This window comes from Theobroma cacao, chromosome 7 (genome assembly GCF_053813885.1).
Source record: "Theobroma cacao isolate CCN51 chromosome 7, ASM5381388v1, whole genome shotgun sequence".
Lineage (NCBI taxonomy): Eukaryota > Viridiplantae > Streptophyta > Magnoliopsida > Malvales > Malvaceae > Theobroma > Theobroma cacao.
This window is the reverse complement of record NC_142645.1, coordinates 36,229,138-36,289,974: the sequence shown is the minus strand read 5'-3', so window position 1 is coordinate 36,289,974 and position 60,837 is coordinate 36,229,138. Positions and strand designations below refer to the sequence as shown.

The 60,837-nt window shown below is 33.7% G+C and overlaps 1 protein-coding gene across 3 annotated transcripts; it reads right to left on the bottom strand.

Annotated features, from left to right (window-relative positions):
• Positions 1-17,775: 17,775 nt before the first annotated feature.
• On the bottom strand, positions 17,776-53,480 carry NUA (nuclear pore anchor). 3 transcript variants are annotated; one of them, XM_018124705.2, is made up of 48 exons: positions 52,970-53,480; positions 52,692-52,838; positions 52,477-52,575; positions 52,236-52,364; positions 52,061-52,153; positions 51,896-51,961; positions 47,214-47,303; positions 47,052-47,129; positions 46,708-46,817; positions 45,934-46,054; positions 45,744-45,836; positions 41,339-41,387; positions 40,350-40,453; positions 40,189-40,257; positions 39,247-39,384; positions 39,009-39,113; positions 38,470-38,583; positions 38,285-38,363; positions 37,224-37,267; positions 35,830-35,906; positions 34,379-34,481; positions 34,084-34,218; positions 33,908-34,006; positions 33,487-33,528; positions 33,329-33,382; positions 31,512-31,691; positions 31,304-31,351; positions 30,120-30,170; positions 28,818-28,898; positions 28,663-28,737; positions 28,387-28,571; positions 28,208-28,310; positions 27,441-27,557; positions 25,321-25,413; positions 24,392-24,550; positions 24,249-24,302; positions 23,562-23,675; positions 23,266-23,343; positions 22,990-23,139; positions 22,837-22,908; positions 21,916-22,071; positions 21,766-21,819; positions 21,517-21,604; positions 21,371-21,444; positions 21,157-21,285; positions 20,404-20,508; positions 19,472-19,640; positions 17,776-19,385 (listed from the first exon to the last, which is right to left on the bottom strand). In XM_018124705.2, exons 1-48 carry the CDS (start codon positions 53,273-53,275, stop codon positions 17,995-17,997), a joined length of 6,270 nt encoding a protein of 2,089 aa, XP_017980194.2. In that variant the 5' UTR covers positions 53,276-53,480; the 3' UTR covers positions 17,776-17,994. The 3 variants fall into 3 exon arrangements, with proteins under 3 accessions (XP_017980194.2, XP_017980192.2, XP_017980193.2); XM_018124703.2 differs by having other exon boundaries at positions 17,776-19,391; positions 52,970-53,479; XM_018124704.2 differs by having other exon boundaries at positions 17,776-19,391; positions 35,830-35,903; positions 52,970-53,479.
• Between the last annotated feature and the right edge of the window lie 7,357 nt (positions 53,481-60,837).

Here is a 60,837-nt window from a genome sequence, read left to right as displayed (position 1 = left end):
AGTCCAATACTTGCAAAAAAGATTGAATCCCATAAGATTCAAATCCAGCTATCACTAGCTTCGTGGAGTGTGGATAATCTCTATGTTCGACTCTTATGAGTCTTATCTTGACTTTAAGTGAAGATGACATTGCTAAGATCCTTGTTTACAATTCATGTGACAAAGAGATCACAAAACGCTTGGTACCTTGTGATTGTTTAAGTCTCATCCCACACACGACCATAATGTTGGGGCGATTATCTTGTGTGAGAAGAAAAATCTATAAAGTCAGGTGACACTACTTACCTTATATATGTGCCTTAATTAATTAATAACATTTGATCAAATAAGTCAACACAAACTTAATTTATTAATTGTTTAAAAAACAATAGTACATGAATATCAAATGCGTAATAACCCTAAACCCTTAATATGCTTTTGGAAAACATTTCTAAATATAAGTTTAGTGAATGGGTCTCCTAACATATCAGTTGTGGAAATGTTCTTCAACACAACAAGACCTTGTACAATAATGTCACGAATGTAGTGATAGCAAGTATCAATGTGTTTACTTTTAACATGAAACTTGGGATCTTTTGTATAAGCTATGGCAGTTGTGTTGTCACAATAAAATACAACAACTTCACTAAGATGCCTAGTAATGTTCAAGCTTTATAAGCATCTCCTTAACCAAACCACCTCCTGTACTGCAGCACAGCATGCTACATATTCTGCTTCCATAATATATAGAACAGTACAAAGCTGCTTCTTGTTACTCCAAGAGATTGCTCCACCTCCAAGTATAAAAACATATCCTAAAGTAGACTTTTGATCATCTTTATCACCGGCGTAATCGGCAAATCATTATATCTGACCAATTTTAGATTTCCACCTTGATAACACAAAGCCAAATTAATGGTTCCTCTTAGATACCTTAGTACCCTTTTGACTGCAGCTCAATGGGCAAACCTAGGATTACTTTGTTATCTACTAACCATGCCAAACGCAAGGCATATGTCTGGTCGAGTACACATCATAGCGTACATAAGACTTCTAATAGCACTTGCGTATGGTACGTTCGCCATTCGTTTCTTTTCTTATTCAATTTTAGGACATTGTTCCATGTTGAGATATAAGCCTTTCTCCATTTGAGTGTCTATAGGCTTGGAGTTCTACATACATAATTGTTCTAAGACCCTTTGAATGTAATTTTCTTGAGACAAACTCAAGAACTTCTTAGAATGATTTCTCAAGGTCCTAACCTCAAGAATGTATTCAGCTTGTCCCGTGTCCTTTATCTCGAAAGTGGAAGACAACCATTTCTGAGTGGTGACAATTAACTCCACCTCATTCCCAACTAATAGGATATCATCCACATATAATGAAATAATAAGGAACTTATTCTTTAATTTCTTTACATACACACAATGGTCTTATTCAATCATTACAACACCTATGGAAATGATGGCTTGATGAGAACGAAGATACCATTGTCGGGATGATTGTTTCAGGCCATAGATAGAACGTTTCAAGCAACACACAGTAGTGATACCCAATACCCTCGTATTGTGAAATCTTGACCTCCATAGACTCGTAACTAGAAGTAGACGTGATAACATAAACCCAGGGTAATTTCGTCATTTCTCATGGTGAGCTCCTAGAAGTAGTTTTCTAATGTTATTACGATCTAAGTAGGCCTAAGGAATACATGAATGATGATAAAATAAATGAAAAAGATAGAAACACTGATAATTTCTATAGTAAGGGCAAAATGGTCATTTTACCTCTCAGGGTCAAAATTTTAAGTTTCGTGAACCTAAGTATTTTTAGACTACTATGGACTTTGTTTCGGTGTCAAAAGAGTAAAAAGGTAGTACAAAGGATGGGAGGAAGACAAAGCCACCATGTTAAGGGCATTTTGGTAATTTCAGTGGAAATTTGGATTAACTTGAAGCATAAATATCTTAGCTCCAGCAGCTTCTTTTTCTTCTTCTTCCTCCCATTTCACGTTCCTTTTATCCTCCATGGAAGCTTGCTTTGCAACTTCCATAACTCTCTTTCTCTAGCTCTAATTGTTATGCTTTTGTGCACTTTTTCATAGTACCTTTGTGCTCTTTCACTCTCTCACTTTAAAACCCTTGAAAAGTCTTACTTCCATACTTCCTCTCACTAGTTAGGTGTTTTAGAGAGAAAAAGAGGGAGCTTCCATAATAGCTTGAAGAATTTTGAAAGAGAATTCAACTACAAAAACCATCAAGGTGAGTATGAGTTAGGGTTAATCTCTTTAGTTGTTGAAAATGTTTAGTAATTAGATTTGTTAGTGTTTTATTGTTGAGGTTGTTTATTCAATTTTAGTGTGATTGGAGAAATGCAAATAATAGCCATTTAATAGTAGTTGGGAGCTAGTTAGTGATGGCTAGTAGAACTTGATTTAGGAAATAGCTTTTGCAATGCCAAGTTGGGTTGATGGCGATGTTGTTGCATGTGATAGGTTCTAACGAAACCCCACACTTCCATTCGAAACATTAGTCAAAGTTAGAGTCCACCAAAACATCAACAAAGACTAGTGAGTGAACTTGCATTTCAAAATTTGCTTTGGGAAATGTAAATGTATTTGGATGAAACATTTGAATGATTTTATCCAACCTTTTTTTCAAAAATGTGTGCCGGGGAACAAGCCCTTGATAAAATGTTTTGATGTTATAAAAATGTGAAATGTGTAAGAAGATGAATCCATGTGCTCCTATATTATGTTGGTATATATATCTATGAATATATGTTTTGCATTGATGAATAATGTTGTGTGATGATGATGACCTGGCTATGTGTGAGCAAGGAGTGGGCATAAGCCCGATGATGACCCAGCTATGTGTGAGTAGGGAGTGCACATGAGCTTATGATGATGACCCGGCTATGTGCGAGTAGAGAGTGCATATAAGCCGATAATGACCCAGCTATGTGCGAGTAGGGAGTGCACATGAGCTAATGATGATGACCTGGCTATGTGCGAGTAGGGAGTGCACATGACGATGAATGAAGTGGGGTGGTGTACTTGTTGATATATGTTTATATATGTATATGTGATTGTTTTAATTGTTGATAACTTGATTATTGTCAATGTGTTCACTTTGATGTGCAATATGGTAGGGATGGATTTTGTGGCATGTGAAAACCCCTTAATTGTCATCTGCCCTGAATCTCGCTGCAGCAAGAAACTCTCGGGTGGTGGGGGCATAAACCAGCCCTGTTTCTCTTTGCAGCGAGGAAATTTTGCTGCAGTGAAAATGGATTCTCGCTGAAGCGAGAAACTCTCGGATTCTGGTGTAGTTCTTTCACTTAGATGAAGATTTTGACTACCTTCCCGTCCGAATTGGGAAAAGTGGTAAACATCAAAGTTGTAGCCCTACCTCTTAGATTTCTAATGGTTGAAAAATCAGGTCAATTGAACTTCTGTAGTGGAAGATATCTAAAAAAATTGAAATACATGCAAATTTAAACTGTTTCTTGCTACAGTGAGAAACTTGCTGCCATGCTTGCTACCTTGCTTGATTTTGACATATTTTTCACCCATTTAACTTCATGAATTGATCAAGGGTTTTTTTGAAACACTATGAGGGTATTAATCAAAGTTTGAAATGAGGGGTTTTTAATAAGAAATTAAATCAATTGCATTATTTTTTAAACAAGTGCATCATGATTTCCAAATTCTTCCTATCGATTGCTTGTTCCCTTCTTATGTTCACTCACTGAGTTTTATACTCACGTTTTTAAAATTCATGTTTTTAGATCAAGAGGCAATTGGGACATAGATTGAGGTGTCCACTTACGTCCATCTTTTGGTAGGTATCAATGGCATTCAGTAGCTGCACCTTCACTATGGTCACTCCGTTGGAAGTCTAGAGTCCTTTTTGTTGAACATACGTACCCTGATGTAAATTGTTAAGATATATATATATCTTAAGCAATAGATGTTTATTTTGATTAATGTTGCCACTACAAGATGGCACAAATGACATTATTTTGAATCATATAAATGTGAACATATGGTTTCGATAGAATAGTATTGAAATACTTGTTGATAAGAATTATGAAATACGGTTGTAAGAACGAATGATGAAATCGCTGAATGGAGTCACATAGATAGGCTTGCTTGGGCTTAGTGGGCTATGTCCATTTAGTCCATGTGCCGGTCATGGCCCGGGATTTGGGTCGTGACAACCCATGTGGCTCACATCACAGCACACAATCACACACAATTCGCATATTTACATGTACACATATATTGTTCTCTGGCCTAGGTTCATTTGTCTAGGCATACATATTTCATTATGATACCATGGTAGCGCATCTATCATGCATCATGCATTACATGCATTTTATTTAAACTGTCACAACCTGGAACTCTCATCGAGCTCGTGACAACCGCCGCGACGTCCTGATAGACATTCATTTCCCGAAATATCAATCGAAACCTCGCAAGACTTAACATCAGTTTTTCTCGCTTCCCCTGTGAGTATTAGTCACTAAAATTATGTTTAGAGAGATTATAAACTATTTTCAAATTAAAACAATAGAAAAACAACTTTTTTCTCACAAGGGTATTTTGGTCATTTTTCCTCATTAATCTTGAAATCCGCTAAAAATGTAGTATACAGGTGCAAAACACATATTTCATAATCAAAAATAAGTTTAGATGTCTAAAACATTCGTTTAAAATGAAATTATGACTAATAGAATAAAATTAAAATATTAAATAAAATATTCAATTTTCTCATAAAACAATATTTTTAGAACACTGCATAAATAATTTTTACAGCGTAAAAGCAAAATAAATTCATATATATTGTAATACAGTAAGCCAAAGTATTTAAGTTAATTTACAGTAACAAATGGGCCCTCGAATAACCAAAAGTAAGAAAGATTGTGAACTTACAGTTTGGAGGATGCAAATCCAATGGTGGTCCTCAATGAAATCAGCTATCTATAGACTCTCCTGAGCCTGAAATAGGTGGAAAGGAGGGTGGTGAGATTATATAATCCCAGTGAGTAAACAAATACCATCTAAAATATTTAAAGCCTAGTAAACTGAGACAGATAAAATAGTTTAACATACTGTAATTCATCACCTTTCAACTTGTTTCAACCAAATAAAATCAATTCATATAAATCGAGTAATCAACATGGCTTATGAATTTCTTAAAACTTTGGCTCGTGCCAAAATCATTTTCATACCCAGTTATCAAGGATACCTTGATCGAGGGCTATCCAAACTGAGTCCGCCAAGGCTATTAAAAAGTTATGTACACATAAATCATGTTTTTATTTTGAAAACATAGTCGTTTATTGGCGTTGGCTGAGTTCACCCTCACGTGGTGGTTTTGCGTGAAGTGAAACTCTAAAGTTATACCTCGAGAGTTACCCTACTCGCCTCTCCAACCGAGGTAAAATATAACGGGATTTTGTGCCCCTCTAATAGGCTGATCTATAGAAAACTCGTCCACTGCAGCAAGTTAAACTCACCATACAATAAAATTTGCAATAGCATGACATGGTAATTATTTTATTTTATTTTATAGCCTTTCAAGGCAAATCAACAATTTATACATTTCCAACACATTTATCAAATCAACCATTCATGCTAATATTGCCATAAGCCAATCAATTACAATCATGAATTTACAACACATAAAAACAATCTCCAATTACTCTATTTTCAAACCATCTTTCAATTTTAAAACAATTTCATGAAATCATTTCATTAAATCACATTTTGTTTATAAAATCAAAAAATTAATCATTTAATTCACTTTTCATAAAATTCACAAAATCGAATAAAACATACTTTAGATAATTAAGATAATGATAAGGTTACTCACCTCACAATAGCGGGATTACTACATCACTATTGATTCGTATGCATGTATAATTATTCCTAATTGCTAATCATATACTTCGTTCGTCACGCTTCCACAACAACTTTCCTAGCAACAATTTAAACCCAATACACTTAGTGCATCAATTCCACTTCTCTCTCTCATTCTATCATAAATCCACATTATTTCTCCTCATTTCTTCCAATATTTTACCATTCAACTTAACACTCTCAACCAAATTATGTATCTAAATTCCTCCAACATCAATAATTCTTCACAACGAATCATTTAAAATTTCTTAACTTCATTAGAGCACTGTTCGTAAATTTCACATTTTCTTCTTTACTTTAGTCCTATGACACCTCCTAATAAAATATTTAAATATTGTATTAAAGTAATTTAAATTTAATTCAAATCACTAATAACCAAAAATTTAATTAAACAAATGGCTAACTTAAAATAATACAATTTCATAATAGGCCAAATAAAAGCAAAGAAAATTTTCTTTACCTATTTGGACTAGATTAGTCCAAGTCCAATTTTTTCCATCTTTATTCTCTCTTGGGCTTTTCCTCCTTTATGGCTATTGGGCCCTTTTTATGATCTCTCCCCAACTTCTTTCTATTGGGCCATGCCCATTTTTCTTTCTTATTGGGCCATGCCCACTTTTTCTTTTTTTTCTTTTTCTTTTCTTTCATTTTCTTTTCTTTTCTTTCATTTTATTTTCTTTCTTTCTTTCTTTCTTTCACCGTCCAGCAACACCTTGCTTGTCTTTCTTGTTCTTTTCTCACATGCACAAGCTGTCCACAATTTCTTCTTCTCTCTCCCTCTCACCGCCAGCCACAATTTCTTCTTCTCTCTCCCTTTCACCGCCGGCCACAATTTCTTGCTTCTTTCAACCAATAATTTTTAGTAGCCAAAGCTGCTCATATTGACTTCAAAATCAGCAACTAAGCTGCTCTATTTCTCCTCAAAAATCAATAGCCAAAGCCACAAAGATTAACAACCAAACTGCACTTTTCAGCCTTCAAAATCAGCAGGAAAAGTTACACTTTTCAACCTTCAAAATCAGCAGCAAAAGCTGCTCCTCTCACCCCTTAAATTGACAGAAAAATAGCTCTCTTTTCCTCCTTAAATGGCAGCAAAATCGTCCCCCCTCAACTTAGCTCTTCCACCTTCCTTTTTTTCCTCACCTCTCGGCCTTCTCTTGTTTCTTTTTGCTCTTTTTGCTCACGCCTTCTTCTTGTTTCTTTTTCTTTTCTTCACTAACCGACTTCTCTCTTCTTCTTTGTCTTCTTCACTTTACTTATTCAATTATATATATATATATATATATATATATATATATATATATATTATTCTCCATTTTGTTCCAACTTGGCCGGCCCTCACACCTTTCTTTCTTTCCCCTTTGTTCCACATGGCCGGCCCCCTTCCATCAATTTAATTAAAGAGTCTTTTGACTCTTTTTGTTGACCACATGGGCGGTTGCCCATGTTGGTCTCCTTTTTCTTTTTCTTTTTTACATATATATATACATATTTGTATTATTATTTTTACCATTTGTTTATTTTATCTCTTTCATTTAATTTCTCTACATAATCCTTCAACTTTTATATTTTAAATTTGATCCCTTTGATGCGTCTAAAAATTTCAATTTTCATCTATCTTCCTTGCTCTGTACGTGTACCACCAAAATATCAAAATTGCACTTCAACGCGGTATTACCATAATATTTAAATATTTACTTATCCGCGTTGGCTCGACTTAGCAAAGCACGCGTATTTTACTTTTGTCGCTCATTCTCTAAAAATTTACTTGTATTTCTTCTCCCGCACTTGGATCAACCATATGATCCTTCTTCATGACTGATTTCGACATCCGGTTAAATATTAATATTTTAATATTATTTTATTCTAAAAATTTTCTCGTCTCCTTGGTATCTAAAATACCTTATTATGGCTCAATTGACTTCCGAATCACCAGTTTATTTCACAAATTCTCTTTCGATAAAATATTATTATTTTATTATTATTTTCTCGCGTGCGGATCATTTTATCCTAAACTACTCCTTTCATCTTCCATCATGTTTAAACATTATAATTGGCCTCAATTCGCATATGATAAGCTTTAGTTGTCACCATATCAAAGTATGGGGTATTAAATAAACCCACTCACAATGACGATTGGAGGTATTCCTAGCCAAGCTTCGATTCTTAACCTCCAATCATCATCTAGCTTACCAAGGGAGTTGACTTAACTCTGTTTACCCCTTCAAACATGTCAGAACATCAAAATGTTAATTATTCCTGGCTTTCAAAAAATGCCAGTTTTTGCACAATTAACCAAGTCTGAGCAATCCAACTAGTTAAGCTCAAATATTTCATTAATGAGCTAAACCCATACCTTAAAAGCTCGATTGCCCGAGTCGTAGCTCCAAATTATCCATTCCAAGCCAAGGAGGGAAAAATACCAAATATGGAGAAAATCATATTTTGAAGTTTTTAATCGATTAAATCGAAAAATAATTGGTAAAAACGTTAAATCTTACCTCTAGAATGATTTTTCAAGCTCTAATTGGCCTCAAACGACTCAGAAATTCAATTTAGGGGTTGGGGTTTTGGGTTTCTAGAGAGATAAAGGAAGAAAAAGAGTTTAGAGAAAGGAATGGGGTGAAATGACTTGAACCCCTTTTTATTTTTGCCTTTTGTCTGTGATGTATCGATACACTTGGCAATGTATCAGTATATCTGTTTTAATTTCAAATGAATATATTGATGCATTGAGGCAATATATCAATACATTTCAAGCAGAAGTCCTCAGTGCTTTCAACTTCAAATGTATCGATACATTAAGGCAATGTATCAATACATGTTCATCCTTTGCCAAATTTATTGATACATCCTTAAATGTAAATGTATTGATACATAGAGGGATGTATTGGTATATTTTTCCCTGTAAGCAGTTTTAAGCTTCCAAAACTTCCAAAATTCCAAGTTTAACACCCCAAATCATTCCTTGTTAATAGCACATCTCATATCAATCATCTAGCTTAATTCTAAACACATAAATTTGCAAACACAACATCAAACTTAGATCAAAACCTCCAACTATGGGATTTATCACATATTTTCTCAAAATTTACCTAAGTGTCCATTTATCTACATATATATCCTCAAACAGTTGGCATACGTAGCATATCATCCATTAACTTAATTTACATTGAAAATTAAGGGTGTTACATTTATCTTGCAGGGATAGATCCTATAAGGCTTGGGGATTAATCCCAGAATCCATTCTAAGTGTCCAAACTTCCAAGGATCGATACTTCCTCCATGAAGATTGACCCTTCGTGCTTTAACTTGCAAAAATACATTCCTTTGGTTTTTTTTTCCACCCATTCTTTCAACCATCAATCTTACACCAATGCAACACAATACTGGGGAGAAATTTATAACAAAGTAGTTGGAAAAACTCATCCAATAATACAATTATATGAAGGCTCATTCAAACATTTACAACTTAATCAATTTCACTTAAATGAAAGGTTGGGGTTTCACATTGTCATTCCACAATCACAAGTTGGTACTTCTAATGCATGAGAGTTTATGAGGAGAGATTAGGGTAATTTGTCATGATGTATATTTGTATTATTATTTTTTCAAACATGTACATTATAATTATTGGATTCAATAAACATTTGTAAGAATATTTGTTTTAATAAAAATTTGTTTATTTAGTGTCTATTAATTATTTTTTAAAATAATTAAATTATTTCGTATCGCATTCGGAATTATAATTGCTCTATCAAGAAACTGACCGCACGTATTCCCGAAGAGATACTAACGGAGTTACCAATGAAATATGCATATTTTTAAACATAATCCATGAGCATTCTCAATGGATTTTGTTGACATTTACGATGGAATATTTATGCACTGCTGACGAATTTGAATGAAAATTTTAACAGAATTATATTTAATCTTTGATGGATCCCATCAAGAATTTTGTTCTACTACGTCAAAATTTTGTCAAAAATCATTTTGACAGAATTGCTGATGGAATAAACATTTATTGACAATTTTCGTTTTTGATGGATTTACATCTTTACCAATAAATTTGCTGACAAAATTTTTCATCAGAAATTTTTCAATAGATTTTAGTGAGTTTCGAAAATAATAATTTACTGACGAATGTTCCAATGGAATTTTTCATCCAAAATCCATTGCTAGATTTCATTACGAATATTTTTTGACAAAAATTTTTTTCAGAAAATGATTTTCTTTTAGTGATGCATTTAAATGTTCAAAAGTTTTAAATTTAATTTTAAAAGCAAATCTGTCGAATTCGTTTGATTTTAAGTTTGTACATATAGCATTTTTCTAGCATAACTTTAATACGTTAACGTTGTTCTAAATTATTTATATTGCTTTAATCGCTCCATTGATTATTTAGACTATCATCATTTTTAACCATTATATTTGATGTGTCCATTTGGATTTGACCAATTCTTCAACAAAAAAACTATCCAATGCAAAAGTGGGGAATATGTTATAATAACCTCTAGCCAATATGTAGCATCCTTGTGTAAAAGTTTGACCTATTTGGATATATCAACAGGAGTTTAAACTTCATTATATCATTTAAAAGAAATTAAACTTTCAGAATTATGAATTGCATTCACATAAACTTAGAAAGTCTCTCTCTCTCTCTCTCTCTCTCTCTCTCTCTCTCTCTCTCTCTCTCTCTCTCTCTCTCTCTCTCTATATATATATATATATATATGTATATATATGAAAGAAAAGCTATTATTTTGTATACAATTTTAACATAAAATGAATGAAATCATTATATGTTTTATGTCTTTTGAGTGTTTAAATCATTATTTCGATTTACGTTCACAAATGATATAATATGAGTTGTTTCGAATCTTTTAAGAAAGTTGAATAAATGGATTAAAAAATACCCAAAATTTGATTTCATTTCTTGTACCTATGCTCATTTGAGTGTTTTTTTCTTAACTTCGGTTAGATTACTTGCAAAGCTTTGTGGGTCATTATATTGTTCACTTTTTTTTTTTTGGATTAAGATTCAATGAGTTAATCTACTCGACTAAAGTGTACATGAAAAGGTTGTGCATGGGCATGTAAAATGTTAATTCACTTTTTGGAACTGTTCTTGTGCATTTTGGGCATAACATCAATTGGAATAACTTGTTTTTGTTGTCAACCAATAAAAAAAAGGGCTATTTTAACTATACACCTATGACCTAATTACTTGGATTGTAAGATATGCTATATTATGCTATGTTTATAAGTCTAAATAATAGAAGTTGTAATTTTGTTGTCTCCTAGATCTACTTTTATCTTTCCATAGCCATGTTTAAGTTTAAGGTTTGCTTAACTCTTTAAAGGTATAAGACCTATGATCAGTTTGTAAGATTTAAATCCTCCATCTATTGTCATACATAAAGACATGAATTACATTATAATACGAAAAACTATTCTATTAAACTTACTAGATTATGGCCCGTGCATTGCACACGGACCTCTTTCTACTTGTTTATTTCTTTCTCTTTCTACCTCTCATTTTCTTTCTTCAATATTTTTTTTCTTTTCTTCTGTGGCCTCCACGTGGCTTAGGGATGGCAATGTGTAATACCCTGCACCCTCGTTGGACACAAATAAGACCTTTTTGATCAAACAAATGATCATTTGATGTGAATTGGCATGCTAAAGAGCGACAAAGGATGAAAGGAACGTTCAAGAATAAAATGATTCGCGCGTGCAAAAATAATAATTAAATAATAATATTTTCGTTGGAGAAGAATTAGTAAGCTAAAGGATGATTTGGAAGTAAACCGAGATGTAATGATGCGTTTCGGGACCAAAGAAGGCAAGTGAAAAATTTATTGAATAAAATAATATCTTCCCCACTTAAAAATAAATTCGTCCTCAAATTCTAACCAACATACGGTGAACAATCAAAATTCTAAAATTCTTCTACATCACTTTTGTTGGACATTCTCCATATAAGATCTCGATCTTATGAATTAAATCAATTTCCAATCTTTATAGAAAACTCGGCAATGTCATATTACTTTTATTTATAAGTACCACACTTCTCGAATTAAATCGATATTATTCTTCCTCTTATAAAGAGAAATTAAATATATCATTAATCCTAGTCACACCTCCATCAAATCATTCTTAAATCATCAATTATGCATCTTTACATAGCCATCCACAATTTCCTCTACCTTGATCCTTTATCAAACCTTTTGGCATTCGAACATTTATCCAACCATTGACTACGGGTCTAATTTGTCAACCTATCTTTATTTCGGTTTACACACTTCCATACCATTTCCATGCGAGCATTTCATAATACATAAATATCAAGACATGTTTTATTTATTTCAAATATATTTAACATCAGAGATGATTCAAATCTAATAACTATTAGTAACTATATTCTCAAAAATAAAACTCCAATACTTTCATGATCGAGTGCTCGCTAGATAATTTCAACTTATACCACAAGACATTTCGATAATTAACGATATTCTTGTATATATCTTTATAATCTTAATCAATCTTTTTAATCAATAGCTAATTTGTTCATCATCAACTGCATACAACATATCTAACTTGAAATTCCTCAAATTTACTCGTGCTTTCTAACCATAAGGGGTTCTTAATGCGACAACATTTGATAGTCAGTACTGTGACGTTGTAACTGTTTGAATTCACTTTATCCTAGCAACTCTTCCACCTTTAAAATTCTTCTTTACTTCTTCTCCCCCACTTAAATTAGTCATATTCCATTTTTCATGACTAATTCCGACAACATATAAAATATTAATATTTTAATATTATTTTATTTCAAAAATTTTCGCTTGCCTTCTTTGGTCCCGAAACGCATCATTACATCTCGGTTTACTTTTGAACCATCCTTTAGCTTACTAATTCTTCTCCAACAAAAATATTATTATTTAATTATTGTTTTTGCACGCACAAAGTATTTTATTCTTGAACGTTCCTTTCATCCTTTGTCGCTCTTTAGAATGCCAATTCACATCGAACGATCATTCGTTTGATCAATAAGGTCTTATTTGTGTCCAACGAGGGTGCGGGGTATTACAAAATGGGTACCTGATTATAGGGTATCCGCGGATACTTGACCCGATTATATAGGGTTAGGGTATCCTATAATCGGGTTTGAGACGGATTCAGGTAGTGATTTCACTACCTATATCGAGTTTGGGTAGGGTTCAGGTACAACCCTTTGGGTACCTGTTACTCGAACCCAAATACTATTTATAAATATTTTATTATATTTTAATAATTAAATTAAAAATTTACAATTTTTACTAATTTTACAAGCAATTCTTTTTGTTAAAAGCTAACAAATATATGAAAAGTATGGTTCCTCTAATTATTATTATGATGACAGTAATATATGTAAATTAAAAATTTATTAGATTGTTAATTATGTTTACATAATATGAATATCATATCATGTTATAAAGGAATATAATTACTATTATATATATATATATATATATATATACTTTTAATATAAATATATTTATTTTATATTTTGTGTTAATATTACAAAAATTATGACTTATAAAATTATTAATTATAATAAATATACCATTGTTTATATAAACTTATAATATATATATATATATACTTAAAGAAAGCTTTTGAGATTAGAATAGTTTTGGAACCTAAGTGTTTTTTTTTTAATTTCATAAAATTAAGAACAAATCCATATAATTAATTAAATTAATTCATGAAACTATTATTATTAATTAACTTGTAATGTCTTTTAATATATATAGTTTTTTTTTTGAAAGGTTTTAATATATATAGTTTATATATTGTGTTAATTTATAACAAATATAATTACTATTATATATGCACACTAAAATATTCTTAGTATATATATACTTTAAATATAAACATATTTACTTTCTATTTTGTGTTAAGATTACAAAATTATAACTTATAAAATTATTAATTATAAGATATATAACTTTATTTATATAAACGTTAGAGAAGTTGTAAGATTAGAATAGTTCTAAAACCTAGTCATTTTTTTTAATTTTATGTAATTAAGGACAAACCTATATAGTTAATTAAATTAATTCATGAAACTATAATTATTAATTAACTTATAATGTCTTTTAATATATATACTTTACATAGATATAAATAAATATATATTAGATTCATTTATAAAGAATTTTATTACTACTATATATATATATATATATATATATATATATGAATATTTTGATGTGTGTGCACACGTGTGTGTCTATGTGTGTGTATATATATATATATATATGTGTGTGTGTGTGTGTGTGTGTGTGTGTGTGCAATTTAAATATAAGTATATTTACTTTCTATTTTGTATTAACATTACAAAAATTATAACTCATAAAATTACTAATTACGATATGCATATCTTTACTTATATAAACTTATAACATATAAATCTGAAAAAAAGTTATGAGATTAAAATAATTTAATTAGGTAATTGAGTATTCACGTAAAACTCGACCCTATAAACACATGTTATGAAATATATGTACTGAGTAGCATGTTATTACGCTAGGAAAGCTCCTAATAATAGACGAAATCCGATATTGTACCTAACGGTACACTTGAGTTGATTTAACCTTGAATTACTTCATATAGGAATCATAGGATGAAATGTAATATTTTACAGTTCAAGAATGACTAAAAATGATTGTTCGGAGTTCGATGGCTCATTTAGGTAAAAATTGAAAATTTTGATGTTTAGAGGTAAAATCGTCATTTTACCACCTAAGATAATAATTTGATCATGGAGTGAAATTTTTACCAAGATTAACTATTTGGAGTATAATTTAATGATAGGAAGTGAAAATTTTCAATTTCAGTAATTTTCAAAACATAGGGGCAAAACGGTAATTTTGTCGTCTCGGGGTAAAACCGTAATTTTCACCACCCAAAACCTGTCAAAATCATAGGATTTATTTATTTATTACATGAATAACTATGGTATTTTAAGTGGTGAAAAAATTGAAGTTTAAAGGACGAAATTTTAAAAACGGGCCAATGGAAAAGTGACATATGACACTTTTTAATGATTTAATATTATTTTAAAGGAAAATCAGCCCATTTAAACCCCACATCAGGTGATGGTCGGCCATAAGGAGAAAATAAGAGAGAAAATAGAGAGGAAAGGAAGAAAAGAGAAAAACCAAAGGAAAACTAGAAAATTCAAAGGGGAATTCGCGTTTTTCATCCGTTTACGCGTCTAACAGTAAGATTTTTCGACTTGAGCTTGATTTCTACCTTTCCTATGCCTTTGTTTCCATTTAGCATGCTTGAGGAGAGAGATCAAAAAGTGATACCAAGGGCTGACCGAATTTCAAGGGGAAGGATTTTGAAATTTTTATGTTTTGATTCTTAGTTAAATTGGTAATTTTAGTTAGTTAAATGTGTATAGAAATCAAATAGGGTAAGAAAGCATGAAATTCTCACAATACCCACCCTTGGCCAAATATTCAGTGATGTACAATGATGATGAACTGATTTTTATTCTAAGAGAAATGATGAAAAATAGTTAAATGTGATAGAAAAACAAACTGAAAAATTAACCAAGTTAATGTCCCATTTTTGACCGAATTTTTCAAGGAGGAAAGTGAGTTGATTTTGGTGATTTTAGAGGGTTATTGGCTGATATTTAATGGTTAGAAATGTTGGAGAGAAAATGGGACAATTTAGAGCTAAAATGGAGCGCGTTAGCAATTTATCGGGTAAAGTGCTAAAAATAACTTAATACCGCGTTTAAGCCGTTTTAGGCTATTGCATTTCATATCATGCATTAGTATAGGATTTAAGTCAATTATATAGTGATTTAGCATCAATGTGGTGAATTATGTAATTTTTGCAATGTGTCTAGGAGTAGAGCCTTTCGGTAAAGGCAAGGAAGTCGTACTCGACGAACAGTGATCGGGGCACTTAGAAAGCATTTAATTTGTACAAACTATGAGTAAACCTATTATTATTGTAAATTATCTAGAGTTTATTTCTAAATGCTCTTTATGTATTTTATGAAACGAAAATGAGATTAAAATGAGACTTTTGATGTTTTAAAAATAAATGTGACAAATAAATATATTGTGTTGATTATCTGAAATAAGAAACTTTTGATCATGAAATTGAGTAATTGGAGGCTGCCAATTGTTTTGAAAAATATATTTTCCTATGAATGGCTTATGATATATGAATATATGTGGCTATATTTTATAATTGCATTGAAAAATTATGTAAGCTGTCTTTTACTATGCAGGCTGGATAAATAAATAAAAACCACGTTATACTGTCAAAATTTTATTAAAATTGGTGAGTTAAGTCATTGCAGTGACGGGTTTTCATGGACTGCCTATTAGAGGGGTACGGTAAATCCAGTTACATAGTTACTTCGGTTGTAGAGGCGAGGAAGGTAACTCCCGAGGTAGTGTTAGAGCTCACTTCATGTCGAACCCCCACATGAATGTGTAACTCGGCTAACGCCAAGGAACGACTTGTTTTCAAAACTAACATGTGTTTAACATGTAAATATCTTAACAACCTTGATGGACTTGGTTAGATGCCTCGGCCAAGGTATCCCCGAGGACTAGTTTTTGGCTTAAGCCCTGTTTCTAATCAAAGTCATAAGCCTTAACAACTATTTTGGTAAATTACAAATATTTTATGGTTTAAGAAATAAATTGAAAACCTTATGAAATGGTTTGTGATTTGTTGTTTAAACTGGCCTCCATTTTACTCGCCTTTAGATATTTATGATAATGTCTGTTTACTTATTGGGATTGCAAAATCTCACCCACCTCTTTTCCAAATATTTCAAACCTGTGGTAGCTTGTAGATACCCGATTTTGTCGAAGATTCCAGTTGACCCCTCTATCTCACAGACAATAGGTTACTATCACCAACACTTGGTGTATTTATGGGCCCCTTGTCATTGTAATTATTATTGTACATTATAACTTTGTAAATTATTGTATTTATAAATTTATTTTACTTTCACGTTACAAAAGATTACTTACACATGTTTCTATAAATATTGTTTTATATAAAAATGCTATATTTTAATCAATATTTTGAATAGTAATATTTGTTTATAAATCCTTTTAAAACAAAAATAAAATAATTTGTCTTTTGATTTACTTGTGTCGGAAACGACTGGTAATTGTTTAAAACGGAATGTTTAACAACGATTGCTCACAAGAAAAGCAAGAAATTGATACATAAGTCTTGTGGGGTTCCGATTGGCATTTTGGGTAATGAGTATCAATCGAAACGTCGCGACGATTATCATGAGCCCGAAGAAGGTTTTGGGTCGTGACAACTCATGAAAAAATTTTAATAATTTTTTTATCTAATTGAATATTTGAATGAGCTAAGGTAATTATAGAATAATGTAAATATATTAGAGTTAAGATTAAAATAGTAATTTTTAAAATTATTTGAGAAGTTAATAAAATTAAGGTATTTGATTTTTAATAAAATTAAAGTTCGGGTACTTTAAAATTAACAAATATCTCACCCATTGACATCCCTAACGTGGCTAGAGAAAAAAACTCCTTTGAAGCTTCCTTTTACTTATCTAACAGATATAACCTTCCTTGAAAAAGTGACCCTACAATGAATCACATATCCAAGCGGCGAGCTTTGGGCCAAGCTTGAACACTAAACGTTACACAAACACCTTGCGCAACTCGGCCGATTTAAATTGTTTTTTTATTATAAATATTGTACATTTATTTTTAATTTCAATTTAAAAATATAATAAAGTGAGCCAAGTGACATTAAAAAGGAAAAACCAATGCCCGACCTCCTACTTTCTTCTACACCAGATATGGCTAAAAACTATCATATTCATTCCTCTTGCTGCACCCAATATCATGTCAGTCTAAACAAGCTATTCCGTCAAAAACTTTAATCTTCAACAATAATTAACTATTAGAGAATTAATTTTGAATGTCTATGTCTATGCCGATAGTTTTGAAAGATTTTTTTTTCTCAAGGAAAAAAAGGTAAACATTTTATCCTCTCCCTGCCAACACAAAAAATCTTCCTCACTGTTTTTCGGAATTTTGTCCACGCCCACGCCCACTGCGTCCCCGGGCAACACGACCGCGCATTGCTGGTCTTCCCCGACCTCTACTTGACGAGGGAAGCACTCCTGCCTGCCTTAGCATGGCTCTCTCTCTCGCTCGCTCTTGTAGATTTACCAAAGTTGAGGTTGCACCTACAGGAGATGTTTGTTTTACATCTTCTGCTTCTGGTGCAGAACTTGAACCAATGTGCTTTGAGACCTCAGTGTCAGGCGGAACACTTGTTGAAGCAGGCTTTGAGACCTCGGTCTCCGGTGTAACACTTGTAGAAGCAGGCTTTGTGACCTCGGCGTCTGGTTGAACACTTATTGAGGTAGGCTCAGCAGTCCCAGTGGCAGCTTCAGGCATCTGATCCGTCTCCACTGCAGTCTGGTGATTACCGTCATTTAACTTATCAAATCCTTCAGCAACAATCTCTTCAGCTACATCACCTTCATTATTCTTCTCATCATTTACGTCAGGAGAGTTATCACCTTCTACTGCTGCAGTAAATAGTGCTTCATCATCAACCCTAGAAGGTGAAGCCAAAGGAACTAGCTCTTGCTGACAGTCCCCAATTTCAGAGCATCCCATCCCATTGTGCACATCAGCACCTCCTTCAATTTCTGCTACTACCTCAGGGACCAGTTCTCCTTCTTCCCTCTCACTCTCAGTTTCAAGCAAGAGCTGTTGGCTATCTTGCTCAGCCAGATTCTTTGATTCATCGTCAACCGCCATCTCAGTTCCACTTGGCCTATCCAACATCTCATCTAACATATTGTTTTTATTTTCCAGCAATTCAACCTCATTTTTGCCATCTAATTGGGGTTGTTTTGGTTCATCAGATTTCTCCTCCATTGTTTCAGCCTCTTCCTTCTCCACATCAACAACCTCCTCATTCGAACCTTGAGCTACATCACCAACGGTATCATACGCTTCTTCAGTTACTTCTGTGCAACCAAGATTTTCTGAAAGAGCAGCAGCTTGACCTTCAGCAGCCTCTGGTGGGGAATCTGAACCTCTAGGTTTCTTGAGAACTGGTACAGCCACGTCAGTACTCGTCTCCCCTGGAACTGGTAAATCCTCGCACAACTCAGAAGCAGCTGAAGCTAGACGTTTGCGAACTGGTTGATTTTGTTGAGCAAGAGTTCCTTGGGCATCACCATCAAGAGATGTAGCTTCTGACATCTCCACATAACCTTGTGGCTCTTCGGCTTTGACAAAACGTGGGCGGACAAGCTTCCTCCCAGTTTTACGAGTTTCAATATTGGTTTTAGGTAAAATAGATCTCCTCTCTTCTAATGCTTTAGCTGGTTGATGGTGGCTTGTTGCAGGAGCAGTTGAGGATGCAATAATGGGATCATGATGAGGTACTGTACCTGACAGTAAAATTAACTTGTCATACAACAGCTGAAAAAAATAGGAAGACAGTTTTCAGAAAAATAAACTAAAAGACAACCTGAAGAGGTGGATACAGAAGGGTCAACCAAAGGAACGTCTCCAGAGCCAGTTCCAAGCTCATTCAGAATTGAAAGTGCTACTCTTTCAAAATCCTCTGCAGCAGATAAATATGGAGAAGCATGATCATCAGAGATGGTGCCAGAAAGAAGCTGAACCACAGAGGTACCCTGTAAAAATAAATCCAGTAAGAACTTTAAAAAAAATTAAATAAACAAATCCAGTAAGAAACCTGAATTACAAGGTCAACACTGAAAAAGTATTCAATACAGAAGCCATAATAGTGAGTAGGCATCAAGGTGGTATCTCTCCCTTTTTCTTATTTAGATATGTTTTTCAAGATATGAAACCAATACTACTAATATGCTTAACTGCTAAAGTCAGAAAGTAAGGGAAGATGGCAGTTTTGCCTTTCTTTCAAGGCAAGATTGAACCCTAAACAATTAATAAGTGTTTCCACTCAAGGAACACAACCTTTTTAAAAGCAATTAACAAATTGACACTTAAACAGGTATTGAAGTCACTGCTGCAGCAAATAAACTAAACAAAAAATTAAAAGAATAAAAAATTAATAAATTAAAAGAAGAAAATGTAATGACAATAATCTCACTTGCTATCTCTTTGTTGGACTCGTGAATCTCACTTGAGGTGTTTGTGTATGCGTGTGAGATTTATCTTTACTCTAGATAAAAAGAGGACTAATTCACTTTTCTTCCATTGTATTTTTCCCGACAATAATTTCTGTTAGGAATAAAGAAATTAGTGTGATTTTGAAAGCAATTTGTTTTATCTTTTGCTTTTTAGTTGCAGTGTGTAAAGAAAAGACATGGATAAAAGTTGATGTATAAATGACTAATAGAAGAAACCAGACCCTCTTACTCACCAAAACAAAATGAGAAACCTAAATAATATAAACACCACAACTTCTTTTACCTCTGGAAGATTGCCTTCAGCATGTTTGAGCTTGTCTAGTTCTTCTGAGAGGCGCTTCAAAGCCTGCTGATACTTCTCAAGCTCACTTAAAACGGTTGCTTTTCCCTGCAATACATTAACAATAAGAGCAGAGCAAACATAAACTAACATTAGTAGAGACAGAACTTATAAGCAAAATTCTGTTGTCTATCTTAAAATGGACAAATTCAGAGCAAAATACAACAGTTCGGTTCTTCTTAAGGGTGCAATCAAGCCCAGCAGTGCCAAGACAAACAAAGCTCAAGCTCGAGTTTGAGCTCAACCAGAGTACTATTTTCCTAGCTTGTGCTTGAGTCAAGAAAGAACATGAGTAACTCAAGCTCATTCAATTAGACTCGTAACTAAAACCTAATAAAAAAAAAGGTTTGATTAAGCTCGAGTTGATTATTTGTAATTGAGCTCAAATTGACACGCTATTCTTACAAATATTTTTTAATTAATTAGAAATTATATATAATATAAAATATGTACATTATCAAAATATTTAAACATACATTAACAAAATAAAAAACCTCGACTAGGCTCGTGAGCTACTTGAGCAGGCATTAAGAGTACTCAAAACTTGGCAAGCTTGACTACCCGAGCTCAACTCTGACTGACCAAATTGAGTTCGAGTATTTTCTGAGCCAAGCTCAAGTAGCGAACAAGTATATTAGCGTGTAAATCCCTTCTGCTTCATTAGGGCAAAATATTAGCAAAGAACAAATAGACAACCTTTTCAGTTTTCCTAACAGCTTCCATGATAGTCCGTTCACATTTTATACGCTTTGCTTTCTCATTCTGATGTTCATCCTTTTCTTTCTTCAACTCTTCTCTTGTCCTCTCAACCGTTTTTTCCAGACTCTGCGTAAAATATTGTGGAAGGAAAAATTGTTTACAAACAAGGAAAACAAGAACAAGTCAAACAAAGAAGAATCAACTTAAGCACCTGTATTCTAGTGTCTTTCTCCTCTTTTTCCTTCATGACTTGATCACCAGTCGTATCACTGATGGACCTTCTACCTACATTCAAGAATTCAAAAGTCAGCAACAAGATAACTAGATAATATAATATAATTCTAAGAAAAATCCTACCTTGTTTCAATTCCTCCAACAGTTTCGAAAGGGCTTGATTTTCTTTGCTTATTTGCTCTTTTTCTTTTGTTAAACTCTCAGCTCTCCTCTGGAAGATAAAACAAAAAACACAAAAAACCTATTAGCTAATAACACGAGCCATAACAACAACAAAAAAGGAGAAAATTTACAACTACTTCAATTCTCAAAACTTTGTTGATTAAATCAGCAAGAAAATAGAGTAAGTAATGATTTCCACTTCATCACAACCTTATACTGAAGGACAAGCTTCCTCTGCTTCTCCATGTCCGACTTTAGATTAGCCTACACATGAAATAACACAATCAAATACTTTTTTACATCAAAACTGAACCCTACAAGTTGATGCCTAAAATTACAGAGAAGTGGACACTAAAGTACCTCTAATAGCAAAATATCATTTAACTTTTTATCCTTCTCATTGAGTTCCAACTTGCTGGTCGCAAGATCACATTCCAATTTTGATATTGTGTCCTGCTTCTTAGAAAGAAGGTTCATGATTTCATCTAACTGAGCATCCTTCTCTTTCAATATTTCCTGGTGGAAAATAAAGTGCACATAAGAATACAACAAAAAAGCAGCCGCTTGAGTTAATAGAAAATTATAAGTGCTATGTATAACAGATCAATAGATCTGATGATCAGTCTATTAAAGAAACTTTAAAATCAGCATCCCAGTTCTTACTTCATTTACTATCCTCATTTTAGCATAAAAGTAATTTCTTTAAGTACGTTATAGTTCTATATACAAATTCGTTGTTGCATATTCAGTGTCTTGAAAAAAAATTTAAGAGCAAAGCAGCAAAGTGTAAGATATAATGTAACCATCAAGTAATAATCATTGCAGACCTCATTCTGACCCACAACGACCTCAAAAGAAATGCAAATAGATAGGTACATACCAAACTCACAAAAAAAAATCCATTTTCTGTAAAAAATATTACATCAAAGAATTTTACGTTGTAAATGGTTTGCAAGCAGTACCAAATAATGCTATTTAAAATTGTCCATAAAACTTTTAGAAAATCGACAATTAAGAGCACAAATAGCATGTAGTTAAACCATCATCACGTAAAAGACTCAAAAAGGGATAAAAAGAAAAGGATAACTTTAGCAGTTAATAGAAGAAAGAAAAAGATGGAATCTTTCAAAATCAAATGAAAAACTGAAATTATTAATGTTTTTTCTAAGGAACTTAAATGATTAATTATGAAATAAAAGAATGTGATTCTAAAAGTTCTCATACAAATTCAGTTCAAATACTTGAAACAGGGTGATATGCATTCATAAAAGCCCATCTCACCTCTTTATGTTGAGCATCATTTTTCAGGCGATCATAGTCTTCCACATCAATGTTTTTAAATCTCTCAAGTAACTTCACAGAAGAGTAAATTTTAGAATGTTGCAAGAAAGACAGATACAAAAGGCAGTCTACACTTTAAAACTGTGTTCATACCTCAGAGACCCTCTTTTCCAAACAATCTCTCTCTGTCCGATAGATTTCAATTTCTTTTTTAGAAGCTTCAAGCTCAATTTGTCTCTTCATCAGCTGGCTCTCTAGAGTTTCAGATTCAATCCTATTTTTTTGAGCTGCCTCGCGTAAATTCTATAAGCACAACAAGGTAAACTTGTAAATTGACGAATATAACAGATAAAAATGCTATCACAAAGCGATTACATTCAATTTTTTTTAAAATGATCCTAGAATGCCGGCTTTCCTCCTAAGACATACCTGGCATTCCTCAAAATTGTGCTTGTTCTCTTCTCTAAGCTGCATGTTGCTTTCACGGAGTAAATTCATTTCCCTAACCTGCAAAGATTCCAGTAATGCAACTTTGAGGGCTGGGAACATAAATATCTTGTAAGGCAATATTAAAGAGATAGGGGTGCACTACACATCAGGATAATCCAATAAATGCTAGGTCTCTGAAAGGTAGTGAAAGTTGGGGAAAAGAAATATTATAAAGGAGCAAAAGCATGGGGAAAAAATTCTGAACACTACTATTTTGGCAAGAAGTAAAGAAGAACCTGATGTTGTAAAGACTTGATCTCTTCCTCTGTCATCAATGCGGCTCTTATATTGGCACGCTCAGCATTAAGTGTGGCTTGGGCAGTTTCTGCTGCCTTAAGAGCATTCTCAATCTACACAGTGAATGCAAGAAATTTATCAAATGAAACCATTCAATGAAAAAAGAGAATTGCTATGCCATTATAAAGCCTATGTTTTATACATCAAATTGTTATCACAAAAATGAAACAATACAAAGAGCACACCACATTTGATGACTTCTCATTTGAGGCATTAACCTGTTAAAACACTAGAGATCTAAAAAATTACTCTTTACATCATCTTTCATTTCCCAAACCTCTTTTGAACCAGCAACCAAACAGCAACCTAAAATACAAACTTCCAGTAAACCTAGGAGCATACCTAATGTTGTACATAGAATCGATTCACATAATACTAGTCAAAGGCAATCCAAGATGATAAGTTTTCATGCAAGAAAAATTATAAACAAATTTATTCCTTCATCAATTGGGGAAAAAACTTACAAGATGTTCAGCAAATAAGCCCCCAGAAAATTAATTTGCTAATTTTTTTATTTCAGAATAAAGGCAAAAACATATACAGGTAGATAGAAACCCAAAGTTGAAGCTGACATGGTATACATCAAAATATGCAATTCGGTCAATTTATGGGAAGGAATTACTCACTTGTGATTGCAACCGTAACTTCTCCTGCTTCAACAAAGAAATCTCCGTTTCTGCCTATTGAGGATCAGAAAACATCAGAAAATAAATGCAGCAAGAAAAAGACAGGAAAAGAGACAGACTAAAAAAGACCAATAAGAACTTACTATTTCTTTCGTCCGTCGGAGGTAATTAACCACATTCTGCAAACCAGAATCACCAAGTGGATCTTGAACAGCGCTTCGAGACAAAATTACAGAAGAACCACGATCTTTCTCAGCCAACTGAATGTGCAAAGCCTCAATCCTACTGTGCAATAATTTGTTCTGAAGAACAGATAAGAAAGGATCATATCTAAAATCTTACAAAACTACTAGCATTTGTCTATTCAATTGCATAAAATTAATAATACAAAATAAATTTTAGAATAGGTAAACCAAAAAGAGAAAAAGATTCCTCACAAAAATCATTTCATGTTTGCAAATGCAAATAATAACAAAGCAGAAGCAAATAGTAGCAGGAAGACATGCATCAACCTTTTGAATTCCCTTCCTAGGTGTACCTCATAGGTGTCTTATTTCACAGCCAAATTGTAAAAATTAAAATGTACAAGTCATTGTTGATATTTTTACTAGAATGACCTATGCCTAAGAGCAAAATAAATCCTATGGCCCCAACACTGCCATTCACATTTCTATCAACAATCAAACAAAAAACTCTAGGATGGACATGAGAACCTAAGCAACTGGTCAGTGTCTGAATTAACAGCTGACTAACTGAACCTGTAATTGTCGTGACTGTATCTACCATATTCGAGTTAGCATGGAACCTATCAAGTTTCCTAAAAGAGAGTCACTTCTTGTCTATATTGATTAAACAATTAGCTAGTTTCTCAATGTTAATATTTCTTGGACCCACAATATTGTTGCATGTCATATGAGGAATAATGAGGACAAGAGCTATGTTTTATGAGTTAAAATATACAACCTGATACCTCTATCGACTTGTGGAGAAATTGAAATGACTGTCCAAGTGAGAAAGAATGTGGACAGGGAACAGAGCGAGTAAACAGGGCAACTTCAAAAGCAACACTGACCTGTTCATTAAGTTCATCATATTTCTTCTCAGCTTTATTTCTTGATTCCTCAAGGATTGATTTCTCCACCTCCCACTTAGCCTTAAGTTCAGCCTGTAGAGAACATATTCAGGCAACCAAGTCATACTAATACATTTACAAACATTTTTTATGGATTTTCAACCAAGAAGCAGAAAACTGTCACAAAACAGCTTCATGAAACTTAAAAACTGTATTCTACTGAACAATGTCATATGACATGAAAATGTCTACTGAAGGAAACTAATTTAAATCCCCCAACCTAAAAGCCTTAACTTCATGAAACTATAAAAATTGAAATACATGTTTATAAACATTTTATATGCATGACATATATACATATAAGAATGGACAAATTTAAAATCTGAATTTTACCAATCACAAGAAAGCACAATTTTACTTTATATGCAGTTATTATATTGACATCAGTATTACCTTTTAAGCATTAACTCACACTTTGGTTTCATAAAAATCTCAAAAAATGGTGGACCCTTAATTTTTTTTAAAAGAATTTAAAGCTTTTTACAATTGCTTCAATGAAAAAGACTATTCTTGGATGTCACATAATGTTTTAAACAATTGATTGACCGGCTTTTGATATGGTAATAAATAGTCCAGAGTGATTCAATATCTCTATCTACTAAGGACTAGTTTTGCGTAGAAGCTGGCAAGACTACTCTGTAAACGGGGAAAAAAAAAAACCACACACCGTAATCGGTGTGTTTGGTTTTGGTCACTGCCACATAGTTGGGTCTGATTGGCCACAATGTGACGAAAGCTCGAGCCAAGATGCCTCTATACTCCAGGGGCTCCAGTAGCCCAATTACAGCATCACTGAATTTTCTTCCTTCCTAGCATTGCACCACTTCACCACTCCCTACTATCCTATCATTTCATCTCCCACCACTGCACTGTCGCAGTTTTTATCAAAAACCCATTGAACTACCACTGCTTTTAATCTCACTGACATGCCACCTCATCACCCCAATCTCACCACTATAGTTGCCTAAATGCAAACTAGGCGTAACTAACTAATTTCCAGTGAAAGGTGTATAGTAGGCTTCTGCAAGAAGGGTTTGTTAGTAAATAATAACCACAGAACAGTTTAAACTTATAAATTTTGTGTGGTTCTTGAGATATTATATTTGAATTTTCTTGAATTTCCTATAATTCCCTAAATACCCAAAAACAAAAACATTTTTTCCAAATTTAACGGAGGCATAATTAATATCTTCCCTTAAATTTTCAATAATACATTTATGAGTAATCTACGACACTCTAGAGTTGTCAACAAATTAATGTAAACAGAATTTCAAAGTTTCTCAAATAAACAAAAAGAGTTAGGTGTATATGCACAAAAGGCCTCGCCCCCTAATAGGCCTTACTTACAGACTGGAGTTACTTATACCAAGCCAAGATCAGTGAGGCTCATTTCCATTCTTTAATATTTTGTTCCTTTTATTTCAATACTTGTTTGTCCATTGTTCCTAACTTCTAGAGACTTCTTCTCTCACCACTTTCTAGAACAATCAGTCATAACTGTTTCCTTCTGTTCATTTCTCTCTCCAACTAGAATTCTCTTTCTCTACTTTTCTAAATCAATTTGAACCCCTATAGTTCTAAAAAATATTCTTAATACCTGTGATTCTCTGTAATTTCACATCTTACAGACAATTCACAAACTTGAAAAATGTTAAGAGTTTATTTGACTTTGGGATCAATTGGCAGTCTCATGGGTTTGCAAGTGTTGGTGTTGTTAGTTCAGCCTTTCGGGATAATTTTTTTTTGTTTAATGAAAGAGTGGTGCTTGGTGAAAATGGGTTGTGAAGGTAGAGGCAGGACTGGAGATTTTGTGTTTGATTTTTTTTTTTTTTTTTTTGTTTCTGCTTCATGTGATTTTCTTTCCTTGCTTTTTGAGCTGAGCTTGAACAAAAGATTCAAAACCCCATTGAAGCCCAAATGAGCTCAAACTCCTTGTCGGTTAGACAACATGAGCCTGAACACAGCCAGGCTCAACTCAGGTGGGCTCATTTCCACCCCTAAGCAACACAAAACAATGCAAAACAATTTGACATGAAAAAAAGACAAGAAAGAATAATTACATTTTCACTTTTATGTGCATCTGCCGATTTACGCAACTCAGATGCCTCCCCCTGCAGTAAAGCCAATGCTTGTGATGTTCTGGTCAGCTCCTGAATGGTTTCTGATTGTAGAATAACCTGTTCAAAATGGATAGCATCAAAACAATCAGATGCTTCATTTTTAAATGATGAAAGCAGATGCATATGATCTCTATTCAATGAAAAACAAATTAACCTTTAAAAAAGAAAGCAGAAACAGAATCCCAAGCGAAAGAGAGAAAGAGGGGATGAATCGGGTATGTTATGATACTATCTTCAGTCCCGTAGATGTCCTCTTTAAAATTCAACATACAGCTCAAAAGAAAATGTAAAGAAAAAGGGAGCAGAAAACAAAGGATATTTTACTTAAGTGTGGCTGCATGGCTTTTGGGCACCCTCTCATCTTAGAAACGTAAATGCCTAGACACCAAAGGTGGGTGCCTGAGTATGGCTGGCATTACTTAGAGGGTGGCAGGGGCTTTTGCTCTCTGGTGCCTTTAGTGCCCAAAGAAGCACCTCGACTACCATGCATATAACTTAACCTCTATGGAGCACTAAAACTGATATGATGATCAAGGAATGTAAAAGAGGAAGTAGAGCATCCATAATAACCATTTCAACAATTTTGAAAGGATACTTCCAATTTCAGTAGGAACAATGCACTACAACTATTAGAACAATGACAACGACTTGATTGAGTTAAACATTTACACATCATTTGTCTTGTCTACTGTGCACATTGAGCAAACCTGTCTTTCATAATTAGCTTGAGCTGCACGCCACTTTTCATGCTCCTTCTCCAGGTTCTCTTTCATAGAAGAAATTTGAATCTCCAATGCCACAATTTGAGAACTATATGGAAAAGGCAGAAAATAAGAAACCATAGAGAATCAAAATAACTTCATAACATACAGCAGGTGAATTCGACCTTTTAACTGCAGTTTCCTCCTTTAAACTTGTAATTTCTGCTGATGCAGATGAAAGAGCCTCTAGCTTTCCTGCAGTCGCAAAAGCTACTTCCTCTGATTTCAAAGAAGATTCATTCTCAAGTTCAGAAACCCTTTCTCTAAGTGAAACAAGCTCAGCTTCTAAAGATCTCTTTAACTTTTCGGCCTACCAAATTAAGAAAGAATATATATATATATAGATCAGCTAAAAATTTACAAAAAGTTCATCTGCCAAAAGCTAACATATTGCACAGTACCTCATTCTTGAAACTTTCATGTGTGAGTTCCATTTGCTTCAATGCAGCTTCATTAATTTGTGCTATGTTCTTATACTGTAAAAAGCAACATATTATACTATCACATTGTTTCTACCATTATTAAAATCTAAAATGCTCACAATGTAGACAACAACCTGCAGCATGTGATCCCTGTTAGCCTTTGCTTCCTCCTTTAGTGTCTCTATCTCTTCACTTGTCATTGGCAGTTCTACAACCTAGAGGACATTTAGCCAAACAATGGAAACCACCATTAGAACCAAAATCAACACAAAATACAATTCATCTGCAGTGAAACTCAAGAGAGCAACAACATACAAAATTACAAATCAAAAAGACTCCAACCAAACACAATCAAAATTCAAACACAGCAACACATAACCGGCACATTTTAACATGTAATTCGAAAACATAATGAAAGGTACCTCTTCTTAGCAAGCAAAAAATATATTTTAAGATCTAAGAAACATTATTGACATTGTAGTCTAGTATTTAGACCTAACTCAGTAATGGTTCTGGATTTAATTAGATCAAGTTCGAATTCAGTTGAATAAATTCAGGTCAAGTCAAGGTTTTAGTCAATATTGATAGGGTTGTTTTTGGTATTAATTTGCCCAAGTTTCAGGTTGCATCAGATGAGGATCAGCCTTCAGCTTTTTCCACCTCTAGCTTTATGTAACAGACTTGGCCATCTTACAAGCATACACTAAATATAGCAAAATAATATATATGCAATTCCAGGTAAAGAAATTCATCTCTACACATGGAAGCTTTAAACTAAATGAGTCAAAACTTTAATCCAATATGATCATTTATGCAGTACATATTTCAAAAGTTAAATTGGCACGATAATAAAAGATTTTGATGCACAAGAATATTCCTTAAGAAGAGGGAGCTCTCTCATACCGGTCTGATTAAGACAATCATGACAAGACCTCCATTACCAGAATCTTGAAAGTCTCATCTTACAACAAAAAGGATCAGCCTTCATATTGGTTTCTACAACTAGGAGCTAAGGACCTAAGTCCAAAGTTGTTGTATGTACGTAGAAAGTCAGACTATTCTTTTCCCTCTATTTATTTTTTTGTGGAAAACAAAAGCCTTCATAAAGGTATTAACCATTCTGTCCTTGGAATGGTACGCATTTTAGTTTGAGTCGCCTTCAAATAGCTGTACTTTCTTTTCAATTGTTCTCTCAACTTTCCTCTGGACAAAACTTGGTTGCGTAAGACTGAAATATTACTATTTAAAAAAATACTGCAACAATAATTTTGGCTGCATTACAAATAATAATTTCAAAAGCTGCATAATATAGTCAAATGCCAGAGTGGCCATAACGAATGTAACAAGCAGACAGCATTCGCAATGAAGCATAATACACACACCTCCATGAGAGTATTACTAAAGACAAATCAAATTGATAATTGAAGAACACTGACCTCATTTCTTGAAACAGAGGATGGCACAGTACCACCATCTATCTCCAAAATCTGCATCAGATTACCAGCAAACATTCACCAGGAAAGCCAAATCAGATGCAAGGGAGACATACGAAACAATGCAAAAAGTCCTTTATGAAAATGTAGAAAAATGAAAGGAAGGGAGAGAGGGGGCAGAATAAGAGCAAAAGAACAGTTGAGGAGAGAAACTAGAAGTAAACTCTTTTTACCAAAATCCAGATAATGTAAATTAGGAAATCAAACTTAACCATAAGCGATGGGAGATCAAAGCATACTGCAGATGAGATAGAAGATTTTGGCATTTTTAAATGTTTTCTAAGTCATAAAATAATTCCAAATCAAAGTTCCATCAAACCATAGTTGCTGGATGTAGAACCAAAGTAGATAAGCCGGTGGTTAGAACTTGAGACTTTCTGATATGAAGTTCAAACCTTAGGAATGAGTACCGGGTATAGGGGCTCAGAAAGGGATACTTTTAGTTATGTAACTCAAGGCCCAGGGGCCTCCATTAGTACCATAAAAATAATTAGTTTTTAGAGGTGGAACCTTATTAGAATTAGTGTTCTAGCATTGAAGCCTAGAAAAAATTAACATTCAAAAGCTATACAAAGGCTTTCCCAAAATTAATCACCTGATACATTCACAAACCAAAGCATTTTTCCCAATCCTTCAAAACCCTGAGAAACTTAACCCCAGAGATGTTGAATTTATCATCATTTACCTACATTACTTTTCTCTTCTCCTTCAATTAATCAGCAGATATATTAAGCATAGAAGATGGTAAAATTTAATAGCAGAGAAAAAGTCAAAAAGTACTCCAAGGACGAAGTTTGATCTCAAATATAAAAATGAAATCAATCTTTAGGAGGCCATGCAGATATGAAAGAGACTTTAACTCAACATCAACCAAGGATAAAATTTCAGGAACTAGTCAATGCAAGTTCAGGAGGCAGAAAACAAACCATAAATGACCACTGTAAACAACAAAGTCGCAGACAGGAAAAAAAAAAGAAGAAAACAGACTACTGTTGGAGAAATTTCTAAAAATACCTTACAAAGAACAGAGAAGAAAGAATACGCTTCAATAGCAGTAAACTTAACAGCTCATGTGGTAAAACAGTGCTTCACTAACATAAGAAAATAGAGAAAATAGAAAATATTACCTTAACATCAGAAGATTTAAGCTTTTTCTCCAAATCAGAGAGTCTGGCCTGATACAAATATATATTAAGAAAAACAATCAGACCAAAAACTCCTTTAAAAGGAAAAACATTTCTCAAGTGAATGCAAAAGGAATGTACATATAACTCCTAGAGCAGATAAAAACAAGCAGTGCAATAATCAAGATACAGTTTAAAGAGCAGAAATTACCTCAGAAATCGCAGCCCTTGCCTCAGCAGCTGCACAAGCATGCAACGCATTAGCCAGTTCTTTTCCTATTTCTTCAACTTGTTTCATAGCATCTTTCAGAGTCTGCTCACGGCCAGACGTTAGCGTACGAACATTATCCCTCTCTTCTTGCAGTTGTTTCTTAGCTTCAGCCCATTCTTTCTACAAAATTCAGTTGGGCCAATAATAATATGTGGTTAATTCATGAAGCTAAGGACAAAAGTTGGTCATGAAAAGAACTGCGTCAGCATTTCTCAAGAAAGCAGACCAATGTCCAAAAACAGCAAAATAAATTCTTTCAACAAAGATTTTACCAATCATTCAAAGGAAGAGATGTATCTGTGAAGTGAAACTAGACTTCACAGATATCCCGTGTTAAACATATTTCTAAACTGATGATAAGAAACATCAGGCTTTCATCAAACCTATGTCACACATCCACACCCATGCCATAACAGTGTTTTTTTTCCCCCTTTTCCATGTATACAGAAATCAGCTCAAACTTAATTAAAGCAACACACATAGAAATCAATAAAAGACTTATAAAATGAACCCAGGAGCTATACACACACACACACACACACACACACACACACACACATACACACATGTATACATGTATACCCGTATACATGTAAATGTAAGTATGTATACATAATGCATACACGCACCCACAAACATATAAACAAAAACTCCTACGTATTATGTATGATTAGCTTAATATATAATTTTGTAACGGACTCTAAAGACTGCTTCATTTAATTCACTAATATGTTCAGTATAATTCTAAAAACATGCATTATCGCATGCGATAGAATTTAGGTCCAAGGGAGATCTTTTAAAATATAACACTTCCACCTAGGCTCCTTTTTATTATTGCCACTTGTTGCCATTTGAAACTTCCTGCACCAATAAACAAAATAAAAATCAATTGTCATTATACTAGCTTAAGGAGAAAATATATACCAGCAAAAGTTTATTTTTATGTAATACAGGTTGAACATATGTGTTCCACTTTTAGATAATCAAAGTTCATGGGAAAAAAAAAAGTTTTAATTTTTTGGGTTGTAAAAACAGAAACTATGCCCCCTGTTCTAGCAAAGCAAAACAGAATAGGCATGCTATGTTTTGAAGAAATAAAACAGAGACACACAGCCCCTGTTCTAGAAAAGAAAAAAAAAACAGGCATATACCTCCTGTTTGAAGGGTTCAGCAAAAACATGTTTATGTGCTTTTGTGAAGATATAGATTGAAGAAAAGAAAGGAAAAAAAAAATAGGCAGAAAATGTTGACAGAAAGAAAAGTAAAAACTTTTGATCAAATAAAATGATTGAATAAACAGAAGGGAAGAGGCAAAGGAATCGAGAAACAGAAGATATAAAACATACCCTCTTCAAATGAAGCAAAATCTGATTCTTGATTTCTTTATGGCCCCTTGTTTGCAGTTGAATACTCAAAACTGAATGTTGACATTTACCCGATTTTCTACTATTAAAGGTACAGCTAAAAAAGAACGGAAAAAGAAATCAAAAGAGACACTTCAATCAGGCAGGCCTTCTTTGCGTCTTCAACCTTACAAAAAAAGTGTGCCTCGGCACAGCAGTTATGCACCTGATCAAAGGTGCCTCACCCAAAAGTATGAGGCAATTTAGGGCACAGCTCCTTAACAACACTGATTGCATCAAGATCAATAGAAGGAAATATTTCAAGGATAACTAATTAACCCAACCAAAATTTTCCATAACCTTAAACTGAAAAAAGATCTCTTTAATAATGCAAAATAAACCCGACAAACACACCTCTATTTGTATTACATACTCCTCTTGTCTCCTTCTATCCAAAGCTCTTGCTTCCTATAAAATCAGAAAACAGGGTGATACAATGAAAATACTTGTCAAATCAACACAATGAGGGAACAAAAAACATATTCCTAACAAAATAATTAATGATGAGTTACCTCACGAACTTCCTCTGCACTCTGAATAGTATCCAAACTAGCCTGCATATAATAACATTGAATTTTTAAAGTACTGATAAAATGCAAAATAAAAGATAGTGTTTGGTTGTTGCTCTTCTTACTTGCTTTTTGCTTTTGGAAACGAAAAAACAAATGGTTTGTTTCTATAGGATAAGCAAACAATATTTTTCAAGATTTAAAAATTAAAAATGTTATTTATTGGGCTAAAAAAATTATGATTTGACTTTTATATAGAACAATTATGTTAAAATTACTATTTCATTTTAGTTATTTATTAATTGTTGATCAATTATGAATTTGTTTTTCATCATTTGCTTTCGCTTTATGGCCATTTTTAAAGAAATGAAATCAAGTGAAAAAGCAACAACCGGACAGAGCCCAAGTCAATCACGCTATCAACCTGCAGACGATGAACTCTCGCTGACAAGCTACAAACTTCATCACATGCTCTCTTTTCAGCATTTGCTAACATCTCTTTTTCATGTTTCAATACAGACACCTGTTCAGAACAAATACATATAAACAGCATCATTGGCAACAGTCAGAATGATAAAGCTTCCCAAACATGACATTTACCTCCATAATTAACTTCCGAGAATGCTCCTCAGCTGTGTTTAAAGATTCGGAACTTTCACGTAGCTTCCTTTGGTAGTCAACAATCAACTGCGAGAATTCGACATTTCTTGCCAGAACGCCATTGATTTCATCCCTCTGGGATGTTTCACATGCAACAAAGAAGAAAGAAAAAAAGTCAACACTAACACAGAAATTTCAACAGACATAAACTAAACAAAAATGAAGACAGAAACAGGAAGAATGAAAATATGTTCCATCGAAATGGGGATATAAAGGATAAGCTGACACTAATCACCTGATGCTCAGCTTCTTTCATGACACTTTCAAGTTTTTCTCTAGCAAAATTCGCTTCAAGAGCCAACTTGTCACGCTCTGATCGTAAAGATATAATCTCACCCCTGTCAATCAAAGATAACACAAGCTAATAATGTGCTTCAACAAGGAAAATTTATAAAAAGAAAAAAAAAGGAAATAGCGATTTTAGCATTATAATTGAACCAAATGCCACTAATAACAACCACAAAATGACAATGACCCAAATAATCCACCACTTCATTTTATTACAAGAATTTGCAGGCACAGATCATTTCTAATTCCACATGATGCAAGTATAGAAGTTGCTATAGAGGAGTAACTATTAAGGTTAATAACAGCATGAAAAAGAAAGAGTATTATCTGGTCCATATGATCCCATCAAGCGAAGCAAAGCTTCTTCACTAGGAACTTCAAGAGAAGAACTTTTCAAGCATAAGTATAACAAAAGAATATAATTTGCTGATACATTTAAACTAGATGAGTAGCTTTAAACTAATACATTTAAACTAATCATCCTCTGTAAAGAGAACTTATGATAATTAATGACTAAGGATTATAATATTTTTTAAAATTTTATGTAGCTTTTCTGTATTTTAAATAGCTTTTAAAGGAGGCTTCAACAGCAGATTTATGGCCATATATTCTGTTGATTTGGTGCAGTTCTATGAAAGCAGTTGAAACATTTCACTGCCTTCTTTCTAAAGAAGTAGCAAAGAAAAGGGTCTCAAACAATAAGTGAATCAGGCATCTAAAGGAAATATAAAATTAGAAAAGAAAATAAAAAGTTTACTCCCTCATTATAAAATTAAAGCTACACGAGTACCCAACAAACTACATAATACCAGTAAAATTAAAGCATAGACTAAATGTGTATACAACACACACACTGAGCCCCAGCTCATCAAGTAAATAAATAACAAATAAAAGAAGAGACCAATTGATGTAGGACGGCTAAGAGGTAAGGATTTGTAGTGGTTTCAATCTGAATATTTGAGAAAAGTAGGAAAATGTAGATAAAGGAAAGGGCAAATGAAAAGAAATCCCTAAGCTTCACACCTAGGGTTCCTAGGTGCTCCTTAGAAGTCACACCTAAGGTTGATTACATCACACAATCTCAAAGCAATAATGCTGGAATGCTTCACCTCTAGGGTTCCTTAGGAGTCACACCTAGGTTGATTGCATCACACAATCATAAAGCAATAATGCTGGAAATTCTCTGCTATATTAAACTATTTCTCAATAGAGGAGTAAATTGATTTATATAAACTCCTGGCATCCTTATCCTAAAAGAAATGAGCACTCCTACCAACATTAACATGACCGCAAGACCTAATATAGAGCTAATTTACAGAGAACATTCTTCAAAACATTCTATTTTACAGTCTATAACAAAGACCACAAATCAGTCTGGAAAATATACCAAGAATATACCTGGCCTTAGATTGATCCTCTTCAAGGCATCTCACCCGTTGAGCCACTTTTTCTTGCGCTTTCTTACTAGCTTCCTGCTTTATAAATTATATGATAAAGCATATCAGCATATATAACAGGAAAAAAATGAACAGGCAGACTCCTCCTCCACCTCCTCATCTCTCCCCTGCCCCCCCCCCCCAACAAGCTGAATAAAATTTAAGGCTCCATTTCTTTCACCGAAATTGACTTTTGGAAATCAAAATTTTTTGTAATAAGGAATTTTCGTGAAATACTAAAATTTTCTGTTATTTGGATTGGACTTGAAAAATATTTTCCATTGTTTAAATAAACTACGGATAATATCTTTTTTCTATTTTCAATTTTAGTGTTATTATTAAGTAATCTCAACACCAATTATCTCAAAACATGTACAAACATCAGAGGCTATCCTTAAAGTGGATTATCTGTGTATAATCCTATCTCCAATACCTCAACATTTTTTACATTACCAACCAAACCAATCATTATAACATATTAACAAGGCATTTAGCGGAACAACAATTTCATTCAGAACCCAAGTCAAGCAAAATCCATAATAATTTATCCCAATTTTTTCTTCATATAGTAATAATTAGTATATTTGCATTATGTTGTTAAAATTTGGGGGGATGGGGAGGTTACAAATCATGGATGGTTTATATGCCTCTTTGCCCCCCCATTTTTCTCATATGCTTCTGTGTTTTCTTTTTCCCATATTCAAGTTTGTTTCTGTTGCTATTGTGGCCACCTGTAGGTGATCTTGACAATAATAATGGAAGGAAGAAGAGTCGGCAGCAAAGGTTGCGATGCAATCTCCACAGAAAGAAGCAAGAAGAAGGTGATGAGCACAAGCAGGAGGAGATGTGGGTAGGGGATGATGCAATTTACTGGGGAAGAGGAAAAGTGGGTTAGGAGATGCAATCTGCGGAGGAGGGGAGATCAAAGAAGGAAGAAAGGAGTTAGTTTGGGCTGGCAGTGATTTGATGGTGAAACAGTGGACAAGAGGGGGCAATGCAATCTGCTATGGAGGAGAGTTAGGAAGGAAAACATGAATTGAAGGAGAGAGAGATCGGCAGAGGAGGGATGGAGTTGGGGTTCACCAGTGGTCAATGACAGAGAAATAGTGGTGGTTTGGGAGAGGTGAGTTTTGGCTGTTGAGAAAGAGGAGTTGAGCTGGGGAAATTGTCTTCCAAATGTAAAGAAAGAAAGACAATTTCCCCCTAAACATGGCCCTATTTTCTGTTGGTGACCACCTTTAGTTGACATGGTCACTTTCTGGCAAACAAACACTGGAAAATGCTGAAACTGTCTTCAAGAAGTCAATTTCCACTGAAACAAACGGGGCCCAGAAAAAATAGAGCCAAAATTGATACCTGGGACCCTTCCAGAAGAAGCAAGAAGTCCTTCTTTCCAGCATCTGCAATAAAGAATTTTTTATAAATACAATTCATATAAATAGAAAAGTCTGTAAAAACATAGTCCAAAGCAAAAAAGAATACAAAAGTACAACATTAACTGAAAAAGATAGTGTTATGGAAGTAGGCTATCTTTAGGCTATCTTTAAAACAATGAAATTTCAAAAATAAGAAATCCAAGTAAAAAAGAAATTTTAATATTTATAAAATGCTAAAAATTCAGAGGAGACCATAAATAAGCAAGTCAGGCCAACAATTAAAACATAATTCAACTCCATCAATTTGACTTCAATTATGTTATAATATAAGCAACCAAGTTTGCCCACTGTAAAAGCATCCACAATTTATTATTTCCCTCTCTGCCACAACCATAACAAGCATTTTAAGATAGTTATTTTTGTAGTTTATATGCACTACAAACATAAAAGAAACCACTGATGAGCTGCATCATAGGAAATGTTATTCTACCTTTTAAACAGACCAAGTTTAGCTTGCATATTTAACTATTCCAAATATTTAACAAGGAAGTAGAATGATTTGAACATTCAGTCCTGTTATATAACCCTCAAAAGGGAGAAAGATGAATGTTTTACAACACCAATTCAAACTTTAAGTCAATAACCCAGTCACACACCCCTCCTACAAGACAATGCATTCATGAGTCCAACAGAGAAATAATGAAAATTAACTACAAAAGAGAAGCAAGTACGATCAATTAGGATCAGGTAGAAGTTCTCATCAAGGGAACTGGTACAAATAACAAGTACAACAACTATGTTCCTCAAAAAAGCAGGTGGATAACTATTGTCCATAACATTTATAGTCATTTTGCGCAATTAAGATTAACGAAACCTCAAATAACAGATAAAATTCTCATCATCCACAGACTACAAATTTTTCATTGTCATCAAACACATCATTTCTATGTTCACTAGCCAACTAAATCCACTTAAAATACCAATACTCCTGGCTAAACGATTGCCCCACCAAATAAATAAAAAGATGGGCAGAGACAGAACCTGGGGCTGCTTCTATTGCAGGGGAATAAGACAGATGAAGCTTATGTTCCTCTTCATATAACTTTTTGTACATTGCAACCTGTACATCAGAAAGATAATGGAGAAATATACATTAACAAAATAAAAACATGAAGCACACTCAAGCAGAAAAGGACCAGAGAATGATAGGCCATAAAGAGACTCACAGAGGCATGCAGTGATTCAATCATGTGTCCCTGCTCTTCTGCTCTTTGTAACACTACCGCAACTTTAGAAGCAGCTTCATCAGTTTGTTTCTTGAGCTCCATTTCCAGCTTTTCCTGCAGTCCCATAATTGCAACCACACCTACTTGTCAAATAGTTTCTTTTCACATAAGTCTGTCTTTGAACTAATGATGGAGAATACTTTAGGCTTTTTATTTTATTAGGGCTATTTAATCAAGGCTATTTGTTTTGGGATTTAGGGTGCAGCTTAGGCATACAATGAAATTTGAAATTTTGAATAGGTTTTGGATGATGAATACTTGAGACTTTGAGACATCAAGTCCTGTAATTTTCTCACTCCATTGATTCATTCTGGTTTTCTCCTCCCAAGTCTTCTATTTTTCTACCTATTTCCTTGTTTCTCCCTAGTTGCTGTCTTATTTTCCCTCTAAATTTCCATTATCTATCTCTTTTACTGCACTTGTTCCATATCAACTAAACAAACCCATGTCTTTATATAAAGATAGGAGATTCTAGTTACCTTGAACTCCATCTCCTTACTCTCGATCTGGTCAGAAAGATCACGCACAAGGCTCCTAAGTTGGACATTCCGCTCAACTAATCCATTTATATCCTTAAACGTCAACTGTTTAAAATCATTTCAAACAAAAGATATGAGATAAACACCATTAAATTTGAGAGGGGGAAGAAAAAGGAGAAGGATCATCTAAGAAGATGAAGAAAAACTCTGGCTAAAAATTCAAGTCAATGCAATTTACTTCTGAAATAACTCTGTCAGCATCAGGCTCCACACTTCTATCAGCAGCAGCAACAATTGTACAATCACCAGAAAAATCATGCTCAATAGGTCCACAACGTAATTGTATGTCACGGCATTCCTTAAGGAGAACTGTCACCTAAAGCATTATGATACAGAAAAAAGGGATTAGTATAGGTCAAAAGTTGATTAAGAAGAAAACACATTTGTGAGTATAGAATGTCCGTAAGTGGACATATCCACCCTCACTTTGACATACCTAGACCTTTCTTGCCACCACATGTCACATACACAAACAATGCTGCATCTTTCATCATATACATAAACTCATAAAGAACTTCATACTTTGATCACAAAGAAGTGCAAATTTTAGTCACACAAAGAAGGGTGTATCACCCGCCGCAAAACACATCACAGACACCCCAAAGACTGATTAAACACATCAAGATTGTATTTAATTACAAAAATTCACGACACGTCAAACATACTCATCACAAACTTATATAACAATTTTTACTTTTTAACTGCTATAAGAAAATAATTAGAAAAAAGAAAAAGATGGGGAATAAAAGATCAAGAAAGAAAAGAAAAGTCAACAAAAAAAATCCGAGGAAATGTAAAAGGAGGGGGGCAGAAGATGAGAAAAAAGGAAAAAAGGAGGAAACTTAAAAAAAAGTAAAAATAATAGGGGAAAAAGAAGAGCAGTGACTTCAAAAAAAGAAGAAGAAATTCTATTTGTTAATATAGATATTTTCCTCTTAACATCTCCAAAGAAAATAAATTGCTAGTTAAGCATCAAAATAAGGGCACTTTTCCCATTAAAGAGAAGTTTTTTGAAAAAGATATGCTCTTTGCTTATAATATAGAGAATTTTCTTCTTAATTACTGCAGAGAAGATTAATTGCTAGTTAAGCATAAAAAATATGGGCATTTTTTCCATTACCTGCTTTTGAAGGTCAGCAATCTCCTTCTGAGCCAGACTATTCTCTCGTTCATGCCTCCTCAAATCAGCCTGAACAAATCCACGTAAGACATCCACAATAAAGATGAAAGCAGCAACAATTGAAGGCATGTGTTTCTTTTAGGGGGAAAAACTTGATAAACCTTTGATTCCTGTATCATTTTCTCTAGCTGTGAGCGTTCTGATGTAGAATTCTGCAATTTCTGGTTAATCATAGAGTATGCCTCACGCATTTTCTCATATTCCGCTGCACAAACAACAATTGCATCAAGAACAAGCTCCAGATTGAGCTCATCCAACATAACTCTAGCTTGGATCAGGCAATATAAAGCCAACTCCTTATATCACAGTTAGCTGGATTTTGCCACTACTTTCAGTCATTTGAAGGCATACCAGATGTCACCTTCTATGAGCACCAAACATTATTAAAAATAAGAGTTTTTTGAAGGACCAAAAACCTAATAGGTGATGAGCTGACAGCAGGAACCAAAGCATATAATAAAGTAGCCGGAAGTATATGGTAGCAAGAATTTTACTAACAAAAATGATAAATTTGCCAAGCCATTTTTCAAATGTAAGATCTAACATGTTTTTGTAGTCAACAACAAAAGGCATAAATAGAGTGATCTACTGTAGAATATATATATATATATATATATATATATATATATATATATATAATCTTTCTAAGGTACCACAGACCATACCAGCAGACACATCACACTAAATCAAATCAGCTGGCAAAACTTGAACCAAAAACAAGTTTACCGTTTAGCACAGGTCAAAGTAAACAAAACGGTTGTTTGAACACTGGATAGCATACAAGCATAATTTTCTTGATCAAAAACTAGTCACAGCTCATCTATAGACTGTACTCTATTGTTAGGTAACAGGTCAGAAGAAAGCAACCTCGGCTGGGCAGAAAAAAGGAGAGTTTCATAACAAAAAGAAGAATTTCCAAATTTTTAATGTTTTAAAGCTACTGTCTTCATCTTCATAATTAATATAGATAAATCCAGCATATTTTCAAATAAAAAGGGAAAAAATACTGAAACAAATTCCAGAATTTGATAAAATATTTCAACACTAAATCTTGAAAGTCCTAATCATCAACCAATAATCAGCATCATACCTCTTTCATCCATAATGAATACTGCTTTCTCTTCTAGTTCACATAGTACCTACAAGAGCATCAACAAACATGTTCTTAGCTTTCCATTCAAAAGAAAACTGAACCAAAAGCAAAATAAAACATCCTTAAATAAAGCCTATCCATCTCCTGCAATTTTCCAAACAAATAAATGAACATCTCCAGTTACAACAAAGAGAAGGAGAGATAGAAAAAGTCAAGAACAAGGAAGAAAATACAAGTCCTTAATTAACACAACTAATATGAATATGTTGAACAGAGAAAACACAAAAGGAGGGAGAATAATAGTTTAGCCAACAGGAAATTCAGATGTGCATTTTAGAATCCACATGTCACATTCTGCCCATGCCAATGACACCCAAAAACTTACTTCAATAACAACTATTAGCAAGAAATCAGGAGTGGAGACAAATATAGGTTTGCTGGGGTAGATCCCACATCTGGAAGACAAGTAAAAATATTAATCAAATGCTCTAATCATTTTTAAGACATCAGTGTCCACTACTTTGATCTTTCCTGACTTTTGGCTCTAACTCTACTAGCACCTTTAACTTGCAGTGAACTCTCCTGGTGAAGCACCCCTCGGCATTCACCAATAACTATAGCCATAGATATTTTTGGGAAAGACAACTTTTCATAACAGCAACATGAAATCCAAAATGTGAACCTATGTCCTATTGTGATTGTGAAAAGGGGAATGAGAGATGAAAACCATTTCATTGGTATACCCGCTAAATACACATTTATCTAACTTCCACCTCCCCCAACCATAAATAAGGGCCAAAGATATTGTTTCAGCAATAGCAGAGACAATAAATATAATGTGTTTGTGGAACCCTGCAAGTATTATTTTTTTGTTTCTTTGGTACACTATAACACTTGCCAACTCTACCATAATAAAACATCGTCTGAAAAAATAAAAATCATCTTCAACATCTACAATAATGTTCCTAACACCCCACTCAAGAATCATTATCTCAAATCAAGGTTTACTAGAAATAATGTCGTGAAAACACCAAAGAAAAGAATGGAATTAAAATGAAAATTGTAATGGAAGTCAAGAAAATAAGAAGAAAAGGAAGAGAGGAGACTAGATAAACATCCAGTTAGATTAAAGGTTATCCTTAATGATGAAGAACCATTCAAAAACTTTCTTAAATTGGTTATTCTGACATGGTCTCTCCATTAGGTTACTTTATTTTAGTCCATGCTCAGTTATTATGTTTTAATTTTACGTCCAAATTGCATGTAAATTATATTTAATCAACTTGAATCATACAGTTTGTGCTCATATAAATCATAAAAAAATAATAATTAAATATTTAAGTTGAAAGAGCAAACTAAAACACAGTAAGCCACAATAGAGAAATGCTAATCAAATTTTGCATTTGCTAATTATTAGGAAAGAATAATTGTAGTTAGAAAACTACAAAAGTTCTATTACTAACAATGCTGCTGCAAACAAAGGAATTATAAAGACGGGTTTCTAATTGGACAGAATCAGATTATGATTATTATAGTGGAATAAGACTACTTTCCTAGTTATTATTTATGATATTAATCATAATAACATTGATATAACTGAAGTTAAAGTAAAACAAAAGAGTATGATAGTCTCTACAAAAGCTTAAGAGCCCTAAAGCCAGTTTATTATGTATAGTAAGAGAGATTTTGACCAGCTCAATTAGATGAGAAACATTTGTCACCAAAGACTAAGGATTAAATGCTATTCCAATTCTATTATAAAAATTAGTCTTATAGACTCATCAAGTGGCTATGATATATCTTAACATCATTAGTAAAGTAGCTCTACAACCCTGAACCCAACTGTTCTTGTTCCAACTTCAATTCTATATCAAATTCAACCCCACCAATTTACTGTCTTTTACTCCCATACTTTTACTAATAAGCCATGGCAACACAGATGGTAGAGGGCATGGGAAGAGAAATCAAATTCCATTGCAGCCTATGCAAGCTTTACGTCAACTCTATCAGAGATCGTATGAACAACCTAGAAGTTGCAAATGACCTTTTAGATTTTACTAGAAGGGACTTACAGTTGGAAATTAAATAAGGAGAAGATAAAAACTCTTTTCAAGATGCTGGACCAGCAAATATTTCTATTCACCAGGTTTTTTTAGCCAAAGCCATTTACCACTGGAATGGAAGAGCAATTGTGTGGGAGGAGAAAACAAGCCTAGCAAACAGAATTGGCTAAGTTGAGGTCCATGATTGAAGATTTATCACAAGATGCCCTACATAGCAACCCCATCAAAGGTCAATGGAGAATCTGGCACAACCTTTTAGCTTTACTAGAAGTTGGGCTTAAAGATGAAACTAAACAAGGAGAAGATGAAAATCGTTTTTATGATGCAGGACTGACAAATCTGCATTCCGTCATGAGTTGTAAGAGCAATTATTGCATGCCACTGACTTAATCTGAGTGTAGTCAGAAGAAATGACTTCTACCATCTAGATTGGGAAGCTAGTTTGGAAATTTACTTCGAATTAAAATTGCGGATGAAGATACAAAGTTGTTGTTTGTGAAGCTTATATAGAACATAGTTGCAATATGATGGTAGAAGAGAAGATCAGCATGCACAATAAGGCAATATTAAAATCAGCACCTGGGAACATGTGAAAATAAAGAAGAGGAAGTAACGTTAGTTGGCGAATTAAACAATAGAACAGTATCAGAAATTTCATTCGCTAAAACAAAATAACATGTCATTGAGGGTACACATCTAACTTCGACAGTCTTCCTACTACAGTTGGTTTGACAGAGACCAAAAATAGTTAACTTCCTGCTAACTTGCAGGTTTCAATCACTAGGTTAGAGATGAGATGGGAATGATTTGTCTATAAACCTTGAAGATCCTCAACAGTAAGAATAACCAAACAACTCAGAAAGGTACTCAAGGAGCCACCACATCTAGCAAGGGCGAAGGGAGTGACAAGGGGAAGAATGCAACAACTTATGAAGTACAAGTTCTGGTTCTAGTATTTTAAAGCAAGCAGAAAGTCACAAATTTAGTTGTTTAGCTATGGTGGAAGAGAATGCTTGTCCACAAAGATCTTTGGAACTCGAAAAATTGGAAGAAGGCATAGATGAGTAACTGCAAATTTATGATGATTATGATAAAATAAAATAAGAGGAAGTTGATAATTATCCAGCTCAAAGAGTGTCATTGTTTGGTTTAAGAGTACTGAAAGTACAATAGAAGAACGGGAAAATTGGAGGTGACACATCTCTTTAAGAACTCATGTTCATTGTTCAGCAAAGTGCATGACCTAGTAACTAATAGTGACAATGTAGAATGTCATTTCGAAACACACAATAAAGAAGTTAAAAAAGTTGCTCACAAAGCATCCTCATCCAACAAAGATGGACTTAGAATCTATGTGGCTGCTATTTGAGAACAAGTTCATCAATTTCCAACGACACAACAAGATGCAAATGAACGTTTATTCAACAAGTAAAGCTTGGAGGAGGCAATCAGTACACAAAATTTTTCAGTCAAGTGGTTGGCTAAACCAGCTAGTCAAAGTACTTGATTGTAGATTAGTTATAAACATTTCAGAAATATATGTTGGTATGTTGAAATTGCGAAAATTTTAATTCATAAAACAGGTCATTTGTCAGAACCAATGATACTGATATGGGAACATTCTAAAAGTGGGAGGAAAACACCCAATCCTTCCCAAAGTGGGAGGAAAAACCCTCACATCCAAACTTATTAGTTTATTATAATTTTACTGTCAATTCCTTTCTTTCCTTTCATTTTCCAGCCCTCACACCAAAAATTCCTTCCACTCATCTTTAAATCCACTTATCTTTAAATCTACAGGGCCTCTATATTTTTGTGAGTTCCATCTTTGCCTTGATTTTATTTTTGGTACTCCATTGCATCTGTTTGATAAGAAAATTCAAAAGAAAATTTCTTATTCCATATATGAGTTTATTTTAAAAAAAATCTAAACTATCTTGGGAATTTAAATTCCTGTCTTTTCCAGTTCTCAAAATTCTAAACAGTCTTTCATTATTTCTACGAAAAATTGTAATTCCATGTCTACAATTGCCATTATGCAGATGCCGTACATTTTTCAGTCAAGAAGGGTGCTTATAGTCATCAGTTATCAACAATTTTGGATCTGGATTATGTTGCTCTAACCACATGTAACAGCTCAAAGCTTTGGATTTTTAAAGTCATCATGTCTAATAGACCAACATCAATTGTCAATGCAAAAAAAATGGCATTCACATCCATGTTCAGAGATCACAAGCTAATAGCCCAGTGTGAGCCAAAGCATCAGCATGCATAAAACATACAGCAATAAAACATAAGTGTCTTCAGAAGGTTTCAAACAAAGTTAAGGTATACAATACCCGTTGCAATGTTGATTCAGATTCCTTCCTTCCCAATCGCTCATGTCGAAGAGCATCAACAGCCTCTTGGTACTTTGCATACATTTTGGCCAGCTAAAGACCCAAAGAAACACAAATTGAAATCAAAATTAATGAGGAAAGAAAAAAAAAAAGGCGAAAAAATTTTTGAAAAAAATACAAGAAGACTCACACTCCAGCCATCACGGAGAAGAGAAGCAGCTAGTGCTGTTCCCGAAACCCCGACTGGAATCTTAGGAACAAGCGCACGATTATCCTCAACCATGTCATTAGCATCAAATGAATCTATCCATCTGCATTTTAATAGTATTTTTGAACGACATAAACTAACAACTATAACATCATATAAATTCAGAACAAAGATCAATAACTTGAGATAAGCCAAAAAAACAACCATAAAATTCAGGTCACTTCAACAAACAGGCTGCATGGTTCAAATTAAATTACCATTTAGACTAACAAACATCACAGCAGTCCACATTAGTTCATTCCTAACCCCTAATAGAGACTTACTTTTTATCTCATTTATTTAATCTACTTCTTTTCACGATTATCACAATCTCAAAACATAATTTCCCAAATATTCACCTATTAAAAAAAAAAATTATTGCCGTGCTCTAGAATAATAGTCAATGAACTTGGTTTACATACTCGAGCAATAGCGACAAGGGGACAGACATATTCAATGAGTTTATCAAGTATACATGCTTCGCCACACCAATGCTCCAAGTAAATTAGCATATAAAAGAACTTTCTTGTGCGTGAGTACTTTCAGAGAAGGTAACTTTGACGCAATAAAAAACCCCTAAGGTTAAGGTTTCATCAATCATCATGATCCAGCTCATTAAACAGCATTAATATGCCATCTTGCAAGGAAAATAATTAAAGCATAACTCAAACAATGGTTTCTGTATTCACACATTTTTTAATTAAATAATACACATACGTTGCTGTTGTGAAATTTCCAAGTGGAAGTAGATTCAACTCATTCGCTTTCCTAGCAGCTTCAATTTCAGATTCGCACTTCTCAAGTTTCTCTTTTAAATCTGCAGTCTCCTGTATGTGTCAAAACAAAAGAGTATTTACAACAAAAAGAGTCAAAAAATTAGATAACCTTCTTTCTGAAGAAATCCAGTATTTCTTCTCTGCCAAAAGGAAAAAGGAGATGGCGACAAATTGATTGTTGTGCAAAAAGCCATTAACAGGTTGGGAAACTAATCATAGGAAGAAAAACAAAAGTGTCTGAGATTCTTTAAAATAGATCAGAAAAACTGTTTCCTGGCAGCATACCTTCTCAAATTGTTTCCTGGCAGATACTTCTTTCTCAAGCCTATCTTTGTAATTATTTTCAACTTGAATGAGGCGCATCTGTTTTGCAATAACAATAAAAACTAACGAAAGGAACACCAAAAAATTTAAAGAAATTATTGTATGAAATAACTGAAATCTTACCTCCAAAGCTTTTATAACTCCCTCAAGCTCCCCGGCCTTTTTGGACCATTCCTCAGAACTTTCTTTATATAGCTCAACAAGCTTATTTGCCTACACAGCATTGTAACATTAGAAAAAGTAAATGTGTGCCAGTAAAGGCTACAAAACATAAAATATTACTTATACATCATCCTAATATTTATAGAACCAAATACAAAGAAAGCAATCATCATATACTTTAGGATAATCAGAGCAATCAGAGGGTAAAAATAATTGGGATTATACAAAATATCTTAAGGCACATTTGTAACAGTGTCATGCTCTCACATGACATTATTACCAGAAAAGTCAAACAACTGCCTCACTTTCTTACTCAATCTTCTATTTTTCTTTTTGGCTATTTACTGTTTACATTTTTTTAATTTGTATGTATTCCTCCAACTCCAACAAATCATTGCCAAGTGTCTTATGCAATCTGTTTTGAAAAATTTTCTATTTTCAAATTTTCTAAGTTTTGCCTTCTTTTCTCTATTGTTTTAATTATTCTGACTCATTTGATTGCTTTTTCCTTTTTGTCCCATGGCATTTAAGTACTACTCTTAATACCAAAATTTCAATTGATCAATAACTAATATATCATGTCCTATTTTTTATTTCATATTTTTGTTTTTTTATTTTATTAATTACCATTACTTTTCAAAAATATTATTGTAGAATATAGAATGAACTTAGTTACTTGATTTACTATGTAATAGAATGTATTGTTATTACTTGTTAAGTCCATCCAAAAACTAATAACAGATTTTAATAAAATCTTGAAAAGGTCATACAGAAAAGAAGTATAAATGTATAGTAATTGTGAAAATCATGCTTATTCTTTTGTGAATATAATGGTTACTGTATAATATAAGGGTCTAGAGTCAAAGGTAAACAATTTTCTTTTTTATTTCAGATAAAATTAAAATAGTGGTATTTTGTTAGTTAACTTCTTAATTTCATTAATTTCAAGGGTTTTAAAATTTAAATAATTTATTTTAAGCGTGTAGATTGTAAATAGTGTTTACAATTTGTGAAATTGACTCAATCATATCCAATAGTTAATAGATAAATCATAAGGAATATGAAAATTATTTAAAATTTAATTTATTAAAGACCTCTTAATATCATATTTATTACACCAAAGTTTGAGCTAATAATTATAATGTTGAAAGGGCAACTAGAAACCATCTTATATGGGATTCATCCCCATGAATTTCTCACAGCTGATGTGCCCCAAATCACAGCTTTAGCTTTTCTTCTAGACCTATTTACAAGTTAGCGAATTTGCAATAATTTTTTAATTCAATTATAGCCACTGTCAGCTTGGCTCACACTCTAAACAGAATGAACCTAGGAAGTGATTTTGTACCAATAAAATAAAATAACAATCATACCAAAAATGAGATCATAATTACACTAGCAAAGACAAGTGAACTAGAACAAATACGACAGGAGAGTAACACTCAAGAACAATGTTAAACTCTCAAATTCTATAAACTCAATCTCCAGATCAAAACCTAACCTCCAAACAATAAAACCTATACATATAAGCATCATAAACCCAACCTTTAAGCCCATGGGAAAATAAAGCCCACCTAAACCAAATAAAGACTAATAAAATAAACCAAACATATAGTCCACTAATAAATTAAATCCTATTTCCTAAATTTACACCTAGAATAGACATCCTTCCAAAACTTGGAAGAATGTTCTCCATTACTCACCCCAAGTTGAGAAGAACTCAACTCCAGAGAGTTAGACTACAAAACCCACTCAAAAATACAGGCTAATTTGCAAAACTGATCAATTATAATTGAAGAAGCATCTGATGATAGTCGGCCTTCCCACTGAACTAACTATTATTATAATCCACTGACACCAAAAACTATAATCTCCTCATCTAAAATAGCCTCAATCTCCTCCTTATAAAGTGGAAAGACTGGTATCTTCAAAATGGACGACCTTGCAAGACTACTAGAAGGTGGCATAGGAGGGTGGCATAGGAGGCTGTCAAGTACCCCTATAAAGTAATAAATAATCCAAATTGAAAACCATACTAATATTTAATGAGTAGGCAAATCAAGTAAATAAGCATTAGGTCCAAGTTGTTGAAGGATAGGAAAAAGGCCCATAGCATGAGCATGTAATTCTGTAGAAGCATCTTCAGCTAGACGTTCAAAACAGAGATGAACCATCACATAATCACCAACATTAAAATCCTTAGCCTTACGATGCACATCAGCAACTAGTTTATATTCCATATCGCATTGCCATTTTTCATCATACTCCAGCATGTACATCATGAATATGTTGAGCAAAACTTTTCAGTTGGTTCAGATGTGCGAAAAGTAGGGATAAAGGGAACAAGGTCAATAGTGCACGTGGTTTGATGCCATAAACACACTCAAATGGCCTTTCCCATGGACCTAACAGAATTTACTATAGACAAACTCAACAGCAAGTAAAACCAAATCCCAGTTACCTTGCTTCTCTCCTACAACATATCTCAACAAATTTCCAAAATACTAATAATTACCTCTGCCAGACCATCAGTTTGGGAAGAAAGGCAGAGCGAAATAACAAATTACTCCCATAAAACAACCAAAAAGTTCCAAAAATAGCTGAGAAATTTCACATCCTTATCAAACACAATGGAGTTAGGCAAACCATGCAAATTCACTACTTTGAAAAAAAACTTCGCTACATGAGATGTGTCACTAATTTTGCTACATGGGGTAAAATGAGCCATCTTATAAAATCTATCAACCACAACAAATATAGAATCATGACCTCTAGCAGTTCTAAAACAAAATTCATGCTCAAATCTTTCCAAGGTTCATGAGGCAAATGAAGAAGGGTATACATACCAGCTTTTTGTTTCTTAGCTTTAGAAAAAGCTAACAAGTACAACAAGGAGATACAATCCTCCCTGCATCCTTCTTAAAGAAGGCCAATAAAACCGTTCCTCCACTAAAGCAACAATCTTATCCCTACATAAATGACCAGCCAATCTACAGGCATGCATCTCCCAAACTACAAGCTCTTTAAGTGAAGTATGAGAGATACATAACCTAGAACCTCCAAAGAGATAACCATCATGTATAACAAAATCCTTATACTTCTGACAATTACAACCACTAACTACCATATAAAAACCCCAAATTGTGGAAAACTAGCACAATCATCTTTTAACTTATCAAAACTGACAACTTAATTACTCAAAGATTGTAAGTACTCCCACAATCCTACTAAGTCAATCAGCAACATTATTCTCAACACCATATCAATGTTTAAGAACAAAAGTATATTCATTCAAAACTCTAGCCATCTAGCATTCTTAGTACCCAGGTGCCTTTGCGACTGAAGAACTTCAAAGCTAAATGATTAAAATAAAACACAAACTCTAATAGAAGCATTAAAATAACCGCAAGAAGTTACCTATTAATGGCAGCAAAACATGTCATAACCTTTATAAAAGTGCTAGGAGCATTTGAAAGACCAAAAGGGTTGACTAACCATTCATGTGACCCATCTTGTGTCTTAAAGGTTGTTTTCTGCTTGTCCCCTAGCCTAATATAAATTTGATGATACCCACTACGCAAATCTATTTTAGAATAACAACTAGAATCAGCTAGCATATCCAACATGTCCTCAAGCCTAAGGGAAACCTACACTTGACAGTGATTTTGTCGATGCTTAAGTATCTATACACATCCTCCAAGGACCATCCTTCTTAGAGGTCAAAAGTGCAAGAATAGCAAAGAGGCTAAGCCTATGCCTAACAAGCCCCTTAGCTAAAAGTTCTCCTACTTCCCTATTCAACTCTTCTCAATCCTCACTTTCCTATTCAACTCTTCCCAATCCTAAGGGTTCAACCTATAATGAGGCAAGTTATGTAACTGGAACCTGGAATCTAGAGCCAAATCTGTGGCACGTTGGATATTTCTCATAGGAGGCAACTCAGTAGGAAGCTCAACAGGTATAACATCCACAAATTCATCCAGTAATGCACTCGCTTGGAAGAGAGTGTACTCCAATATGCCAATTGATGTAGAACAAATTTCCCAAAAGAGTAACTCTGAAGAACAATCTAAAAATCTCCAATTTTATAAACTCAAAATCTCCATGTCAAAATATCAGTCATCGAAATCTAACCTCCAACATAATAAAACCTCTATATATATATATATAAGCTTCATGAACCCAGGTTTTAAGCACATGAAAAAATAAAGCCACCTATTTCAGATAAAGACTAATAAAATGAACCAAACAAATAAGGTCCACTCATAAATTAAATTCTATTTCCTCGATGTACACCTAGAATAGGCATTCTTCCAAAACTTGGAAGAATGTTCTCCATCAACAAGTTGTTCACATCATGATTAAAAGATCACTTTCAAGAAGGGGACTATGATGTACCCCTGAAAAAAACATCTTGCCAAATTTAATAATTTCCCAAGTCCATTAACAAAATAATCCAATTTCATTATTTTGACGTAATCAAGAAATTAGACAGCACACACTACTACCTTCAACAAATCCAAGTAACTACAAGCAATCAGAAATCCAGAAACTAAACGTGTAGCTTTTTTCAGGGGTCCCCCCATCTTCAATCATCGTAAGTTCCAAGTGAAATAAGTAAAAATATATCTTGCCACACTCACAGTTGATAGTTCAGCAGAAAATCGCTCCTCATTGGATGTAGCAACCTCTTTCGACGAGCACAAATCCTTCACAAATAATCAAAAAGAAAAGACCGCTTAGGTTGTTGTCAGCTTATACAAGAGATATGATATGCAATAAAACTCTTAGAAGACAAATAAAGAGACCTCCTGTAAAGATGTTAGCTTAATTTCTAGTTCCCTCATTCTTTCTTTGTGCCAATTTAAGGAGCTGGAGGATTCATTGTATTGCCTCTCAACCTGAAAGAATTAAAACCACAACTAAGTAGAAATATGAAGAAAACAAGTGATTTTGAGAATTATTTTTCTTAGAGACACTTACATCAGCAAGCTTAGCAGACATATCAGCTTCAAGTTCAGACTGTGTTCTACGAAACTTGACAAGATCATCAACTTTGGCTGTCAACTCCTCATTAAGCCACACATTGTGCCTCTCAATAAGCTCTTTCCCCTGTTCATATTGAATTTTTACTTTCCATTTCCCCTCAAAACAGGAAAAAAAAACCCTTGAATCTAGATAGACTTGCAACCGAAAAGCATATTGAAGAATCTTTTGAAAAGACCTGTGAAAGGCGAGTGCAAGTAGCCTGTGCTCGTACCAACTCAGCCTCAGTTTCACTTATTCGAGCCTCCTTGTGGGCAGCATTGTCCGTCAAGTTAACCTTTGATAATGTTATTGAAATCATAAAATACCAGCCATTATTTTTCTCGGGAAAATTTTAAACGATTTAGGGGCAAAACTTACAAAAAAAAACTAAAAATAAAAATAGAACATTACAATCTTATCAAGATAGGTCTTAATAACAGCGTTCTTGTCAGCAATCTCCGAATCTTTCTGCTCAATCATCTCCAACAACTGCCTCCTTGACTTATGTAGCTCGGACACCTCAATTGTCAACCTCTCAATCTCCCCGTCTTTTCCAATCTAATAAAATTTACGGTTTTTTATTATTTAATTTATAAAAAAAAAAGGAAAATCTATCCATAAGTGATAAAAAAACAATGACACTAGACCTAGCACAATTTTAATACTAGACCTAGTAACTAAATTCTTACGGATTGGAGGTGGAGCTGGTGCTTCTGAGCCTGTGACTGGGCGAGGTCGGCGAGTCTTTCATCCAGACAGGATTGAAGCTGTGCGTTCTGGGACTGAAGGTCCGACAACTCTCCGGAGATGGAGAGGAACTTCTGCTCCAGAAGAGAACAGGTTTGCTCAGCAGTGATGGCGGCGGTATCAGCCTTCGCCTTCGCCGTCTCCAGCTCTCCGTAAATCTCCCTTATGTAGGCGTCCGCCCTCTCCGCTACCTTTGCGACATCGTTCGAGAGCTGCGACAGCTCCTCCTCGGAGATGAAGAGGGGCATATCTCTTGGGGATTCTAGGTCAGTTTTGAGGTGAGAGGGTGATCGAGAGAAACAAACAAGAAGAACAGAGTGATTTGCTTGTGAATTTTATTAGAAAGAAAAAGAAAAAGAGCGAGGAAATTTGTCGAGGGACATGGGAATTGCGAAAGAGTGGGAATATGGGAGGGAACCCTATACGGCCTAGTTCACGGGGTTGCGTGCGGGTATCTGTCTCCCCTAAATGTAAAACCCATTGCCGCTTTTCTTGTCATTTAGGCCCAATCTATTTGGGGCATAGGAAGTGTCATGGCAAGAGTTCAGATTGCTTAATGCAGGCCAATTAGCTCAATGTTTAGCGTTCCAAATTGGTTAGGTAGTCTCAATTCATGTTAGTATAATCTGATTTAGTAATGTATATCTAAATTTAGAGGTAGATTTTTTAGATATTAGGATTTAAATTTAATTTAAATATTATCTTTTTAAGTTAAATCTCTTATTTTATTCTATTTTATTTATATTTTGTAATCTAATTTAATAAAGGGAGCCATCGACCTATAAATAAGACCCTTCTTCTCATTTGTAACACACTCCTAAAGAAATACAAAGTATTATATTTTTTAAAAGCTCTGTTTCTTCTTCTTTTCTTTTGCTTTTGTTATTTTATGGGTTTTAAGGTTTACTTAAGATTTATTTTCAAAGTTTAAGATTACACAAGATTGGGCTTAAATTTTGACCCATGACAATTAGTATCAAAGCCAAGGTCAGAGGAAGAGGGAGATAACATCTATAGAGGATTAGTCTACACTAGTCTAGGAGGTCAAGGAGACCAAAGGTGTAGCCAAGCAAGGTAAGTCGAGGGACATGATGTCCACTCTCAAAGGTCGAGTAACCAGAATGGAAGTGGTTGTGTGTCACAATTCAGTACTCTCCTCGAGCCCGTGACAATCGTCGTGGTGTCTCGATTGACACTCATTACCTGAAATATCAATCGGAACCCCGCAAGGTTTTAATATTAGTTTCTTATTTCCTTTGTGAGTAACTGTTGCCAAATATCATGTTCTAAAAGATTTTAAGCTATTTTCAACTTAAATCAATAAAAAAAATTATTTCTGTCTCACAGGGACATTTTGATTATTTTTCCACAAAAATCTCGAAACCAGCTAAAAATGTAGTATGCAAGTGAAAAACACATATTTCATAATCAAAATAAGTTTAGATGTTTAAAACATTCATTTAAAGTGAAACTATAACTATTTGAATATAATAAAAATATTTAATAAAATATTTTATTTTCTTATAAAACAATATTTATAAAGTTACCGGTAAATAATTTTTATAGCATAAAGCTAAATAAATTCATACATACTGTAATACAGATAACCAAAGTATAAAATTTAATTTACAGTGACACGTGAGCCCACAAACGACCAAAAGTATCAAAAGCGGTAAACTTACAGTTTTTGAGGATGCAAGTCCAACTGTAGCCCTTAACAAAGTGAGCTATCTACCGACTATCCTAAGCTTGAAATGGGTGGAAAGGAGGGTGGTGAGATTATATAATCCTAGTGAGTAAACAAATATCATCTAAAATATCTAAAACCGAGTAAATGGAGACAGATAAAATAGATTAGCATAAAAATGATTCACAGCATTTCGAACTCATTTTAATAAGATAAAATAGATTCATTTCACCAAAATAAACAACGAGGCTTATGATTTCCTGAAAAGTTTGGCTCGTGCCAAAATCATTCTCATACTCAGTTATCAAGGATACCTTGGCCTGAGGCTATCCCAATTGAGTCCGTCAAGGCTGTTAAAAAGTTATGTACGCATAAATCATGTTTTTATTTTGAAAACATAGTTGTTCCTTGGCGTTGGCTGAGTTCACCCTCACGTGGTGGTTTGACGTGAAGTGAACTCTAAAGTTTTAACCTCATGAGTTATCCAACCGCGCCTCTCATACCGAGGTATGAATATAATAGGGTTATCGTGCCCCTCTAACAGGTTGGTCCATGGAACCCGTCCACTGCAGCGACTAATTATAACCCATCAATTCAATAAAATTCAACAACATGATATGGTAATTATTTTATTTTACAGCCTCTCAAGGCAAATCAACAGTCATACATTTTCAGCACATTTACCAATTCAACCATTCATACTAATATTATCATAAGCCATTCAATTCAAACCATGATTTATAACACAGCAATTAGTCTCCAATTACTCCATTTTCAAAACCATCTTTCAATTTCAAGACAATTTTATAAAATCATTTCCTTTAATCACATTTTGCTTATAAAACATAAAGATTTACCATTTAAACTCATTTTCCATAAAATTCACAAAAAACAAATAAAAACTACTTTAGATAATTAAGACGATAGTAAGGTTACTCACTATAATGGAAATCGAGTTCCGAGTACTTCGATTCTTGATCTTCAGGTATTATCTCTTTATTTTTGCCAGAATGCTCACTACCTAGACATAATGCACAATAAGCCATTTACTACATTTGTGCTAAATTGTTATAAAACTAATTCAGGCTTTATACTAATGCATGAAATGGGATGTAAATTGTTCGGATTATCGTCTAAACACGGTGTTCTACACAAATTCAATTGTGTACCTAAATAAAACGGTATTGGCCTAATTCGATCTATCACTCAATTAATTGGCCAATACGTCCAATTCAACTCTAAATAATTTCATTTTTCTCCCAATACTCCAAATCATCAAACACAAATTAAATAACTTGAAATATGGCAAAATCATCCTCACATTTTCTCTTGGAAAATTTGACCATGGTGGGTGCATCAACACTATAATTTTTCAAGCTTGATTCTCACACCATAAATCACTAATTCCTAACCAAATCACTTGAAATAAAATCAAAATCATCATCAATATTTTACATGGAGAATTCGGGCAATGATGGGTGATGGGAGGAAGTGAATTTTTCTTGTTGGCTTTTCATATTACACATCACTAACTAATTAAAAACACTAAAATACATTGAAATCTAACCAAATCAAGCATCAAAACCTCCCTCTAAGTGTTCAGCCAGCATGGGATTTATCATGAAATCATGTGATTCAACCATGAAAAATAAGAAAAAATACTTAAGAAAGAGAGATCTCAAGCTTAATTGAAAAATCTTACCTTTTTTTCACTTGTTTCCTTGAATTTTCACACTTTTCCCTTGAATTTTTCCACCTAGGGTTTTTTGTTCTTCTTTTCTTCCTTTGTTCTTGCTATGGCCGGCCATAAGAATGAATGTGGAAGAGTTCAAATTGGCTTTATAAAGGAAAATATTAAATGGACAAAAATTTACCATGTGTCACCATTTCATTGGTCCATGTGTCATATTTACCCATTAAGCAATCTCTCTCCACCATATAAATTTTCTCAATTATCCATGATAATATTGGGTAAAATCCATGTGCTGGACAAGTGTTGGGTGATGTAAAATTACAATTTTGCCCTTGGGTGGCAAAATGACTATTTTACCTTTATACTCGAAAAAATGTCGGAATTAAAATTTTTCACTTCTCAAACTCAAATTATACTCCAAATGATCAATCTTAGTCAAAAATTTCATCCAACACTCACATCTTAACCTCGAGTAGCAAAATGACCATTTTGCCCCTAGGTCATGAAAATTTCAATTTGACTCCAAATCGGTCCTCGAACTCTGAATCACCATTTTAAGTCATTCTGAGGTTTTAAAATTCTCAATTTCATCTTAAAATCTCTATTTGGACTCGTTCGAGGCTTAAATCAACTTAGTTGTACCATTTGGTACATTGCCGTCCTTTAACAATTTTCAAGATACCCAAGTAAGCAAACATGCATTCTTATGTAGGAATGGCATAATAAACATATTGTAGAGCCGGGCTTAACACTATGGGAGAGATGAGGGACAAACTCGAGGAATTTGAGACCAACATGGATGAGGTTGAGTCCAAAGATGACGAACTTCGTGGGGAGTTGCATGAAGTAGTGGAGAGTTAAACCATTGAAATGCGGCATTAATAAAGCTAGTTAAGTCGTAACAACAAGAAATATGGGGGCTTAAGGACAAGCTCACTGCACTATGTTATTGAATTTTCATGCAAGTGTACATTATCGCAAAAAGTAATATAATGATGAGTAAAGTATCGTTCTCACGGAGATTTATTTCTAAATTTTTACTAAGTACGAAAATTTATGGTAAATTAATCTTATTTAAGTAACTAAAATTCTTAGAAAAATTAATTAAAACTAAATTAAAACAAATACTAAATTAACTAATAGAAATTAAAATTACTTGATAAAGGTAATAGACTAAAACCTAGAATTATGGGTTCATTCAACAATTCATCTTATACTATCGTTTCTTATTATTTATATTCGTGAGTGGTTTTATTAACTTAAAATCCAAAACTATATACAAGTCTCCGTCGATATGCTTACTCAAATACCTAACTTAATTGGATTACTACATGTCTTTAAGAATCAATTAAATAGGTTCATTAAGCTTGTGTTATAATTTGGCTATGTATGGCAATTGACATTTGTCAATCCAAATCGCGAATCAAATCACCTAAGTGAGTGAACATACACTAATCAAATCTTAGTCCAATCTAAAATCTCTTTGTCGAGTTTCAATTAAATTCACAAATCAATTAATTATTGATCAATCAATCAAAAGTATTAAAAACATATTTGAATAAGCAAAACTATACCTATTCATGATAAATAAAAGAAAAACTAACAATCATACTACATGTTGAAATCCACCATAATATTAAAAAAATAAATTAGTTCATGATATCTAAGTAAAACATTATCCAAATAAATTTAACTATGAGTGTAAGTTAAAGAAAATAAGAAAAACATAAAATAGAGAAAGAAACTAATGGTGAAGATTTTGATCTTGAATCTCTTTCAATCTCTTTTGCTTTCTTACTTTGTTCTTGGCTCCAAGTCTTCAGAATAATTGTAGCCATCTTCCTTGTTGAGTACTTTGAATAAGGTTCCTTAAATAGTTCATGATACTTAATTTCTATATTCCTGCATAGAAAATAATTTTGGAAAGTAGTGCAGCATCGCGACCTTGTCTTCCTTGGTGTCGTGGCACCCTAGTCTCGGGAATTTGCATGATGCCCTTCGTTCTTTTAGCACAGCAACCATGCTCTCCTCAAAGCTACAGCTTTAGCTTCCTTAGCACTATAGCCTTGAGCAACTCAAGGCCGAGCCCTTCACTCAAGTGCTGCCTCGTATAGAACTACAATAATTTATCATTTTCCAATGTGATTTTCATCTCAATCTAATCTGAATTGGGTACAATGCTAAATATGAAAGTTGTAGCCTCGTCTCTTAGCTTTCTAATGGATTAAGAATAACATCTATTAGACTTCTATAGCTCAAGTTACCCTCAAATATTGCAATATATACAAATAAAGCCATCACCATACTTGTACAATTTTAAATCAAATGAACGTTTCTCATCAAATATCTTACAAAAGCAATGAGAGAAATCAATAATAACTATTCTTGAAGTAAAATGAAGTAAAATTAAATTAAAATAACTTAAATTAACTACTTAACATGTAATCTAACTTAAACTAGAAATCCACCTAAAATGCTGAAATCTGAACTTAGATTCTCAAAGATCTACCTACTTAAGTCCCCAAAATGGATCAAAATAACCCTATATAATAGGGTTGTTACACCCTCAAACTTAAGATTTTGCTAATTATGAGACCTTGACCTTTATAGACTCATAGTTAGTAATATACGCGATATCCCTTATCAAGGGTAATTTCATCATTTCCTTAGTGAGCCCATAAAAGTAAGATTTTAAATAATATTATGGCCTAAGTAGGCCTAAGGCATAAATGAATGATGAAATTAGGTGTAAAATGACAAGGAAACAAAAATTTTGATGATTTTCATGGTAGGGGTAAAATGGTCATTTTTCACCTCGGGTTAGAATTTTTAAGTTTTCATGAACCCAAGCATTTCTAGACCATTATGGACCTTGTCCCAGTTTCAAAGGAGTAAAAAGATTGCATAAAAGATTGGAGGAGAATAAGCTAATTTGTGGAAGGGCATTTTGGTAATTTAAGTGGAGTGGATAAGCATGGGCTATAAATATCTCTTCCTTCCAGCAGCTTCTTGAATTTTCAGCAGCTTCTTCTTCTTCTTCTCTTCCCATCTCACATTGCTTCCATCTTCCATGGAAGCTTGATATGAAGCTTGCATAATTTTCTCTCTCTAGCTCTAGTTTTCATATCTTTGTGCCTTTTTTACTAGAACCCTTGTGTTCTTTCACTCTCTCACTTTAAAACCCTTGAAAAATCCTACTTCCATACTTTCTCTCACTAGGTAAGTGTTTAGAGAGAGAAAAAGAAAGAAAGCCTTATAATAAGCTTGGGAATTGTTGGAAAGAATTTCAAAGTTACAAAGCTATCAAGGTGAGTAGTAAATTAGAATTGAGTTTTAAGTGTTGATAATGTTTAGTGATTGATTTGTTAGTTTATTGTTGAGATTGTATATTGACTCTAATGTGATTAGGTAGTGAACATAAATAGCCATTTAAAATGGCAATTGAAAGCTAGTTAAGAGATAGCTTTTAGGGTTTATAGTGTGTGAATTAACATAATACTGATGCTAATGTGATTCTAGGTTTTAACAAAGCCCATTACCCCAATTGGATCACTAGGGGAATTAAAGTCAGCTAAAGGCTCAACAATATACCGGTGAGTGAACTGCATTTCAAATTCGTTTTGGGAAATGTGATTGTTTATACAAAGCGTTTGAATGATTTTATACAACTTTTCTTAAAAATGAGTGCCTTGGGAACAAGCTTTTGAAAAATGGGTTATGTTGTGATATGTGGCTATTATGGATTCCTACACTGCTACATTATGTTGATATATGTATATACGTACGAATATATTGTTGTGTAATTATATGGACTCGGCTATGTGCGAGTAGGGAGTGCACATAAGCCGATGATGAACCGATTATGTGCGAGTAGGGAGTGCGCATAAATCGGTGATGACCCAGCCATGTGCGAGTAGGGAGTGCGCATGAGCTGGTGATGATGGGATGGTGTGCATGATGATGATGAGATGGTGTGCATGATGATGATGGGTATATGTACATATATATACATACGTAAACATGTGTGTTATAAGAAATTTATGAGTAATGGTATATGGTTGTAATGTATGTGAAACTCGGTATGCTAAACTTTGGGAAGTTGTTATGTGTTTCTTATTGGTTTTGGACATTTCAGCAGGGTGGTTTTCTTTGGGAGGAAGGGAAATTTTTCATTTGTGCCCTGTTTCTCGCTGCAACGAGAATCATTCTCACAACAGCGAGAAACTCTCAGGTTTTTAAGGGTGGCTGGCCGAAAACTCGCTACAGCGAGAAAATACTGTAGCATTCTTGCTGCAGTGAGAATGAATCTCGCTGTAGTGAGAAAGTTTCTGTCTTAGGGCAAAAATTTCGCTGTAGCGAGATTCATTCTCGCTGTAGTGAAAAACTTTCTATTTTGTCTCACATTTTGATCAATTGTTGCCTTATTTTCC

What these genes read in the sequence shown, in the direction of transcription:
- NUA (XM_018124703.2), bottom strand. Translation starts at nt 53,275, where the DNA reads ATGCCCCTCTTCATCTCCGAGGAGGAGCTGTCGCAGCTCTCGAACGAT. An exon ending in CCTCTGTTTCAAGAAATGAG is followed by an intron (nt 28,899 to 30,119) that starts GTCAGTGTTCTT and finishes AATGTCCTCTAG; the next exon opens with GTTGTAGAACTGCCAATGAC. An exon ending in CTGTTAGGAAAACTGAAAAG is followed by an intron (nt 20,509 to 21,156) that starts GTTGTCTATTTG and finishes AATGTATTGCAG; the next exon opens with GGAAAAGCAACCGTTTTAAG.